The sequence below is a fragment of the Pieris rapae genome, chromosome 17, assembly GCF_905147795.1.
Source record: "Pieris rapae chromosome 17, ilPieRapa1.1, whole genome shotgun sequence".
Lineage (NCBI taxonomy): Eukaryota > Metazoa > Arthropoda > Insecta > Lepidoptera > Pieridae > Pieris > Pieris rapae.
In genome coordinates this window covers 3,631,443-3,703,531 of record NC_059525.1, presented here as the reverse complement: position 1 = coordinate 3,703,531, position 72,089 = coordinate 3,631,443, and the positions used below count along the sequence as shown (strand labels likewise).

Sequence of the window (72,089 nt, the reverse complement as noted above, 5' to 3'; positions counted from 1 at the left end):
AGGCCGTTCGCGCGCACGAAGTATTTTTTTTTTCGATAAATTACACCGAATTTCATATTATTTTATGCAATAAAATGTCAATATTCATGTACCTACATCCTAACGCAAAAATATTAATAAAACCTATAAGTACGAACTTTACACTGAATTAAAAATTCTAATTCAATTTATCCAGATCAATATCCTAGGTCAGCATCGTGAAACAGGAAATAGATTACATTACCATCCAGAGGACCTGAACCTCCAAGGATGTCTTATCAGCACGGTCAGATGTATCACTATCAAACCACAATACGTTAGAAATAGTTGTAAGATATATAAATTATTAACTATTATTTTTATTAACATTTCCATGTGTATTAGACTAAAATATTATCGCAATTAAAAAGTGAAACAGGGTTGCCGCCTTTGCGTAGTTTGACACTTCTGTCTGGAATAAAAATGTTTATTCCAATATACAAGATTTTCTTAATAGAACAGCGGGTAAATGAGTTGAAGCCTGATGTTAAGTGATACAGCGTCCTATGGACACTATGCCAATGGGTTCACATACGTTGCAGGCTTATAAGACCTTGAAAGAAAAGTCTGAAAATGATATTACAGAAAAGGTGTTGGCAAAATTAAATATCGTCGTATAAATTATTATAATACAAAACAAAAAAAAATAACTAAGTACTTGCAAGATATATGCATTGCACGTTTTTGTCTTCTAATGTTAGATGAAGGTTTAATTTAACTTTAAATTTCACCATCATTGTGAAACGACCTCAGATTTTAATAATCAATGCGTGTCCAAAAATAGCAGGGGTCGTTAACTTACCTGAGTATTTTTTTACTTTCTCGGTCAAGCTCATGACGTGCCATTTTACAGTATGGGGAATTAACGGGTATAACAGGCATTTCTTATCACTCGGAACAAAATAAAGAATGGCCACTCGATGGATTAATTAAATTGGTTTTATGTAGTTAATACCGACCGAACTACTTGTGTGAAGAACGTTTTTAATGCGTTCTTACGCGCTCATAGACTAAAAATTGGATCAGTTTTCTGACCATCTGAACTGTAATTTATACTACAATTAAAGTACAGTCCATTCTCGATATTAAAACTCAAGGGACCAGAGATTTATTTCAAAATTACTAAGAGTTCAAAACAAAAGAGCGTTTACATAACCACGAGACTGATTCACGTAAATAAAAGTTTGGTCAAAATTCGTAATTTTTATCTTTATACAAATTTTATTTCGACTAGAAGTATGTAATCTTTTTTTGAGCGATCGACTTTTCTTTGTTGTCATCGAACATTAGCATAACTTATTAACGTCTGAAAGAAGGCAGAAATGTGAACTTATCCATATCTAATGCTAAAACACTTCTAGTTATATAGAGTCAGGAAGCCCTGAATTCAAATGATCGCATGTTGGCGAACAAGATACGATTTTTTTATGGTGAAGGGTGATGTGGGACTCGTTGCTGTCCATACCCACTAAAACCCCACGGCGCCACCCTCAATCACCAGGCGTAACAGCGTAGCCTTGTCCGCATCCAGAAACGCGATCAGCCGTTAAACTAACCGTCTTCTATGGCCACGAATGGACCTTGGCATGATGCGTTAAGAGCAAGATTCTATTAAATCAACTTCAAGTAACCGAGGTGACCAATTAACATTTTATTCAATTTATCCAATATTTTTGTAGGGATCGAAAAAATTAAACTATCGATAGATTCAAATTAACGAGAGTGGTTGTAATTAAAAAATAAAGGATACATATTTAATAAAGTTGTGTAAATGTATTCACTTTGATTAGCAGGTGTGTAGTGCAAGTAGTGTCCAATTATTTATTAGTGGCTCTGTTGAGTAAATTTCTTGATTCAGTATTCGTATAGTATGGCAGGCACGCTACGAGTGAGGGAGAAGGAAGGGCGCACACGACGTCACTACTTGCAGTTGACTCGCAAAAAAATAGAACACGCTTCTAATCACTTTACTACGCAACCAAGTCGCTGTACACACTTGTTTTCTACTAATCACTAATCACCTACACTTATCACTAATCAAAGTGGATACAGACCTTTAGCCTCCTCAATGTTAAATGTTATATGTATATTTAATAATCTCATTTAGACCAAAAAAAATTCTATGATGTGGCCCTATGTAATATATGCGTGTTTTAGCGGGAACAAAAAGGACTGGTCACATTTTGGTGCAATTTATTTTAATTATTTACATATTAAACAAGCATCTGCATTTTTAGTTTAAAAGACCTATGTCTAACTAAGGGTTATTGTCTTTTTAAACAAATATTTGACACAAACCTATTCGTCAAATACTTTGTGAAATATACGGTCTACCTCGTTGATAATTTAAGTAGAGTCATAGTATTCATAGCTTCTTAGCCACAGGGACATAGACAATGATGAATATTTTTGCTGTATTATTGTATGTATGTTTACATCATTTTCCACTGACTTATATATTACTCGATACGTACGTACCATTTAGTTCCGTCCTAATCGTTTTTCAATGTTAATTTGAGACAGAATGTGTAATATGTTTTAAGATGACTTATGTAAAATGCTAAATATTTATAGGTATATTCTCACAGACTTGTCAGATTTTTTATTATTTTACGTCCTCGAATAGCACTTCCTTAGTAACTAGGCGGTTGATCGATATTATAACGGATTACTTTATTTTGTTGGTTTCCTAAAACACGCTTCGTTTCACAACCGTTCCAATTTGGTGAAATCTAATATCCAGAATTAAGACCGCATTAGGTATCCTAAAAACTTCGTATTACTCTGCCTCACTGCTTCATTTAATGCAATACTTTCTAATCCGGAAGAAACCCTTTACATTTTTAAAGAAAATAGGTATTTACCCACACATGCCAACGAAAACAGTCTAAAATCTTTACATTTATCAAATCATATAGAGTACTTTAAATGAGATGATTTTAATTATTTCTATTATTATTTTGTTGGTTAAGAAAATTGTAAATACTGTATACTTGATTGTAAATAAATTGAAAAATAAATGAAGATCTATTTTAATGAGTATATATATTTCCTAAAACGACTTGTCAATTATTATTATTATTCCATTACTGCAGCATTTTTTTAATGTTTTAATATCATTTTTTCCGTCAGTATGTAATTCGTAAAAGTAGAGTGCCTGTACACTCAGCTATAATTTGAATAGTATGAAATAATTACTTTTTTTCCATTAATAAATTTAGTACTGAGGATACTGTGCCTGAAACACTTCATGGAAATCTTCTCAACATTTTGGTTTCCTTGATCTCGCACAGAAGAAAAATTACATTGGCGCATAGCTAGACTTCAAAGGTATACTGGTAAAGTATGTGGTCCTACCAAATACTTTACCAGTAACAACACTTATGTATTACCATTGGCGTAACTATAACCATCTGAGGCCCGTGGCAATACTTTTGACGGGACAGTAATGACGTCCCTACTAAGTTTAATTTTAATAAACTGCGAGATTTTTTGCCTACTAAATTACACGTTTTATATGTCCCACTAATGCCCATAGTTGTCCTATCTTGGGTGAGAGGGAATAGTCTGTAGTCCTCACGCTAGCCCAATGCGTACCGGAGACTTCGAATTCATCCATAGGGCCCGTGGCATTTTGCCAGCCCTGCCACCCTATTGTTACGCCACTGTGTATGACATTAATGACTCTTAATATTTTGTTAAAGTATTCATGTAGGAAAATAAAAGGCGCAAATAACCAAATGGGTAGTCGTTTAATTTGATTTTGTATGTACGACGTACATGATTATAAAGTACATTAATACAAACACTTCATAGAGCGAAGTTATATTGAGACACCAGCCATTGTTAAAACTTATAGTAAAAATAAACTCTTTAAACCTGCGAAATAACCGCATCATACAAACGCCATTTAGACATTGACACTTGAAGGTTGATGTGTCAGTTGTCAAAAATCTCAAATACACAGGCGTAGATGTCACAAACAATTTATCAGATATAAAAATACTTAAATACTCGAAATATAGAGACTTTTGTTTATAAAAAACATCTTACATTTGGAAGGCAGGCCATTAAAATTATGAGTACAACAAATATAATTCAAAATATGAAATTGGCACACGAAATTTTTAGGTGAAATTTGGCAATTTTCATTTTTATTCACGCTTTTTAGAAGATAGAAACATGTAAATGTATTTTTTAATTACTTAAGGCATCGTATGTTGAACAAAACATATCACTGGATCATACTTAACAATATTAACACAACCTATAAAATATATTTTAAAAATGTGAACCGGTAACATTATTTTAAAAAATCAATTAATTACACGAGTATCACACACGAAACATTATCAGAACATTTGAAATAACAAACAATAAACTGGATTATAAAAGGAAGTAATTCTGATATACTTAAAACACAAACAACGCTTTTCATTATTAAAAATGTCATTATTAGGAACAGTGTCACATGTCAATTTAATTTTTTATCTGTAGAACCTTTAGTGCAAATCACATTCAATAGAATTCTGTAGACAGAAACGTCAGAGGCGACAATTTGCGCTGAGTGTCTCCCGTGTATCAAAAAAGTACTGAATTTTTAAGAAAACGTATGTTTAGAAAAGTTATCAAATATATTTCGAAAGACACAACGTTATATAAAACTTTGTACTAAAGGTACCACAGGTTGGCTGGCATGTCATGGTCTTTATTAATATAATATATTTACTGGTCTCTTTCTGACATAAAGTGTAATACTACAATGAAGAGACAAACAGTTAAAACAGATATGTCTGATTTCTATGAATAAAAAAAATCATAATTTTTTATATAAAATATATATGTATATATGTATACACTTCCCAATCTCGGACCCATATAATTGCGAATTCCATATCTAAAAATTGTTTCGGAAAAGCTACAAATCATACATTTTTCTTGAGAAAATATCAGCTGTCAAAAGCGTAGCATTGTCATTGTTACCATGGCAACATCGAACTATGGTAACAAAATATTTTTTTTATGAGATAGTTACAGAAACGTTAACACTAAATAAAGTTTATAAGTAAAAGATGAGCTCTGATTGAGTAGCTCATAAAGGGTTTTTATAAGGCAATAGATGAAATTACTTAAGCACTACGTCGCGTATATAGTCAACAGCTAAAGGAGCATTTATCTATAGGATCTTAATCTACGTAAAACTTCAAAAACTACAACAGTCATCTAAAAATACAATCAATAAAAGAGCTACGAAGTTAAAAAGGTCCTCTAAAACGATTATAATTGGGTAAATGGATTTAGAATGCGTTTAAACACCACATCTCATACCAAACACACAAATAAACAACAGGCAGTGTGGGTATTATCAAAAAAAGTTTTACATCCAACGCAGAAAATATGTGTCTATGATTACAAAGTCAGAAATAACCATATAAACTTAAGAATCTCAATAAAAATCAAGTAGAAAAATTTCGTCGATTAAAAAAATTAAGTCATGGTAGTGCCGAAGTTGAGTTATACAAAATTCATTAAAAAGTTACATTGCCTATGACCAAAAAGAAAAATTTTATTCATAAAAAAATATACAGGCGGAATTCATATTTTTAAATTGCATGTACTTCTGTGTAAGAAAATTTAACCGCCTTCGAAAGCTATGTAAATGAACGTAGACAAGGCATAAGACGAGACCACAGACTATTCACCTCAAATTGTCATCAGACTTTGACAAGTACATATATCATTGAAGTAAAAAATGGCGGGTTTCATTGGCTAACATAATTTTTGTCCTGCAAAATTGTGGTGTTATTTATTAACCAAAAATATTAGATGGATATCTTTTTACCGGCCATAAAGAACACAAATAAATCGAAACGTCACATCTGACAGTGACAATTACTTTTTGCGTAATATTACTCTTGTCCCGCAAAATTATGGTATTCACTTGATAGCCAAAACTATTATACCACAAGCCAATTATTACGTCATATGACAATGACAATTGACACATAGCTTATTAAAAATTGTGTCATTTTACCTAATAATATTATAAACTTTCTTGCTTATAAAAATAATTTCATGCCTTATCTGCGTTCAGAACTACCGTCATTAAACAAGAATTCATAAACTAAAATTATATGCCAACGGCAATAAACAGATAAAAAATTATTTCTAAGTAACGAATAAGCTTATCTGTTATTCATTATTCCATAGCCAACAAAAACGCGCTACAGATTAAAACAAATTCGTCGAAACAGTCATACTAAGTACCGTATAAGTACTATATTTGTACAATCTTACGTCGCCGGGTTAAGTTGTACGCGTACTCTATTCCCCATACGAGTACGCACGACATTATAAGAGCGTTTTGTACGTGAATGCAAATCGCGAAACTGCCTGTGAAATCCCTCACGTAGCCTGTAATTAAAAAAAAATATTATGAAGAGGAAAGTTTTTATCATTTGTTTGTTTGCATTGAAAACTACTAGAGCGATTTAAATAAATTTTTCAATTACAACGTTATGTTTAGGCAATTAAACCAGAGTATACTAACCAATCAGTGGTCCAATAAGTACAACGAGTACACCCTTGCTGACCATGTGAAGACCAAAAGCAGCGGGCAACTTCTCCAGGGGGCAGTATTCAGATATGGTTAGAGTGAAGTTGCTCAAACACATTCCTCGGAAGAAACCACAAATTGAGAGCCATACCATTAATGGTACCCATTCTGATTGTTCTGCTAACACTGAAAGTTATATAATTTAACATTAAATGGATATATTTGACTGAAAAAATCGTAGTAAAATAAATTCAATTTGAAAGCTTTCAGACGGACTCATCCGGGGCGTAGCATAGCGTGACAATTATAAGGGAATTTTCAGTACTAACAAAATTAAAAAGTGCGTGTGTGTAAAATTATTACTAAGGTAAAAGCCCCAATAGATAATCATATACCAGTATATGATCACTCCATGTATTTGTATATCTATATTCACACTGTTAAGTCCCTGTATACGTGCTAATAATAATATAATAAAAAATCTGCGATTACTGCACAAGCACGTATTTTTTCTCGATCTCCCTTACTCTTTCTATCAATCTCAACTAAAGCCCTCTCCCACCTCTCGTTCCATAGCACTATGCCTAATGCGACGTTCGCTCTATCTCACTCTCCCCTCGATATTTCTCACTTGCTTTCCCTATTCTCGCTATCTCTTTTTCTTCGACAAAAACGCTGCACATTTTCGTGACGCTAATATTATTATTATTGCGTTTCATCCGTAAAATTTACCCTAATGCGCCTAAAGAAGTTTCACTTCTAAAACGATATGCGTACAAGGCTCCATGCAACCGCTACAGGAATGTAAATTTTTTAAGTAATACATCTTTAATTTTACAAATTGGGCATTATTGCTTTTCTACAAGTAATTTTTATTATTTTATTTTATGAGTGTAGCCAGGAGAAGAACGTAGCTCTTCGTAATATGTATTTGTAATGGTACAGTTAATTGCTTCATAATTTCAAGATTATTGTTTATAAGCAATTTTACCTGATCGTGTTGCAGCCAAAAAGAACGATGAAACGAAGAAGATCATCTTCTTGGAGATGGTGGTTCTGTCGAAGATGGGCGGCAACACCAGCCTAACACCGATATCCGTGATGGCTGTCATGGACAGACAAAACGCTGTCTCGTTCATATTATAACCTGGAATATTTAATACATTATATTCTTTATTAATACGGAACGTAATATAGAGCTTGGTAAAGCAAAAACCTTTTATTAAAAAGGTCGGAGAGTTATTGCCAGTTCTTCTCTTCCATGATCAGCCCATGGTTAAAGAACTGGCAATAAATGTAAACTTAGTCGAAACTGTTATATCTAGACAATATTTACCACATGTCGTGATGAACAAAACACAGTGCTTTTCAAGAAAATATAAAGATGTTATCTTTAATCTACTTAGATATGTATATTTACCTAAACTCCTAATAAAGAATGGCGTCAACATCCTAAACTGCAATTCCCCACTCCAGAACAGAGAAAGTCCAAGTAGAAGATTAAGAAAAGACCAGTCTTTTAGCAGATCCAAGTCCATCATAGCAATAAACTTTCTTATAAAACCATCTTTCTTCTTTTTTTGAGGTTCGCTCTTCTTTATTGACTTCATTTGTAACGCGTCTTCGTCGGCTGTCTGAAATTATCAGATTTTAAGATCTACATCCGGACACTAAGTACGTGATAATCGTTTTTTAAATCTCATCCTAAGTATATTTATTATGAGTACATATATATTATATAGATTTTAATTACTCTTAGTTCGTTAAGTAAAAGCTAGTCGAAAACGAATAGTATTTTAACCCACGAACGACTCTCATATATTCAATATATTTACTCTTTTTTATATATATAGTAATTAGTATATATATTATATGTTAGATATTAATAATGAAATCAATTTTTATATAACATGGAGCAAACGGGCAGGAAGTTGACCTGATGTAAATTGATACCCATAGATATTTAGACTGCCAGAGAGCTCGCAAATGCGTTGCCGGCCATTTAATACAAAACATACATTCAAAGTAGCAAATACTAAATTATAAGTTTATGTACTTACATCTAAATACAGCTGAAAATAACTCCCAGTAAAATCCATATTTGATATATTCGATATCACAGACACTTTCCTCTTCCTGGCTGCTTCGCTGATACTCCCACTGGACTTCACCATCGGCATCGCCGCCAACGAGGCAGCTGTTGTCAACCCTTGGTCCTTGGACTTCTCGAAGTCTTCTAACGGCTTATCACAGGTTTTGGCCCTGGGCAGACCAACTGTTCTCACTGAGGGATGGTTCATGTTATTGTGGGATCTTTGGGTGGTCAATTTGGGCATCGGGTGACTGACCAATGGATTAATTTCGAATTTATCATCGTCTTCCTCGTCGCTTTCATTTATACGTTCCATTTCCTGGAATAATTTTTTTTAATATTATTTCAAATTCAAAGCCTTGGAAACATACACTAAATATACCTAATATCAGAACTAAATACAGTCGCAAAAATATAACACACATATTTCTAAGCGAGTAGCTTACAACAGCTTCGCTGAGATACAATAGTATTATATATAGATGGTGGAATGTGAATGTTTTTTAGACAATTGCAAGACCCAATTGTATTATATTGTATTCTAATGCCAGTTCTTTCTTTTTGTTTTACGCCCTTCGTTTGAGAACTGGCAGTAAATGTAAAATTAGAAGCATTATAGAATAAATGATTTTTATTGGAATATATGTTCACATGATGTGAAAGATTGTATTGTTAAAATATGTTACATAGTCATACAATTTATTTATTATTATGTCTAAAGTTTAAATATTTCGTCATGTTGCAGGCCTAGTCTCATAGATTCGATTTATAATCTCATGAAAATATTCAATGAAGCAGTGTTTCTCAACGTGTTTTTGTGGAAAAAGCCTTTCTAAAATTTTCATTCTATGCTGAGATAAGATTTTTAAATAAAAAAAAAGTAATAAACTTAAATAACTTTTTTAGTAGGTTACATCTGTAATAGATAATATGTACATCTGTATAGATTCTTTTCTCTAGCAAAGATGATATCTGGAATTATTGCCTTGGATGATGATGATGGATGTGTTATATATGAAATATAATAACATAAAATAAATGTTATCCTTATGTACACACAGGCTATATATTTTTTATTAATATTATCTACAATTAGTAATTTTTTTTATATAACAGGGGGCAAACGGGCAGGAGGCTCACCTGATGTTAAGTGATATATTATATCTTAGTGTATTTAGTTCCTGTACTCTCCATACCTTCACTTGCTGCATTTCACAATCAACTGGTTCATCAATTAGATGCCGTTGCACTGGTTGAAGCAACGTTGAACCAAGCACTGCATGGAACGCCAGAGCTCCCAATATAACCACCGTCCATCGGAACCCATACTCTCCTAAGAGAATCTTGACTAGCTGAGGCATCACCATTAAACCAAAACCGGTACCAGCCATCGACAAACCGACGGCTTGACCGCGCTTTTTGGAGAAGTAGTGGTTCAAAGATACGAAGGAAGACGACGAAGCTAGTCCAACACCGAAACCTGAAAATAAAATAAAAGTATATAAAAAAATTCGTCATTTCTGAGCCAAATTTTATTGTCACTTTATTTCCTAACCGTGCTAGTTCCTAGATTCTAAACCATAATTGTTTTATTTAAAAAGATAAAACAATTATTATGGTATAGAATCGTTGTCAACACAACGTGCAAAGGAACATTCATAAAAAAATATCAAGTCCACAATTTCCTAGTACTAACAATATTTACACAGATAATTTATTAAACCAAATTTCCTGACATTGTCTATGACCTAGGCACAGATCTAGTTTACAATCATTATAATAATAATAGCCTTTATTCAGATACATTTTACTATCTATTTAAATCAATTTTATAACTGAAGAAGATGATGTATATTGAATTAACGCGTAAAAGAATGTTCTTATTCAAAAACACCTAACTGAGGTGGTCTTTTGAGACCTGGAACGGATTCATAACATTTCAAGTATTAGCAATGGACATACGAGCAATTTGACATACTAGCAATATGACATACGAGCAATTTCACATTAGAATGGTTACAAAACGAAATAAACTTATATGTCGAGGTACCACTACATATAATTCAGTCCAAAACTTAAAATTAATTATTAGTCATAATAATATTGAGTAAATTCTACCACATTTGCATATTCTGAACGGTGTCAATGTGTCATGGAAATTTACAAAATCCCGCTGATTAATGTATTCAGAAGCCGTACGAACAAAGAATAATTATTCCCAGAATGACAATCATTATAGACTAATGTATTGGAATTGAATGTTCTTATGTCTCTCGTACTAGCTTCGTGTGAAGAATAATTCCTCGAACTGGGTTGTTGGAACATAGAGTAGACAGTACTACGTCACTTGGTCATTCTATTACGTCAAATGCTTTACCTTCAAGAGATTTTAAGAGACACGTACGAAAAATCGCCAACACAAAATAAAAAGTGCGTATATTGAAATTTTTACAACAGAAATCTGACTTTTATAATTTAAAAACGTTTAAATGAAAGTTTTTCAGCAATAAAAACAGCTTTCGGGCCTTTTAATCACTTAACACTTATACCGTCTAATTTGTTTAAAAAGTTTTAATTAATTTTACGCGAATCTTAATATTTATATATACAAACGCGCCTTTTCCCGAAGGGGTAAGCAGAGACACTCGTATACAGTCTAGTGTATCACTACATAGTATAAAACAAAGTCGCTTTTTCTGTCCCTATGTTCCTTCTGAACCCTACGAGTTTTATCAAAATAATGTACCAAGTATTGTACACATTGAAAAGGTCTACAGAAAAGTAAGTGATGCTATATGTCTATCTCTTATGGATAACCCACATTTTTATATACAACGTTCACAGATTTTCTGTAGTGTATTTAGTATCACCATTGCACCCGTGCGAAGCCGGGGCGGGTCGCTAGTACATAATAAATTAAACAAATATTCGAGCAAAGAGCGGCGTTTTGATATAATAAACGTACATTGATTTTTATCATTACTATAATTCAACAAAATGTTACGGATCATTAACATGCAAATGAACGATGGAAATCATATTAGATTACCGTAAATTTAAACAAAAATCATTACAATTTGAATTTATATCAATTGTCCCATACAAGTACAAACAATTGTGTGAAACGCTAATAGCTAATAAATATTTCTTACTTGTAATTATCGTAAATGTAATTATCAAATGTAGCCTCGTATAAATTATAAACAAAGTACTTTACATAGGATAGAATCACCTATCAGTTGGACAAATTGTTTCAAATGTCCAGTCCTTTTTTTTAATTGAGGGGAATGTTTCCGCACAGACGGGCAATATGATCAAAAAGTCTCGTAAGAAGTACGAGTTAATCCAAGCTTGACTTTTCAGTTCTTTAAGCAGTCCATGGGATGCAAATCTTTCCCCAACACCAATGAATCAATACTTTGCCTGTCTTGTGCTCGAATCGTCTATCAAACTATAGAGAAAACCAACGTACGCACAATTCTCATCTTAGTTCTATTTGAGTATTTCTTATCTAGCCAGATGTGCGTGAAATTGCTCTTAGTATTTTTATTAGATTGATTTACAGAAAAATATTCTGAATATAGTTGGTCAAGATATCTACGTATTCTCAGCTTGCAAAACAGAATATAAAAGGTCTGGTAAAAATGGCCTAAAATATGCAAATTCTGATTCACTCACTATATTGTGAAACGACCGGATTTTAAAGTACGTTGTTTAATATTTAGCCTATGTTAACTTAATAGCAATAGGTTTAGTGTTCCTTTGAGTTAACGGATAAATTGTGTTTATATATAGTATTATAGCTACTTTCACAGCGTTATATACGGTATATACTGTGGGGTGCTGCAAAGGTTCAATGCAAAGAAGTGCTGCAGAAACGGGCTGTTCGGAGTATCCTCAAGGGAGTCGGTTCGGAATAAGTTTAAGGAACTAAATATTATCACACTATCTGGTCAATATATTCTTGAACCCTTGTTGTCTGTACAAAAACATATAAAACGATTTGTAAATAAATGGTGACTTTAACCAGTACTAAATTAAGCGTACAACCGTCCTTATATGGAAATCGTTATCGTTTTTACAACAAACCCTCAAGCGAAATTAGAGAATAATGACTAAACATTTAAAGCCCTCGTTATAAGTAAATTAATCAATAAACTCAAAGCCTGGCGATTAAAGAGAGTGGCGGAAAGTTGTGACTTCTTCTTGCCCCTCAATGGTGCGAACTGGCAAGTGGCAATAAATGTAAATTTAGAAATAATTTAACTTCTTTTCTGACGTTCATATGTGACCTTGAATTTGACTTTGGTTATTTAAATAAATAAAAACAGTACAGAAAAGTGGAGCAAAAAACTGCTTAACTGGTGCCCAAGGTACAGCAAGCGCAAAAGAGGAAGACAACTGAGAAGGTGGATTGACCACATTAAAGAAACGGCAGGTGGTACATGGCAGAGAGTGGCACAGTGTAGAGAGGAATAGCGGGATTTGGAGGAGGCCTTTGCCAAAAAAGGGCACACAGATGCACCAGAATTAGATTAATATGAAAATTTGTTTAAATGTATATATAATATGTAATGTATCTGAATAAAGGCTATTGTTATTATTATTATTTAAATAAATATAAACGAAAAAATCTCTTGTTCCATTGTATTAAATCTATACAATTAATAAAGCTGAAATTACTGGATCGAATTGGTATTTTTTATTGGATAGTTTTTCTGTATCTCTCTCTCATTTATCGAGCCTAGTGTGGTAAGATTTTATTTTATTTATTATTTTTATTATAGAACAGGGGGCAAACGGGCAGGAGGCTCACCAGATTATCGAGACAGCGAGCCACTTCGCAGTAGCATAGCGAAATTTTAAAGAAAAGTTCTATTACACCATTGTTACATGAACAAAACAACTCATTCTACTCTTCAAAAGAAATTTGACGCATATTATATTTTCCTTGTAATATGACAGAGCGTCGCAAATTATTTATAAAGAACAATATATTGTACATTTATTGCATGTTATATATGCTATATGTGAGAGCAATATAAATACTAGTTTATTTTAATTTTTAATAGATTGTTTTCAATCTGAGATTGTGGATTCATTATTTTGTTCGGGCGTTAGAGCACACAATCATAATTTTTTGTCATAGAAACAAAGGGTTAGTTCCTTTCATATTGACAATACCTCGAAATATTTCTGCGCTATTATTTACGCAGTTGTGAAATATACTCAAATTGTAAACATAGCTTGCAATACGACTATTGTTTTAACTATTCTACGTACTCACCTCCCATTATGCTGTATGTAGCTAATATATGTGCTATACTATTCGCCGGCGCTGTGAATAACAGTCCCAAAGCACATATTGTTGAGCCGACGAAACAGACTTTTCTATATGAAAATGTTTTTATCACTGGTCCCACGAAGAAACCCGAGAAATTGACAACTGAGTCTAGAGTACTTGCGATCACAGATGCCCCTGTTGTATGGACGCCTAGGTCGTCTAAAAGGTCCTTGAATAGTAGACCGAAAGACGGCTCCAGCGATCGGGTGGAAAACTGAAAATAAAATTAATATATTTATCATTTAATAATATACTAATACCGTCAAAACCTTTTAAGGCGACGTCGTTTATGACAACATACCGGTTATATTGACCAAAATCAAAGGTCTCGGCTGAATTCTATTGTATTAGTTTATATTATTCATTAAGATGAAAACGTCATCAGCTATTACGACTATCGGTTTTTACGACCAAATATAGAGTAATCCCTACGATGTCGTTATAACAGATTTTGACAGTAGTAATATTGTAACGCATCTTAGTATCATTTCATTTAGTTATTTATTATAAAACTCTTTGATGACACTTTACCATTCTTTTGGATATGTAGCCATGGAAATAAATAATTTTATTGTGATTTGAAGATAACAATTTTTTATAGTATTTCATGAAATGCGAGAACAATCTAGAACCTTTAATATGTTCTTATAGGAACTACCCGAGGTAGTTTTAGTGGATTAACCTAAAACATCTACACACACACACACATAACCCAGGAACTTTCCGCCAATTCAAGTCCAACTCAATACAAAAACACCGCGTCGCCATATCTAATAAAAGATTTCCTTTCCCGCACTTTGCTATTTATTTTAAATGAAATGATAAGTTCACGGTCATATTAGTAGACGTTATATATGCCTCATTGCTTAAAATATATTCACGCTATGACCCGAGATTAATCAGAAGTGATTGGATAGCAAAGCCAACACTGAAGGGGATAATAAATATTTTATAACAGTTTATTAGTAGTCATAACAATAAAATATACAGTATTTACAATTGCTCAGGAACTAATTAATGATGTAATAAGGCGTCTGGTAGATAGTACCGGTGACCTCTGAGATGGTGCTTTTCGCGTTCAACGAATAAGTATCGTAATACAGTGAGGAAATGCTGCTAGCGTTAAAGGTATTCTGCCAAAGGGACCAAACTATTTATATTTCTTGTACGTTCTATTTATTAATTTTTAAAGTGCAACTTTTATTACATCGTCTCAAACTTTTTGGTCTGTGTGGCGCATGTCGCGTGACGGTCGGCCGCGGAGTAGGGATAAAGGGAAAGGCACTCGTCATAGCAGCCAAGGCCAATATGGCGGCACATAGTTCGCAGCTGCTGACCGATAGTGTATAGACTATTTTTCATTTGTGCCAGTGCTCCACGCTATTTTAATATGTGTATATAATCTAAATAATTGTTAAGTATTATGTAACTCGTACGCTATAAGATACAGAGTTCAATAAAAATATTAGTTGGAGACAGTTTTATTATTTCCCATTATCATTCCTATTTTCCAAGTATAAAATTAAAATTGATATTTTTATACCCTTAATGGAATATTATTCGAATTTTTTTTAGTTAAGTAAATGTCTATAGTGTGAAAAAAAGTTTCACTTTTACCGTGGTTTCATAAAACCACACAACATTTGTAATCATTATTAATGCTATGTAGGTTAAGAAATTTGTAAATAAATAAATTTTAATAATTCAATTTTTGCGAATTCAGCAATGCAACTAAATATATCCGTCTCAAATGCAATAAATATTCAATGTATATAATAACAAAAAAGGCGGCATCATGAAATAAAACCATTTCACAATCATCATATCAATTACGTCAAAAGATAATCATCGAATGCACTTTGGATGCGATGTGTCATGATGCATGTGACCAGTATCTATCATAAACGTTTATTATTGACGCATTATTCTTTAAATTAAAAAGTTAAGTACTTCCTTATATGGATGTAGAAAAAACTCAATAGAACCCTCCAAGGTCATACACACTAATCATGTTTCAACATCAATTTTTACTTTATTTTACTCAAGAATTTTACATATTGAAATCGAAAACATTCTCAAATTTTAAGCATGGCATGCTTTGTAAACAATTCGTATCGACAATATATTTTATATGTATTTGGAGGGAAACGGGTAGGAGGCTCACTTGGTGTTAAGTGATACCGCCGCCCATGGGCACAGACATTGCCAGAAGGCTTCCAAGTTGCCGGTTTTAAGAATTGGTAGGCTTCGTGATCCTTAGTCGAATTGGTTCAGAAATACTTTAGTGGGCATCTGGTTCCATAGTGGCACGTCAAAAACTTCTTAAAGAAACACTCAGAAGAACGACAGTATTTCGTCATAACTTCACAAACAAATTATTGTATAGACGAACAAAAGGTCCGTGATAAGCGAACGCATGACCCTTTAACATTACTCTGACTCACGCGGCCAAATGTCTGAGATACTTTAGTATCTAATTATTCAATGAAAGAAAAATATTCTGTCTATATCAATAGCTAACTAGACTTGAAATAGATTGTAATTGTTTAAAAGTACTTCGCTTATCATACCACATGGTACATAAATACGCAACAAAAGATTTATTAACAATAAAATTTTATTTGTCAACGTAGGTTTTAAAAAATGCTAAATTATAATAAATTAGTTGCCCACTCGCATTAGATTAGCAGATGTATTTTTCATACTCGAATGAAAGAGTTAAAGGTTTAATTAATGGAATGTATGGTAATTGGTAGTACTTACATTAACTAAACTAACACCAAAACAGACCATCCAGGCCCATCCACCATCCGGGGCAACCTTCCTTGTGGCCGGCTGCACCGTTTTTGGGAAGCCTTTACTCTTCTCCACCGTCATATTGCCTTTTGTCAGCTACGTGTCTGCAATACAAATAACTGTTATTTATATTAGTAATTTGAGACGAAACATTTATTGCATAAAAATCTTGTTTATAAACATATTTGCTTACTCTACATATTCATATGTTTTCATTTTTATACAATAACATTCTGTAACCACGACGTCAATTATTAAGTAGCGAACTTAGCCAAGAAGCTTTGACTATACAGTAATCCTCCTTATAACAAAGACCACGTTAAAGAAGTATTCTAGTAAACCGTTTTTTGGCCAATTCGAAAATTATGAACACGAATTTAACAAAGTTAGTGAGTTTCATTTTCTACGAACGCAATTCAAACAGATGTCCACGCAAAACTAATTAGGAACTTTTAATGAAATTTTTTTAACGGATTGAAGCTATGTATTATAATTAATTTTAATATTTTTGTTTTCGTTAAAATTTTAATTATTATGAACTTGACAAATCATAAGTTCCTAGGGGATTACTGTATTCTGTATTGAGACGTTTTTAATATACATATGCAAACTTAGTTTTTAATGTTACTACGATGTTTTTAACCTAACCAGACGAGTAATAACTTAAGTATCGATCATACTGGTTACTCAACCTCGAACCATGTTGACGTAAGCAATTCTTATCAGCCAGCTTGTTTTGATTCGCAGCCGGCACGCTTCTACCAAAAGCCGGCAACACGATCTACACTAGCGAGAATCATGCAGCTGCCACGTGTTCTGAATGGGCCGAGCACTAGTGCTCGAGGTCACCTCAAATCGGAAAGCGGAATTACATAGCGAACGCTATATCATTTGAGAGCAACGACTTCGTTTTTTGTTTGACTTTCGCGATACTTTTTATTCCTCGGATATACTACGTAACTACAATTTGATTAGTAAATTTCGTGTATTATTAATACGTCATGCGCAATTTAAAAACAGACTACTAACCACCGTGTACCGTCTTTGATAAAGAATCGAGAATCGCGTTGATATTCTAAAAATACTCCAGTGACACAAATTCGAGAGCTTCATAGATTTCTTTATTTTCAAGCTTTACAAAATTTCGAATGCTGCATTAAAGGAGAATAAAAACAGTTTTTGTTTTTAGGCTTTTGTTTTTATTAATAATCTGGAGTGTTTGTTTAAAGTATTACTTATGTATACTTTAGTTTAGTTTTTTAGTTTAAACTTTATTGAAAAAAATCAAAATTCTTTAAGGTTATTGTTATCTACTTTAGAAATTAATTAGTAGTGTAAAAGATAAAACAACTTATCGTGGCACACAAACCTATATTAGTTACTCTTTTTAATAATTCTATGATAGTATCAGATAATATAAAAGTATTTATAGAAATATTTTAAGATTTAATTATTTTAATTTAAAATATGGTGTTTTCTAGTGAATATACCAGCAACTGAAAATATAAACTACACTAGATTGGAGTTTTATATATAATTTAGTTTAGACTCCGAATCTAATATCTCCACAGACTAAGTTAATAAATTGTTCGGTACGACGTTGTTCAATTTAAAAGGAAAGAAGCAAAAGTAAAATATTTATGTCATTAAATAATGCAAATAAATAATACAAAAACATAATCACTTTAATCAGTTAGTTCTTTTACTAACAACACTGCAGTGATCCCATACGGTCTAGGAGTGACAGCTATACACACTAAACAAAAAAGTAAATAATAAAAATAATAACAGAAAAAGGATGAACATACATTGAAAAAGGCAATAACATTCCTTATCCAGCCAACAGGCTGTGTTTAAAATTTTAACACAAAACATAACATACATTACTAAACAAAATACATAAGTTAGCGAACATTTTTCATTATCCGTTGAGTGAGCTGGCAAAAGTAATATTATTTGTTAGTTTCTACAGTTAGTCAATTTATTGTAATTTTTATTTGTACTTAATTAAATGTTTGTTTTTTGTGTTTCGTCTGTAAAGTGTATTGTTATTGTTCACTCGTGTCAATTTAGGGTCACCTGTTAAGACAGACAGACAGATAAAAAAAACATTTCAATCTTGAGAGACAAAGAAAGGGGAAACTTGAAATGTAAATGCACTAATCACATACTCGAGTATGCAAAAGTTCAATGAACTTTGGTCAATTGTCAAGTGAGCCAAAATAATTTAAATTTTCCACGGCAAAATTATCTGCCATACAAGGTATAACATGCATAATGCGTAGGACGTCTGTGGGTGTGAATTATGTCATACAAATATATTTTCATGTTTTGGTCACAATGAAGGTTATCGTTGACCGACGTGACCCAAACCACGCTGTTGTCAAGGCAATGCTAAGTGGAAAAATCTGGAGAAATTAAACACCATTATGAAAGCACAAAAGGCTTTTTCACACATACATAAGTCACACATGCAAATCTTCATACTCATAATTTTATCTGTATTTGTGAGAGGTCACCCAACATAAAACTGTTACTTTAAGCGTTTTTGAATTAAGAATTTTAATCATTGGTTAATTTAAGTTATGAGAAATCAGAAACTTAAGTTTTTTACGTAAATGGTATTGCAAAAGAACATATTATGTATATTTATATATTATCTGTCCATCTTTTCATGCACACTATCGCTTAGATTTCTTTTTTATTATTTGTTTATCTTCCACACACATAAACAGTACATATTCATCATAATTTATTCATCTATTTATTATTTTTACAGTACCCTTTTTTTTTTAAATGTAAATCAATTGTTTTGAATACGACTTGTTGAAACTTTGTAAACTTACTTACTAGGGAGGCCTGAATCTGAATCCTATTGTACATATTGCTAAACAAATAAAGAATTTTGATTTTTGTTTTTTTTTATTTGTCAGGACGAATCTACATATACATTCAGATGAATGGAAATGAGTTTCGGAGATTAGTTCACCTTTAACAAATTTATAATACATATATATATACTTAAGCCACAAGCTCTTATAAACTTTATGAAAAAAAAATGCGCTAGAACCTTTTTAGATCGGGGCCTCAGATTTCTCTGTTTCATGATCATTTTAAAATCTAATAAATGATCGTGAAATAGATAGAGATAGAGATAAACTTTATCTAAATTAAATATATATATCATAGTTCTCACTATCTTTCAATGATATTTATTAAAAGTAAATGCTTTTTTTATAATAAAGAGCACCAATATGCGTGCACTTAGTCAAGAAAATATTTTAAAATAGTCAGAACTTCGTATATTTCCGTAGGCCTAGACTATATGATACTTAGCCTAGTCCCTTGACAGGTACTTCCCGAGAAGACTGACCCATACAATTGTAGGAAAAACGCGGTCAAATGACCAGGTGTGAATTAATGTAATTCAAATACAATTGTAATAACGGTAGATGGTCACGTCGTAAGTATTGCCTGACGTCCCTGGGGAATCTGATGATGGTTATGCCTCCATAGGTATCATTATAAGTTATGGCATACGTAACGTGACTAGACGTCCCGTTTTGAACGGGACTGTCCCTTTTTCCAATCACGAGTCCCGGTGACCCCGAAATGAACTGTGGGACGCAATATTGTCCCGTTTTAAGAAACCGCACGAAAATTTAAGCAGCAGAATATTTTAAAAAAAGGGCCCAGAGTTTCATTCTTTTTTTGAAATCGTCGCCAGCTAAGAGAAGTACTATTCGGTATTCGGCTGCTTTTATTATATTCGGCCGAATACTTAAATAATATATTTTGTCATAGATAAATAATTGGTATAATGAAAATTTAAATGAATATTACGTATATATTCATATTTTAATTTCAATTATAATCATTTAACTAGTCATTGGTACATAACACATAATCATCTTCAGAATTAGATAAATTGAGGATTCTATGTATTTGAATTATTGTGGTAATCTAAATTTATAAGGGTAAGGTTCTCATTTCTTTTATAATCATTCATTAAGTGCAGTTTAGTGCATGCAGTGAGTTCGCAATATACCGCGCAGAGTAATAGTAAACAGAGTAATAGCAAAAGGGGCGCGAAAATCACTACAAGTTTTTGGCGCTAAAATCCAGCCGAATACTTTTGCCTAATATTCGGCTATTCAGTCAGGGGCCTCGCCGAATATTCAATATTCGGTTAACTGCCGAATATACTTTCTTGCAAGTACCTACCTATATTTTGTGATTCGTAACTCTTAAGCCAACTAAATTTACCGGAATAAGTAAATAGCTTTAAAAGTGTTTTTTTTTTCTTTGACTACTTATTATTTGAGCTAAATTAAACCAAGGTCCCGTTTTGAGTTGAATAAATGGTACGGCATACGGGAGTTGATTCGCGGTAAGTCTCGTATATGAATCGTACCCTTAGAACAGGAGTTTTCTTCCCGTGTTGTTACGAAGTAATGTTTTCAAATAGCCATATTATTTTCTACTGACAACTGATACATCGATAATGAACGTTTAATTGTTTCGATCTCGTGTATCCACTCTCAAATGTAGGTCAATGAAATCCCAAGTGTCCTGAGGCAATCTATACAATCTTCATTATCAAACACTTCAATGATATTGGAAATTTTTATTGCATATTATCACGTATATGATGTTTGATCCGTGAATTCTAAATATCATAAAATATTCTTGTTTAGGTTATCGCGGAATGTGGTTAAAACATGTATTAAGAATATACATAGCGCAAAATCATCTACATCATAAGCACGACCCACATACACACCATCACGTACACACCCACACTTACACCATTACACAACACAACCAATTTAGGCTTAATTAATTAAATTTAATCAGTTAGTTAATTATATTAAATACTTTGTTTGTTTGTTCCCTTTTGTAAATCTTTTTGTTATATTATGTATGTATTCCATCTGTGGCTATGATCTCGGTGTATTTGTTTGCTTTTATATGTATTTTGTGTTAGCTGTAGGAGTACAAAATAAATAAATAAATATCTCTGATATCTATATGATAGTATGACTATGATACTCATAATAAAAAATAGACTTTCCTTCCATTCATTCTGGCTAAAGTAGTTAATACTGGCAAGTCCGTGTAAGTTGGTTACCTTTTAGAAAAGTCCTCAATGTATTCTCAAGCTTAAACACCTTATAATAAGTCCATATGCACGTATTCATCACAAACCAAGGCGTTCACAATCTAGGACTCCTAGATAGTACTTTCTCTAATAAAAAAAGTCAAATCTAGTACAGTACATGCTTCGGCAAATAGAAAACTGGCAAGCACTTTACCGTTAATTACTACTCTTCAAATCCAATAGTTAAACTTACATACTCTTAAACGCTGAAACGGCTTGACAGTTTTGGATTAAATGTAACATGAAAATCAATCAGTAAATACGTAATTAATTACTTATATAAAATATCCAATTTGCTGCAGTAAACTGTATAATTAACGACAACAAATTTTTGAATCTGTTAGAACAAGGTTCGTATTAAGAAGAAGCCGAACGTTTTTATGACATAATATGAAAGGTGAGTAAAAAAGTTGTTAAAACAATGGAGAGTCAACTTATTTAAGGGCATAAAAGACATCACCACAGAGCACAAATAGATTGAAAAACTAAGAACAAACCAGGAATACATTACAGAACAAGAATAGAACATATTCTGTATATTAATATTACAGAATATGTACAAGAAAAGGGGTTCAAGAATTTCGACAGCCTTTAAAAATGAAATTGTTTAAGTCCTATACATACTATTCAAAATTATTTTCGATCGAAATATCGGTTAGTTAAAAATGGCGCATTCATAAATTCTTTCTAAATCGGTATATAACGCACGCAATAATAGTATTCGAAACCTGTTCTAATTACTCCTACGCTGGCTAAGTTTCCCAAAGTAAACAATGCATTAGGAAATATCATGCTTTATAGTTAATATTTCTGGGACAGACGAGGTTAAGTACCTAACTATTGTCTTATGTAAACCCATACCTTTCCGACTGGATCTACAGTAGACGTTTATTTTTATTCTTTTATATTCTCACTATTTAAAATACACTTCAGATTTTGTAAGCTATCATTCTGTTAACGTGTGAATATATGTCATTTAACACATTGTTTTCTCATATGCACAGTTCTAGCATAGTCCTATAATTCTGATTTTCTCTGTCCAAATTGTTGTACCTCGAGGACTAAGAACAGTTTAAAATATACGAAATATTTTATTTTACTTTGTACCTTATACATTTTATTGTTTATGGATACTCTTGTAAACTATAGACAATATTGTGTATGTTAAAGTTTTAATTTCAAAGTTTGTGTTTTCACAGGACTTGACAAAAGTAGTTCTCTTTACTAAATAAAGATGTACATATTTTAATTCCAGATTGACGTTATCATGGCAGAAATTTCCAGAAAAGTAATGTGGAAGAACGGAGATATGTGACAAATCGCGCCAACAAAGGCTTTTAAAACCCTTTTGGATGACGTAAGTAAATGTCTGACTCGAAATTTCCACATGATAAGTGAATTTGATGCTACAATGTTGGTTTTTATAAAAAAAGTACCAACACAGTACAAAAATCATACTATTAAATATATTTTAAAGTGTAATAAAATATATGAAACTTTTGCATTTTCATTTGCCATAGGCATTTAATGATGAAATGGTATTGGAGTATTAAATTTACACTGTTATTAATATGCAATCAGATATATATAAATAAGATAATGATTTTGGAAATAGGTAAACAGTAAGTAGAAATACTATTTAAAATAGTCTAAGTCGTCCTAGTATGAGCATAAAAAATAATGTATTTCCCATTACTTAAAGAAAATATTTGCCAAATCATATTTTAACACTTATCTATCATATACTTTTCCAATATAGTTTCACATTAAATATTATTAAACAAAACTGTTTTAAGTACCAACAGCAAAATTAATTAATTCAATGTTACTTAATGTAAGTAAAAAAGGAAATACTAATTAACATTGTTAGTAGATATTAGGACATTATTTCATCAATGAAGTGTTTGGACGTTCACAAATGAGGTTGACCCCTATTCATTTAAACACTAGTTAAAACTACTACTATTTAGTTTGGCTATGTTACCTATAAGGAAATTTTGTTTATTGTATTTAAAATTAAATAGATAATTATTATAGAGAGTATAATTCATTAGTTTTAAAAGCTTTACAGCAGATGGATTTTAATTAAGAAGTTCATACAAATATAAATAATAAACAGTAGTAAGATATGTAAGAAGATATACTAATGTAATAATATAATACAAATTTTCAATCATTCCTGTCCATTGAATGCTCAGAATCCTTCGGATGAGATTTTGAAATAGGACTTAGTGAAAACTATTACTTCCACATGTCAATTTTGTTTAAATTTTAGGGATAAAAATGTTAATTAGTATTACTACTAACTTGACTCTGATACGAAGCTTGTTTTGCAATTTTTTTAACAACTTAAAAATATATGTTTGTATTCATTATTCTGTATAGATCTTTATTCTAAAGTGTAAACAAATACATGTGTGCCATACATATGACTCAATTTTGACAGGAAATATATTCCATTTTTTTTTTATTTATATGATTTGAGTCGAGAATAACTATATCTATACATTTTCAGTGGTTTACCTTTGTTGCTGCTATTAAATATGCCAATAAAATAGTACTACATATGTATATGAGTTTAGGGTTCCTTCAATAAATGAATTTATTTATGTAATATGTTTAAATATTAAAGAAAATGTTTTCATTTAGCTTTACTTGCAGTCTTAAATTTAAAAACACATGACTAAGTTATAAATTAATATAAATAACTAAATTTACGACATTACATATTTATTAATTCTATATTTAAAATAAATTATTGTTTTCTTAATCTGTGTCAAGGGCTGTTAACTAAGTTTGAATATTTATAAATTCTAGACATCAAAACACAATTACCTTTCAGAAAAGTTACAAACTAAGGAAAGTTTAATCTTGCACTCAATTATAGTACTTTACTTACCACACAAAACGTACGTCCCATAAATGCACGTTTTATTTATTTTCAGTACATAAAATGCATTTCATGCAATTTATTTTAATTTCTATATAAATATCAAAATCAGCTCTCGAATACTTTAAGAGGTACACGATTTAATTGGCACAAAGTAACAAATGAAAACTTTACTAAATTCGAATAGTAAGCAAACTTATTATGCGACCCATTAAAAACTTTTTATTGTTGTCTATCGCACTCACAATTCACAAAATAATTATTATTCGTCAGTCGTCACTCGTCACCACGCAACACCTCGTTCACTTTGCATTTCTTTGAAAAATTGAAAAATGTATTGTTGACTGTTGTGAGATTTGTGACTAGCTTATTCTGTGGTCAAATGTGATTATCATACTGAGTACTGACAATGCCAATAATGAAGGTGATGACAGTCAACACTGAGATTTGTGACACTCGAATTAATCTTGTTGCTACTCGTTTTAGATAACTCTCGGTATAACAGATGGCGCTTAACTTAAATTCGTCTTCTACACCCATTGATTTAATTATTGAAAAACATATAATATATCTGAAATCCATAGTAATAATTAACTTAATAAACTATGAATATTGCTCAAAGAATGATGGAGAAATAAAAACTTTGCTTTATTGTTTATGGCGTCATCTACCATTGTTTTATAAAACATAATATCGTGCTGGCAATTGGTTTTAAAAGGTTCTTAAGCTTAACGATTATAATACCTATACGCTGCTCTGTATACTAGCTGTAAAAAATTAACTAAATATATTTTATTTATCTGGCTGTTACGAGCCTAAAGGCAAGCGTGTGAGAAAAAAATAACTCGTGCGGCTTTTAATATTTAAATTTTAAGTTTACTAAAGCATATTAATTATTATTGCATAAAAATCTAATTTGTAGAACTTTGTAGGCAATTCACGTATGACTAACTTTAATTTATACTTACTCATTTTATCTTTACAAATAATTTCATAATCTCGTGATTAATTTTAAACTAAGTTTAAAATTTTATTTTTATTTTAAAAGAAAAGTTTTTAGTAAGTACCGGTAGGAATTTAATGTTTTCTACATAATTATTTAAAATATTATGGATAAAGTACAATATTTGCCCTACTAAATAACAGACATAATTATGAACAATTTTCTTCTGCGCCGGTCATTAAGAAACTGTGTAGATATTATTATCGTAGTTGGATAGTACTTAACATGATAAAACTTCTAGGGCAGACAATATCTATCCTTATTATTTGTTCTATTTATTGTGGACAATTCATTTAATATGTGCCGATAAACGTGTTATAAGAACTATATCACACTTTTATGTTTATTGTGTCTACAGACTGTCCCCATTTTTTATCATAGTCAATAAAAAAAATTGCCTATAAAACGGAGGCTATCTATAGAATATATGATTTTCCAATAGTTACATTAATTAATGGACAGTTTTATGGCGACAACCTTCAGGATATGAAATATTTCATCATGCGTACCCGAGGTTACATTCCTCCAAAAGGAGCCTCGCGATAGCGTAGTTGATAACATAATCACAAAACTGATTCTCTACTTGCCTTAGAAAAAGAGACATAGAACTGTGTCTGCGTCCAAACTGGATGCTTCAAACCAAATATTCTAAAAAGGAATTCAAAAAAATAACAGATATTCAATAAATTACCACCGAACACCATCTATAGCAGGTATTATGACGTTTAACGTTATAAATTAATATAATCATTGTTAGTACTCTATAGCTCTCTACGCTTTATGGATTCAATGCATTTAGTACTTAAAAGTAATATCACGCGAACGTCGTGTGCACTTTAAGTGATACTGATTAAAACGCGTTTTCTTAAAATTTTAGTAGATTTCGCCCTTGAAAAGTTTTCCATAAAAGTAAGTGTCTTAATATCTTATCTTTTAATTTTCTGATGTTAATTTTGTAGTGTTTCGGATGAAAATAAATAAACAACGTAATCTTTTTTCGATTTAAAATCATAAGAGTACCTTATTATCAAACATCATTTGACAGTTCATATTATAAACATAAACAGCCCTTGAACTCTCGCTCTTACCGTCAGATTTGTAACTGTTTTGTATGTATTATTATTAGTATGTAGTATGTATTATTTTTTTACTAGTTGTAAAAAAATAACATATTAGACGTGCCGGTATTAATCGTTTAACTAAGTAATAATGTAATTGCGCTTATAGAAATAATACAGCTATGATATGAACCCACAATGTCGGAGTTGAGAGTCACTGAGAGCCTACTTATATTTCAAAAACTCACATATATGTGGTTCTTTACTATGTGTTTAAAATCCTTATCTTTTATTAGACAAAAATGTTATATAGCCGTGAACTTGCTAAATACGTTCAATCATTTTTAAACTTTGTAGTAGGTTTCCTAGCAATCATGCGTAAGACGAACGAACATTAAAACATGCATGATGCTTTACGACAAAAATTTCTGAAATTGTTTTATCAATGCTAAAGCTGTTTTGATAACGCATGGTCTAATGGATGCGCGTGCAGATAACTATATATTAAATAAGGTTGACTTATACACAACTAATAAAACCGTTTATCTCAAATGAGCATTTGATTAAAAGCGACTCGCATTCTACTGATATATCATTTATATTGAATAGTTGCTGCTAAATCGTTGTGTTGTTTCAGGATGAAATCTAAGACGTCGGTTCCGAAGGAAAGTGAGTTTATACCTCCCGATGGAGGCTGGGGATGGATGATAATTTTCGCTGCGGGATTTTCAAATGTAAGTTTTCTTGTTTTATTTAAAACTAAACCTCGCGATCGTTACTAATAAAATTTTTCGTAACAAAGTATAAAAAAACACTTAGAGTCTGTTTCACAATGTATGGATAAAGTTTCAAATAGCTATGCAACATGCATAAATTATTCGGAAGAAAAGTTCCGAAGAAATTTCGCGCTACAACAACAAACAGCAACAATAGTGTTTATCCTACCAATACGTAAGAAATAGCTTATTTGGAAGTTATCCGGACATTGTGAAACAGACCCTTCGACTAGCTATTTAGTAACAGTACTAATTTATCACAGTTCAAGGAATAAATAAATTTAAAATTGAATTTGAATTGGTTGCCAGCCGTCTTTAAGTTTTACGCTTAGAATGTATTTAGCAATTCATTTTTATTTATCTACATTTGGAATAAACCTATTTCAAGTACCTTATTTTACATAATAATTTTCGTAATGATAAAAGTATTTATTAAAGATAACAATCACAGACGATTAAAGATTATTATTAAGAATTATTCATTCATAACTTCATTGATATTCGAGAACGAAAAGAAGTAGCAACTTTGTTGTTTTTGTCAAATTAAATTAAATTATAGAGCCAATGAAATTGAAATATATAATTTAAAAATTTCGAGTTTTATCATCTGGTAACTGATTCTACCTAACTACATTATTCCAGAGTCAAATTACCCGCATAGTGCTATTATAATTCCCGAACGAAAAAAATCGTACTAAAAATGAAATTATCAATATCTATTGTTCAATCTTAATAGAGCAGTGTTGGCCTAGTGGCTTCAGCGTGCGACTCTCATACCTGAGGTCGTAGGTTCGATCCCGGGCTGTGCACCAATGGACTTTCTTTTTATGTGCGCATTTAACATTTGCTCAAACGGTGAAAGAAAACATCGTGAGGAAACAACATGTCTTAGACCCAAAAAAAGTTGACGACTTGTGTCTGGCACTGGAGGCTGATCACGTACTTGCCAATCAAATTAACTGACAGCCATTCAAATATACATTCAGTCACCTCATTACCCTCTGCTATACAGACGGACTACAATTGGAGAAATTGTTTGTATGGAGTAAATCTAATGATCATCATATAGGTTGTTGCGTAATTCTAGTGTACTATACTTTTAATTAATTTTTTTGGTATTTTTGTTTGTCACTACTTACCTACTACACCCTTACTAGATTTTTTTTTCATCTTTTTCCTGACTACGGTTTCCAAGAAGAATTTCCTTATTTATATTTGTATCTTTAAATACGGAATTTCAAATAAATATCTATTTGAGATTTGTATGTATTATTTTATGCAAGATTAGTTTTTTTCTACACTTCAGCTGTCGGCCCTGCCAATTCTCCAACAATTTGGTCTCCTATTCCGTGAGAAGTTCGCCCAGCTTGGCATTAGCAGCGCGGAGACCACTACAATTATCAACATGAACTCGGCGCTGACATCTTGCGTCGGTGCGTGACGCGCCGTAGAGGGTAACTCTTCTATACAATAACGACACATATCCTTATCCATATGTATAATACTAAATAAAACTAAATCTATTACTTGAACAATAGAATCAACGATAAAGAATATATACAATTTCTTCAATTTAATATATACAGGTTCTTTTAAGTCAATCAATATTTCGCTTATAGTTTTTATCATCGCGATAACTAGACCCATCTACTATTCAGACTGAACATTTAAAGACTACTTCGTATGGCAGGTCTAGATCGCTATCATTCAAGACTGAGTCATAATAAGTTATGTTTTCTGGAATTAAAATAAGTATTTGGTATTTTCGATTGATACGAACTCTAACGCATTGTACAATCAGATAGAACCATTACGTAAAACTTTATCGGTTTATTATGTTTTAAATATTTTTGTCGTATTATGATTGTTTATTCATAATACACCTAATGAACCCATTTCTTTTTTACCTTCGTCTGTATCTGGGTTATCTGGAAGAAACTGCTTTTAGCAGATAGAATGCTCATTTACATCCATTCTTGTGTTTCTTTCTCATCTGTTATTGTGACGTAAATAAAGTTATTATTATGAATTCCGCTGCAATAACGACTACAGACGCGTTGCTTTTAACTTGGTTATAATTGCAGTTATAGGAATTAATCACACAGATATATTTAAAGATATAATTGTGTGCCATAGTTGAAGGATACGGAATAATGTCCCGTTAGAATTCTGGGAATAGAATAAAATAAGAAGATTATACATACATATTTATGTTTACGCATTTGCAATAATAATTTGATTTGAAGATTGTCTTTTGGTCGCAGACAAAGAATTTATCAGCCTATGGCTTTGTCTGACTTCTTGACTTGTTGGTGTGATAAACTGATAATCATATACAAGTTTAATAAGGTTAAGATCTTTGCCCCAAAAACTAAAATGATACATTTGAATACGTATAATGATAATTTGGCGTGCAGTAGAAGTAAAAAATTAGAAGGTTTTAATACATGTAAAGACTTCAAATGAATAATAATAACAAATAATTTAAATAAAATACATAAGTAAAATTAAATGACAATCAATTACCCAATTTGTGACGATATACTTTAATTTGCCCTAATGTCTTTTCAGGACTGGCCAATGGTCCAGTTTTCAAAACGTTCAGCTATCGACAAGTGTCGATCACTGGTGCAATAGTTGTCTTCACTGCTCTTCTATTCACTACCTTCTCCTACAATTTTACGACGTACCTTATAAGCTTCTCTATATTGTATGGTATGTCACTCCTAATATGACTATTATTGTTCTAATATACTTAGATATCTGGCGATCAAACAATTTAAATTTTTTAAATTCAATTTACTACTTTTGAGAGAGACCCCACTTTCAAAGCAATAAAATGATAATCTAAATCCACTCTTATTATTATCATGAGATAGTAAGAAATGTAATCTCTCCAAAATGTTTATGCATTACAGGTGCAGGCTATGGAATAAGCAGTTCCGCTAACGCCCTTGCTCTAAATACATATTGGAAGAGCAGAAGACGATTGGCCACAGGATTATCATGGACTACCACTGGTCTTGGACCAATGCTGTGGCCTCATATTATAACTGCGCTATTTGCTTACTTTGGTGAAACCGGCACTGTTTTGCTATTAAGTGGATTCTCCTTACATGCAATAGCATGTGCTCTACTCCTACAACCTGTAGAGTGGCATGCGAAATCACCGACTTCTAACAAAGATGAAGAATTTATATCAAACCAAACTACAACACAACTAATTGGCGAAAAGAAGGGTGAAAGTGGTTACTTCAGTCAGGTGTCTAAACTAAAAAGCCTTAGTGTGTTTTCCAGCCAATATTTATATAACGAAGACGACCCTGTCAATACGGGGTATGAAATTACCGATCCCGGTATTCCTATGATGACCCGTGCAAATGATGGATATTTCAGCCAATCTAGACAATCGAGAATATCTTCGCGTGACGCATCTGCTAAAGCATCACTTCTTAACTCAAAAAAGCCATCTATGTCAAATCTATTAGAGAATAGATCCCGAAAGTCCTCAACATTCTACTTAAACGAATCAAAGAAAAACTCATCCGTGAACTTAGGTGTGCTCAATCAAGAGGTAAAACCGCCTACTAAGACAAAACGACAGACGTCTGTAAATGTAAACTTACAAATCCCAGAATCTGAAATCGAGGATTGCCCAACATTAAAAGCTCCACAGGATCTTAAAGCTGAAGAAAAAGCAGCCGTTGAGAGTATTGACCCAGAAAAGGCAAAATACATCGCAGACCGAGCTGAAAAACATTATGCTGGTACCAAAAGTATTAAATCTTTTAAAATGGATGGTCAATATGGTGAGAACTATAGTAAAAATAACCACAGTAACATTTCGTTTAAAAATCAAGATGATATTGAAGAAAGAAAATATTTAAAGGACAATCATAGCAATCAATCAAACAAATCAAAAACTAGACGAAAGTCCAACAATTTTGCTTATGAAAGCGATGTTTTGAAGCAAGCTTCGTTAAAATTGGAGCAGTACCTCAAGGAAGTTGAGGACGATAGTGAGAAATATACATTATTAATCGACAATGAAGCAAATAAACAAGAAAATATTGACGAAGCACTAACATTCTGGCAAAAGCTTACATTATTCTTTGATTTGGATCTTTTGAATGATTTAACGTTTATCAATCTAATGCTGGGGATAACGCTAGCAAATTTCAATGAATTGAATTTCTCGATACTCACTCCTTTTATCCTTGGTGATTATGGCTTAACGAAATCTCAGATTGCATTGTTTATGTCGCTTCTAGCAGGAATCGATATATGCGTCAGGTTTTGTATTCCCTTCGTAGCTGGAAAGATTGGTTGGGATAATAACTCATTCTTCTTATTCGGAGTTATGTCTATGGCGATGGGAAGAGTTGGTAAATATTTTTTATACATTATCTATAACGGCAAATCTTATATGTTACTTAATGAAGATTATTGAAATGAGATAGATAAGGTTTTAATTGTACATAACCCGAGAGACTTCTAAATTCTAGTTTCAAAAAATTTCATGAATGTCATAAAACAAAATATTTTACTATTTTTATTTCGAAGAATTACGTTTTCTTTCTACAAAAAAAACCTAATATCCATAAATCGCCTAAATATCTCTTCACAAATTGTAGCTAAGAAACATCTCTATCAGTATCTCTATCTTTCTAACGTAAAACAGTATAACTAGTGCATTCATTTAATTACTATGCTATAGAGACCCAAAAGGATGTGGGTTAAGAAAAGAAAGAAAGAAAAAAATAGTTATAAAGCATAAAAAACAACAAAAACAATTTAATAAGTAAATAAAAGTACCGCTTTTTATCATTGTTACCATGGTAACAAATATCCAAGATAATTAAAATAAAACTATTTGTTCCAGTACTAGCCTATTGCCAAGAGTACAAGGTGGTGCTCCTAGTAGCTGTTATAATTGGCTTCGGTAAAGGTTTGAGGACAGTGTTCATGGCTCTAGTGATACCAACACATGTGCCGCTGCATAAACTACCAGGTGCAACTGGTATACAGCTTTTGACAGCAGGAATTGTTTATTTGACCTTGGGACCTGTCGTTGGTGAGTTTTGCTAAATATTTTTATCAGGCGTTATTTTTAATACATATTATTTACCGTAGTCGAAAAGTTATATGTCCTGTCCGACTAACGAAGGAAAAATAATAATTTCTGTTCAGTCAGCATCGTTTACTTTACCGACTGCTGCAGTAGAATTAAAGTTAATGTCATTTTGTTAATTGATTGGCTAAAATGCAATATATAAAAATTAAATAATAAAAAAAGTAATTCAGATTTTTTAGCTAACATCCAAATTATTTTGTGAATTAAAAAAAAAGATGATATAGCCAAAGACCTACTTTATATACATAGACTTATTAGCAGAATACATGATAAGTTACTCTTTAGGCGCGAAATATTTCCAACTCGGGGTATTTTCGTTAAACATAATATATACGTCTAATATTTAAATTTAAAGCCCTCAGGTATATTTTTTTCGTCATTAAATTTTTTATAGGGATGCCTACAGGTTCAAATTTAGTGACGTGGAATTAGTGATACCTAGATGATCATGTGATATAACATATGTTCCGAAATAAACGTATATATATATATATATGTATAGAAAAAAATATACTATTTCAAATTTGTTTAAAGTACAAATGCATAATGTTTTCTTCACTTTTGAAATTTTTTAATTCGAATATAAATAAATGGTACATGCGTTTTATCGTAATAAAGTACTGAGACTGTTTCAGAGAACAAAACAACCCCTAAAGAAATTCATGTACTAAGTAACTTATTGTACTGTCCCAGTGACGTTTTCTCAATAGAGCAATCTTAATTTCAGGTTGGATCAAAGACAACACGACAACTGCAGTGACATTACACTGTTTGAATATATTTACTTGGCTCACTGCCATCTCTTGGGGCTTGGAGAAGTACATCACACGCAAACACACAGCCAAAGAAATACAATCGTGATATTTATTAATGATCCTGACTTTTATTTCATACTAGCTGACCCGGCAGACTTCGTACTGCCTCATCGATAAATAAAAGACCTAATCTTTTGTATAAAATGATTTTAAAACAAACAAAATAATTATTAATGAAAAAGCATTTATAGAATAAAGCATGAAGTTTTATTATTATTTTCGATACATCATGTTTCTTACTTAGAAATCAGAGTTTTCCTGAAATACTGGCTATTTATAAGGTTTAAATTTGATATTCGCAGACACACACTGTGAAAATACAGTCTGTTAATTAATTTAAAGCTTTCTCATAAACTATATTTTTTGTTTTGTTTTGTGGTGCGTAAATAAACAAAGAAGACGGTTTTCCGACGCGCGAACACGCGACGTATAATTGTCCATGCGCGAAACAGGGAAACTCCAAGTTGATTCCACAAACTTCTAAAGACTGTCCTTGCGATTTATTTATGGTCATCGCAAAGGCCAGACGTACTGGAAATTGTAAGCGTTTAAAATCGAATGGTAAGTCCGTTGGAATCATCGGTATCCGCGGGATCAAGACATCCTCTCCTTTGTATTTTCCTTTTATGATTGTCGCCTCAATTCATCAGTCTTTTCACAGCCAGTCTTGTTCCATTGCATAGTCGAGGTTGATTAATGTTACGCAGCATGATGACAACTGATCCTACTTTTAACTGCAAATTGTGAGGTGGTAATCCAGGCAATTCCAGTGAATTTAAAAACTCAGTGGGATAGTTGATTACGTCATCCTGGTTCATTACGGTGTCGACTGATTTGAAGGAAACCATAATTTAATTTGTCTTTATTATTATTGATTTATCTTTCGATTTCTATATAGTCTTATTAAAAAAATAATCGGACAGAGTAACAACTTAAGTTAGCTAAAATAAAAAAATAATCGGACAGAGTAACAACTGAAGTTAGCTAAAATTGTGTTTATTTATGTACTATGTATTTTGAGACTATGCAATTTTGTCGCGTTCGCGATTCACTTTCACTTTTGTTGAGTTTCAGAACGCGATATTAGGTCCTCCAACGCGCACGCGAATTTGAACTTTATGCAGCGGTAATAAATTACAAATTGACTCTCCATTTTATTTAGAAAACGTTTGTATGGGAAATAGAAAAATGCTGTTTTGAGGATTTTCCCGGCAATTATTCGAATTTTTCTCACCTTTTAAACCTTCCCTAGACCTCCACGAATAATTCAAGACCAAGATAAGACAAATCCGTTCAGCCGTTCTCGAGTTTTAGCGAGACTAACGAACAGCAATTGATTTTTATATATATAGATTTTGAAAACCCTTAAAGATGGCGATTTAAGACAACATTAAATTAAGAACAATGTCCTATGATTTGAATAGAACACATTAACTAAACCAAGTACCAGTATGTTAGATATAAATAATAATAATAGTACAGTAATAAATAATTATTAAAAGCATTTAAATTACTGAAAATTGTATTTATTTCACTAATAAAATTATCTTATAATTCTGGCAAAAAAATACGAAAACAGCCCGCCATTATGAAAAGGAAGAAAGAAATTACGTATATCCGCTATTACCCGTCAAAGTCGATCATCAATAGCGAGAGCTTGATGACGTCACTTCCGCATGCTGTTCATCAATTACAAAGCTTTTATTGATGTTAGGGAAATTATATAATTAAAATCATAATATTTTTAATACTAGAACCGTTTTTATTCATCACGCTAATTCAATTTGAAACCTATTAACCAGTAATGCTGATTTGTGTCGTGATACATTCAATACTGTCAGCGTCAGTTCAGCACTCGTGATATTTATTGTGATAACACAATTACAATTTGTTTACATAGTAATGATAGTGTTCAAAATATGTGAAAAATAACGTGAATAAAATGAGCTAAAACGCGTTTAATAATTTTCATGTACACACACAAATCTACCACGATAAAAATCGTAAGTGTTAAATGTAATTTAATGATTATATACGGATTATCTTGAGCCAAATTTGCTAAGTATCTGAACCGCTTAACTGATATACAATCTAAATGATAATGTCGATAAAGTATTTATGATCTAATAATACTTTGGTAGTGAAGGACATAGTTTCTTAATTGCTGTACGATAAATTCTATTTTATAATGTATAACATACAGAGCAGTGTTGGCCTAGTGGCTTCGTGCCGATCTCATCCTTGGGGTCGTTGATTCGCATTTAACATTTGCTCGAACGGTGAAGGAAAAATGATGAAACCAGTTTGCTTTAGACCCACAAAGTCGATGGCGTGTGTCAGGCATTATGATCACCTACTTAGATTGAAAAATGATCGAAATACAGATACAGAAATCTGAGACCACAGCGCCACTGATTAATTTTTTATTTAACACAGATGCATGAAACGTATCCTTACCTTCTGTAATGGTGATCTTCTTCTCTTGTATGTTCGATTACCCTTTGTTGGGTCAGAGGGTGTTCATAGCATTCCATCGGGTTTGATTTTGAGCCTCGTGTTTCACCTCGCAACAAGTCTTCGTCTTCTCTCTTCTTCATCGGCTCTCTCCGTCATTTGCGACGCCAGCACTAGCTTTGCTTGGGTCCACCACGCTTCCGCTTTCTTTGCGGGTTGAAACTTGGAATCTGGCCTACTTTGGAAGCTTTTCGGAATGTTTGGCCTATCCATTTCCAGTTGCATTGCTTGATCTATGCGCTTTTTGGGGTTTCCAGTCAGTGCTCCCAAAGTTGCTTGTTAGAGATCTTCTTGTGCGATGACCACGGTTGACGAAGATTTGGAGTTGGTGCGAGATGTCTATTATTTATGTATTAACAACTTTTTCGTCATACATAAATCTCATACAAAAATCATTTAAATACATAAATACTTCTATGTGCTATTCGTAGAGCGATAGCCAAACTAGATCAATTTGAATTATACGCTTCTAAATTATTTAAATCCTTTATCTAAAACAATTTGATAAGCCTTTTTTTTCATAGCAACTTTAAAACAGTTTCCGAATTATTTTAATGTTAAATTATATTCTTATCTAAATACTAATTAGCTATTCATTGTTTATTATAACGCTCATTGAAAGGGTCAAAAGTCTTTTATCGTAAACATTGCAACATCATAAACCTAGTTAAATGTAGACCTGAATCTGCAGTAACCTATAAACTTAAAATATTATCAATAAGAATTGTTTCATTGATATATAGCTTTTATTTCACATTAAAAACATTTCGAGAGCAAAGTTTTTGATGGAGCTGTCAAAGTCAAATCTAAATCAAATCACATGGGAACGACATTAATAGCCAGCTGCCCACTAAAGTATTTCTGAACCAATTCGGCTTAGGCGAAGAAAAGAGCGTAACAATTCCTAAAAGGCCGGCAACGCCCTCGCTAGCCCTCTGGCATTGACAGTATCAATCTATCACCTAACATCAGGTGAGCCCGTTTTCCCGTTTCGTTGTATAAAAAAAAAATATTACGAATGACCAAACGATATCGCATTTCGTTAGATTGTGATTGGCCGAACTAATGTGAGATTAGACTAAAGATGTTGTTGAGTCAAACGAAACGCGTTATTAATATATCTTTCCAAAATAAAATTCTTAGCACAGTAAGCTGTTATGTGAACTCGGCAAGCCGTTTTATCTACTAAAATATCTAAGAAATTAATTGTATCCAAAGATACCAAAAACAAGTTGCTATGCGACATTCCGCATTTATTCCAAGTATTATTTGTATATTAATAATATTTGGAACCATTTGAAACAAAGACCGCGTAAATTAATCGTAATAAAGGATTAGTAGATAACAGGGAATATTGAACTGTTTAATGTAGATTATCTATTAGAAGCTGATGGATTAAATAATTATTTTAAGATGCTACTGATACGGTTACGGGCTATACATTTTGCTCACCAAGGTTTTCTTATAGTTTATAGTGTCGGAGTTATGCCCTGAATGCATATGTAGGTACGTATATCAGAGTATATAATATAAATAGTGTACAGTATATTTTTACATTATTTAAAACATCCACACCCATCCAGGAACCGTACATTTTGGTCCATCGAGCCGGATAAAGAAAGCCATTATCATTATACATTTATCTTATTCAATAAATAATATATAAGATAAATGTAATTTAATTAGATATAAACACTTCTAATACTTTATGCGATTATATAATAAAGTTTCTGATGCTTTCGTTGCTCAGAGGCTAATTACTATGGCATATTACACGATGTTTGTAGCGTCTTTGTTGTAGGTTACTTAGTTTAATTTTTAATATGGCCTAATTATGTCCCATTAGGAAGTTACCGCATTTACCTTGAAGACACATTCATCATTGCTTTTTCCTTAGGCACGACGCAATGCTTAACTAAAATTTATCCAACGTTTTATACAACGTAGGTTATAGATTTTTTTATAGTGCAAGAGTATAAGTGTAATATGCATATTTTGTATAGAAAAAAATTAATTAACTAAAAGCCTATTATCTTATACAAAGTGCGATCAAGTTGGTTCGTTGATTGGTGATAATAACCGACCAAATGGGTGTCTAAGTGTGGAAACTAAGACCACACTACACACATATATAGCCTTATGCTCATACATAGTTAAAGAATATTTTATCACGATATAAGTCAGCCCATTTACTTATTTTAGAATATAAAACGTAATAATTGTATGCAAATTTGAAAATTTAAGCAACAACATTTAAATATTTATGTGCCCTGTATTTTAGTTTAAATCGGAACATAATACTGACACTCAATAGCAAACATTATATTAAATTACTAGCTGCCCGATATTTAACCGAAAAAATAAAACTGTTAGGTTTTCCCGTGCAAATATTCAAATTATTCTCTCCATAATTTCACAGTTAAAAAAAATCTTAAATATATTCGAATTGGTCCAATTGTCTTCGAGTTTCGCAAACAAAAACACGCCGAAAACTATTTTGTGATTTATTTTTATTTATTTTCCCAATTCATCATCATCATCCATCATATGACGTCAACTTTTAATTTACCCGCCGTAATAACAGTTAACAATAAACTGTTAAACTGATATCAGCATTAGTTATGTAAAGTTATGTGTAATAAAGAACGCTTAAAACGACGACTACAATTCATCTAACAAAGTTTATCATACATTAGCTAGCCTCATTTTCATCACGTTGTTAAATAAAATTAATTCAATAAAGATTACATAGATATATCTCTCGTCCAATAAAACTTCACTGTTGATAATACGACATTTAAGTCATTGCGATAACAAGTGTTGGAATGTCCACTTTTGTACTAGTTACTTGCTACCGTTCTTCGATTGGAGCGGGCGTGCTATTTAGGACATTGGAGTCAATAAACTTTTGAGTGGATTAACTCTGGGACATATGAGTCGGAAGTGCGCATCTAAATTAATTATGAAAACTGAATGGAAAAATTGTGCTGTGTATAAGTGATATAACTGAGAAATATTATGTCTCGGGCCAAGGTACCACCTGACGGAGGATATGGCTGGGTGGTTACGTTTGCATATGCTCTAAATAATGTGAGTATTAAATTGAACCACAACACGATATAAAATTACAAGGTGCACATTACATATATATATTTACTTTTTTAATATCTCAGTTGTGGTGCCGATCGAGATGTGTCATAGTTGCGGGTTCGATCAGAATCTGTCGCCTGAACGTCAATTTTAAAAGTGTTTTAAATATTTATCAATGTAACAAATACGTGAACTGTGGTTAAGTCAATCTTATACGAAAAAATATCTGCTCTTCATATAACTTCTTACTAAACACGACTTTTCCTTGACATTATACATGGTGTTTTTACGCCATCAAGTGTACCATCTTTTGTCACTGTAATTGCTAATTTTATTTAAGTGCCGGCTATGGGTAAAAGTGGCAGTAATTGATTCATATTTCAGGTTGTGGTACTCCCCTTAATTGCGGGTTTTGGCCTTGTGTTTCAAGAAGCATTTTCAGACACAGGTCTGTCGGCAACACAAGGGACGCTTATTATTATTCTAAACCATGGCTTTGGAATGCTATTATCGTTCTTCGGAGGTCCAGTTCTCCGAAGATTTGGATACAGAAAAGTCGCTGTGGTTGGTGCCATCCTTATATCTCTTGGGCTTATGCTGACATCCATTTCTTCTAACTTCTGGCTATTTCTACTATCTTACAGTATTATTAATTGTACGTATCGTTTTCTTCCGTCAACAATGAATATTGTGACACGTTTTCATGGCGTTTTGTATTTGCAGCTATGGGAGTAGCGGCTGTTATGGCAGCGTTTTCATTAGCAATAAACTCATTCTTCAAAGAGAAAAGAGGAAGAGCTATAGGGGTTGGAATGTCAATTACAGGCCTTGGAGCTATATATATGCCTTTAGTCATGAGTGTTCTTATGTACGCGTACGGCTGGAGATATGCAGTTCTCATTTTGGGCGCAATATGCCTACACTCACTTTTAGCGGCATGTCTACTTAGACCAGCTAAATGGTATTTAAAGACTACACCAAAAACAGAAGAAGAGGAACCATTGAATAAAGAAGTAGATGTTGAATTAATTAATGGTAGTGTAACGCCGTCTAAGGATATAGGTCAGTGCTTTCTAACTGATTCAAGTCTAACTTATCAATTTTAAGTAAATTAATTTTGGACTAATTTCAAATTTCTGTTTATAGGCATTTCATCAGTTACAAATTCCGAACAGATTAGAGAAAATGGAGACCTTCCAACGGATAGTCTTAAAAATAGAAATGCTGCCTCGCAGCCAGATATTAGTAAAACCACTGATGATTCGTACCTATCTGAATCAAGGTACAAGTGGTGGGAATCTCAAGAAATTAATTTGGGTAGTTCTATTAATATATTCAGAGAGTTCGATAAAGTACATAAGGAGAAGGAAGTTGTATGTGAGACAAAGACTGAGGATAAGACGTATCTACAGAGATTCATTGATTTCTTTGACTTGACGTTACTAAGCGATCCGATATTCGTCAATATGTTGGTTGGAATGTCCCTCGCTTCATGCGTGGAAACGAACTTTTCACTTCTCCTTCCAATTATTCTGAAGGATATGCTTCAATTCGAAACATCTGAAATTGCAAAGATCATGGCGGTGATTGGCTTTTCAGATACACTATTTCGTTTTCTCTCACCATTTATTGGTGAGTGGTGCAATAAACCACCACGAGTTATGTACATGGTCAGTTTGCTGGTCATCATCTTTACGAGGACCGGTAAGTACTATTATGTGTTTAATTTTATTCACTGTAGAAGTCTTTATTGAAACCTAAACGTAACAATAAAATATACAGTTTTAACAATTTTCTTAAATTACATTGTAATAATAAATATTAGAAATTGATAAAAAGAAAATTGAAACCCTGGTCCCTGTGGCAGTGTACCTCAGTGTATTTCCTCGCTGTATTGCGACACTTATGGAGAGGAAATCACTAGCACCAGGTCAGGGGTACTATCTACCGGGCGCCAACTTATATCTTTAATAGACGCCTACGATAATAAATTTGTACTATTTAGATATTCTAGCAAAAATACGTCTGTTATGACAATAGTACTCTAATAGACACGAAATCATAACATTTGATACAGACCAGTATGATGAGAATTTTACACACAATACACATAGTCTCTCCTTATATTTTTAACATAACAGGAGGCTAACGGGCAAGAGGCTCACTTAATGTTAAGTGATGCCACCCATGGACACACACATTGCCAGAAGGCTGGCCAGTGCGTTGTCAGCCTTTTAAGAATTGGCACATTCTTTTATTGAAGGATTGATTGGGCAGCTAGTCCATATTGGTAGTGCCTTAAGAAACGCTCAGTTGTGGAACGACGGACATCAAGGTAATACGGATGGTATTCTGTATTCTGCCTTGACGTCCGCTGACGAAACTTCGTATCTCCAGAGTATCCATTCTCATATTCGCAGTGTACACACATAAACCCAATGTATATGCCAATAAAATAAAAACAATTTGATTAAATAAAATTGTAGAACAATAATAATTAAGGGTACTTAGAATGTTATATATCATAATGAGATGGGATTTAATCAAATAGCAACATAATTTTCGAGTATACTCTGCTAATGAAGGTATATAGATAACGCGTCGTCATATCGTTACAAATTTATATGTTTTAAACAGATAACATTTATTGATGGAGATAATAATAAATGAAATCAGCGGAAATTCTAATATTTTATTAAAAAAATTAATCCGAAAATAACAAAATTTTTCGCAAATTTACTGCTTTTATTACAAACTATCTGTGTCCCAGATAATAATTGCGCATGGCATACATCAGCAATTTATCGCAGAGTTATTTTAAAACTTTTATATCAATTAAAATAGTCCTTAAAATTAAAATATTTATTAAAATTATCTTAACATAATAAGGATATATTATCCTATACATAAGAAATATTTTATTCAATGTTTGCTTGGATGTCACAAGATTAAATCAAACATTAATCACTTTTTTTATTGAATTAGATTTCGTTAAAATTTACAATTTAATTCAAGCGACTATTTATGTATTTTTACACTCTCCGAATCTATAAATACTAATTAAGCGGAAGAGTTTTTGTTAGACGCACTAATCTCGAAAATAAGCAACTTTATTTAGAACTAAGCAGGGCATACCACAGGAACTGCCTCGACTGAATTGAAGTCTACATAGAAGTCCGACATTAACAAGAGTATTGCTAAGTATTACGCGTTCGGTTATATAGAAAGACCATTGTAAATAAAGTCATTACATACAATAAAGTAACTACACGATTTCTTTTTCATTCACATAATATTTTATAGATACATAGATAGTGCTTGCTCAAGCTTCGTCTTTGTATTTAGAGAATATTTTGAACACGATCATTTACACACCCATAGTAGTTTACCAGAACCGGAATAAGGGGTTTGGATACTTCAGTGAAGTTAAATAATTTATTGTAAAACCAAATACATAGATTATTTTGGTATTTAACAAACATATAAAATCTATAAAAAGTATTTACTAGCCGGAATTAAAAACATTATTTTCCCCCAGTCTATTGTGGGAGGCCCTGGGGCTGTTGCCCCGGTTGCCCTCCCCTAAATCCGGCCCTGTAGTCGCCTGAATGAGCGCCTTAAAGGCTTATTTAGTGATAATACTTGTTTTATGTTCTCGTGAATGGAAACGGCGACTCACTCAGGAACTCTCTGGCATTGAGAGTGTCCATGGCCTCCAGCCCGTTGGCCTCCTGTTCTATAAAAAAGGAGGGTTTATATAATAAATAAATAATATATATATATATATATTAACTCTACTCCCCTGCCATCGTGTCCAGGGACTTTATATATCTCACATTTTTTATTAAAATTATTTTTTCAACAAACAAAAAAAATACATTTCACTGCTACTATTTTGTGAAATAGTGGATTGAAAGTGTTACGCGTCGGGTGTGATAATATATAATACATATCAAGTCTGAATGGCTCAAGTACAATCTAGTCTTGATCTGGGAAAACAGTTACTATCGCATACATGTTCATAATGTTAACTAATAATTCATTGTTAAATTTTTCAGTAATGCTATTCACAACGTCGTTTCTCGGAATGGTCCTTGTGGGGCTCGCAATAGGAATCACCAAGGGTGTTAGAACTGTGTATATGAATATCATTATTCCGAGTTATGTCCCTCTTGAGAGATTGCCGTTTGCTTCAGGAATACAAATGTTCTTCAATGGTATCGTCATAATAACTATTGGATCATCGTTAGGTAAGTTTGACGCCATATTTTTAACAAACCTAGTCGTCGCTGATTACAAACAACAAAACTAATCCAGTAATACAACTATCTAATGCGGTGTTAGTCTCAATTTTCTTTTTTAATTTCATAGACATGTAGATTATCAGACTGTATCTGAGAGATGTCATCGATTTTGACAGTTTTCTCTGGAAATTTGCCTTCACCGTTCGAGCATGTCTTGCGTACGTAAGACACAGTTGAGATTTGAACGCATGACCAGGGTTAAGAGACCGGTTAAGCAACTATACTTACACACTTGATGTGTCAAGTATCTTCACAATGGACGTGGAAAGGTGGACACAACATTTGTATCGCGTGTCGAGAGGCGGATAAGGTTTTGCTGTTACCGCATCCCGCCTAAGGCGATTGTTGATGGCGCCTTGGGGTTTAAGTGGGTACGCGCAATTTATTTCCCCAAGTAAAAATGAGGAGGCTAAAATTGCAACGTACTAAATTAGCCCAAAGAGTTAGTTAATGCTTTGTCCTCGTTACTTTAACGGCTTTCAAACAAACCATTATTTAAAAAAATGCTGAGTGACTAATGAATTGAATAATTTTATACTAATCTGATATTTATCTCTATACCAAAATTTTTCATGAATAAGAGATTTGTTAAGCTCACGTGTAGAAATCCTCTCTCGTGTTCTGTCTTTTGAGGTAGATTTTAATAAATTACACAGAATTTAACGCCTTGTACAATATTTAACACCATCTCTAGTGTAATTCGATACGTGATCTTTCCTTTTGACCATATTGAAATAAAAGACGATCATTTCGTCTTTTGTTTTTAATTCTCGTAACCCAATCTTGCTTTCATTGTTAGTGTAACCCTTAGAATCCGTCACTGGGTTGATTGAACTTATCGAAGTTCACGGACAAGACAAGAAGGATTTCTTCTGTAATTTTATTTTTTATTTTTCAGGTCGCATTCGTGATGCCACAGGATCGTACACGGCGCCTATAACAGTACTGAACTTTGTCACATTATTAACTATTATCTTATGGAGTGCAGAATTTTTATATTTTAGAATAACGAAAAAGAACACAGAAAAGTAGTGTATATAGGGATGTAAATAAGTGTTGTACATATCATTCGTAGCTTATAATTTTTCAATATTTATTATGGTTTATATTATTAAACTAATCTAGAACAAATATTTACAATATTATGTACAAAAATATATTAAGATAGAAATGTTTTAATAGATTTTCCAAACAAAGATATGGCTTGTGAATTAAAATATAAGATACATACATTTTTTCAATTACAATTAAACTTATTACATATCAGTAAGAAAATATCAGGCAAAAATTTGTACCAAACATTCGCATTTTCTATGCCAAAACTAGTAGTATTACAGCATAAATTACAATATAATATTAATTATTAAATTAAATACATTTTTAAGAAAGTTTTTAAAAATCAACTTAATGTTTATCTTAGTAAATAATAGTAATAGTTGTTGCGTCCTTAGCTATCAAGACATTTATTTTATTTACAATATAAAAATTCAAGTCTAATAAGCCACAAATACTGTTTTGGCTTCGTATCTATGATCTCTATGATTACGGGAAAAATAGATACTAAAACTCTAGTAATGATTGTCACTTACAAACTAAATAGTTCATTTTATAAGCTAAATACAACATGCTCCCGCTTATAAATTTGTCTTTGTATTCAATGTTTAATGTCACTTCACACTATCACAAATTATAGTTTACCCAAGTTCTGCCGCTTTTGAATGCGTCTACATACAAACTCTTCAACTCTGGGACTCAGTCTTTGATTCTTCGTTCTGAAAATAGACATTATATTAGAACAATTTTTATAGTGATATAAATACAAGGATTTTAAGATACCTAGTTGAGAAAATGTTTTTGTCATAGTAGTAAACATTTTTGGTGATTGAAATATTGATTGTTTCGTAGGCGCAGTAGATAGTTTGTCAATTGCTTACTTGTATTAAACTCTCGCAGGAATTTATTAATTTTATAAATCATATCTGTCCATTGTGAGATCATGGGACTTTACTTTTTACTTCAATTTAATTTATTAAAATATAATATTACCTCTTGCCCCTCTTCTTTCGAAGTATCTTCAAAAGACGAACTTCCAGTAAACATGCGACTCTCTAAGTTGTTAACTGTAAATAAAAGACAAATAAAAATATCGTTTTGGAAAATACAATACAAACTATGTATAATAATTTTTACTTACTAATTTGATGCCACCCTTTAGTGAAAACGTCTGATTGTTCTCCCATCGGAGGCCGATTTGAAAACCTTGGTGACTTAAACGGCATGTCATCAGGGTCATTTGATCTAGACTGTACCTTTGATTCATGCTCATTCGAAAAATTTGACTTTTCTCTCCACGGCTTTGAAGTCACTACATAGACCTTTTCTTTTGTTAGAGGCGATATAGACGTTTGTATGTGGCCCCATGGAGGAGGAGTTGTTAATTTTCTGAATTTAGAAGCTGCAGTATAAATATGTAGTTTTTGTATTTCACGCAATTCATCATTCTTACCGCTATCGTAATTTGTTTTACTACGTTCAATTGTATTATATTGCATGAATGGTTTAGGAGATATATTATTTGTTTTATTATGTCTAACTGTATATTGTATGCTACTTGATCCTTCGTGATCATACAAGTCATACTTATAATTATAATTGTCTGTTGGAGTTGTTAAGGGGCTTAATGTGGTAAGGAAATCATCCGGTATTTGCTTAGCATATTTTTCGCTAGGCCTTGTCTTATTAGGTACTTTATAATCTTTCGTATACTCTTGTTGGGTCCAGGCATCTATTGTATGTTGTAATCGTATTATATCAAATGGAGCTTCTTTAACATCAAACTGATCGTTAGGTTGTGTATTTATATTTTCTGAATTATAATATTCAGTTACAGCAGGAGTGGGTAATTCTGTTGTTGATGAAGATTCATAGCTTACAGTTGGTTTGCTACTGAAACTAGACTCTGTTTGTGTTTGAACTTTTCTAGCCTGGAAATCCTTCTCAAAATTATAAGGCCATTCTCTATCGTTGTATTTAGTTTCTTTTTCTTGATCTGCGTTGGTATAAGGAATAATAATTTGAACAACTTTGGCTCTATTTATATTACTGTGTTTTTCTTGTGAATCTTGAGCATAAAACATTCTGCTTTCATCCCAAGCACTAGTAAGTGTAGTATCTTGTGGAACTGGTGTAGTAACAGCTTCGTCATATATTTCATATTCATTGATATTTCTGGGCGTAGAAGGAGTTATGAAGGTTGAGAAGCTCTTGTGAGGAGCATTTGGCTTAAGATATAGCAATGGTGAATCAATATGTTGTAGGTTGCTTTCGGTACGATATTTGTCAATATCTTCATCTTCCAATCCTCTTAAATCAGCAAAGACTGGATTATGATTAGAGGGGACGCTCATTTGCTTTAGCTCATTTGCTAAACCTGAGTCATATAGATCACTCCCATAATCGGCTCCTGTACTTTCGAAACTTGCATCGGGATGAGAATTAGCTGCAGAAATATGGTCTTCAGAAGCTTGTGGAGATATGTCTCGAAAATCATCTATAATAAAGTTGTTAGGGATGTTTCGATAGGATTTCGTTTGATTATTGATTTTATTTGTATCTATATCAATAACAGGAGATTGAATTACTGTTGCTGGATATTCAACAGAGTGAACGAATTCAGCTATTGGTATACTTTTAGCTATGTTAAGATTATTGATATGCTGTTCTAATTGATCATTTCCTTTCGAACTGTGAATGGAATACTTCGGTGCAAATGGCCGAAAAGGTCTAGCGTTAAAAATTGGTGGTAATGGTGACACACTTAAATTTGGTAAAGCAACAGGTTGTAAGGTATGTATGTTTCTCCCTTTATTCAGACTAAAAGGAGCTGGGTTAGATAAAGAGACATTTGGAGTATACGATAGTGGCTTACTGTCTGGAAGAACTTCCGTATTCACTTTATGAGATTCAGCACCAGTAGATGACACCGGATAAGGTATATCTAAGGCATATGAATTAGCTATTGGTTCACCATATGAATTTTTAAATTGAGTTGGCTGCTCAACTTTTGGTAATTGGAAGTCATGAGAAGGATTTACGGTAGTTGAAAATTCTACATAATTCTGGTTTGGTAATCGTTGGCTTGAGGTATGTTCATTATAGTTTGAAATACTAGGCGCTAAGGTTGAAGATTGCGTTATATATATCGAAGAACTTGATGTCAATGAACTATACCCATTTGGTGTATTATGATTTGATAATGGGGAACTATATGAATTACTTGAAATATCATAAGATGAACTTACAAAGGGGTTTACACTTGGCATGGTATGTGATATTGTAACAGTGTGGCTTGGTGGACCATACGTTGAACTTGGACTAGAAAAGATATTACTTTCTCCAAATGTTTGTTTGGGTAGACCATATGTGTCATGGGATCCATCTGTCGATAATTGATTTGGATCTGAGTTTTTATTGAACCTTTGGGGGACATTTTGCACACTATTTAATATATTTGAACCACTGGGGTTCGGGACTCCATAAATAGGTTTTGGGTTGTCATGATTCTTAGTTACATCGTATCGTATAACTGGTATCCATGGAGCGAAATTGCAAGGATTACAATCTTTTTTTTGTGGTATATTGTAACTACTGGGCGAATTATTCATATCATCCGACATTTGTTGCGAAGGAAACAGCCATTGTGACACTTTCTGGAACATGGTAGGGGACGGAGTAGTTGTAAATGGCTGAGGTTGTGGAACAAAATTGAAATTATATTGTCTGTAAAATGGGGTTGGTGGTTTAAAGTCACTTGGTGCAGTCATAGGCGGTAATGGTGGTGGCGGCGGTGGCACTTGATATTGGTAGCTAATATCTCCACTTTGGTGTGCAGACCTTACAGGTGCCCCATGAAATGGCACAGGGTGAATCGACAACGGTGGTGGCGGTGGTGGCCTCAACAGCTCACCAAACTGAGATGCTTCATTCCTGTAACTGTAAGAGTCTAACATCGGTTCACATCTTACAATCACTGTGATGAGTAGAACCCCAACCACCTGAAAGACACAAATATTCAATCACTATTATTTAATTTATGAAGTAGAAATTGCGATAACCGTGCATTTTGTAATTAGTTAGAAAATTAGAGAAACACGTTGCATTGCGCCATTGTAACTACTTCCCACAAGTTATTCTTTATACTTTTCTCTTTCCCATACAATACCGTCGATACGTGCCAACGGAAGAAACCCGTTACAATTTAAAATTATTTCTATCAATTACAACGCCTTATTGGATACGGCTGCTTTAAAAGGTGAAATATTATCAATGTGTATACAGAATTATTTAGTATTCTACTTTTCTAGAAAACTGTGTACTCGTATTGGGAACATCTTGCAACACATGACATTCGTTTGGGCACATCGCTTGAATAAATATGGGCAAAAGTGAAATGTCTCTCAGTATTGAATAATTACAATCACGTATTATTGAAGGATGTTTGAATGCATTACTACTGTATGTTGCATTGTAATTTTAGCAATAACATTACATAAGGCGTTACGGTATATGTGCAATTGAAGATATGTCAATTTCAGGAAACCAGAGGCGTAACAACTTTTTAAGTCTGGGATTTTTATATCTTCCACATGTTAATTCTTTTAATAGACAAGTACGTGTCTACTTAAACTACTTAAAAATATTATGTGCCTTACAAGCCATGGACCTCTGGAATCTAAGGTATGGCTGTTTATTGAAGATGTTCTTTTTTATTGTACGAGCGAGTGAATTAGTACGAAAATGGTGTCCAAGGTACAGCAAACTAAGGAGAAGGTGGATACACCGAATTAAAGAAACAGCAGGTGTTTCATGGCAGGCAGTGAGGAATGGCGAGAGAAAAAAGAAACGTGTTATAAAAAATACCTTATATACGTTTCACTTTTATTATTAAAGTTGACAAATAAAAAATTAAATCATATTATTGAATCCTAAAGACACCTCAAAGCTAAGGTAAACTGTCTTAACGCCATTTTGTATAAAAGTTGTCGTCACTATCATGACATTACTATAATACCATATACTATATAGAAATTTTATTTTAAATGTAACTGTATTTTATTTTAAATCTATACGAAAAGCATTTATTAATATATGGCCAAGTGACAAATTTATTTCTAAAAAAAACATCAGTTATTTTCCATCTAGAAATAGTTTTTATCATAAATTCTTTATTTATTAATTATATTTCCCGCCGTTTACACCTCCCCTGCAATATAACGACTCAATTGTTAAGCTATTGAAACCAAGCAATCTGCTTCTAAATACGATATAGTTCATCTAATTCAAGTAAAGGTCAAAGAAAAGGCAATGACCTTAGCCCCGGTAAGTTCGCACGCTTCTTTTATAACTTTTACTTAATTACACAAAATGCGATGTTCCTATGTCACAAGACTATGTTCTCGAAAGTGAAAACTGGGGTAATGATTTTTAGAAAACAATGGGCGTAAACAAAAATTCTATGATGTAAAAAGTTCTTGTGAGTAAAGCTTAAAGTTACGAATTACGACTTATCAAATGCAATAAATGCTGGCAGTGTCTACCAAACTTATAATCCTTACTACACGTTTGCGCGCGTTTCATTTATAAACAAAATATAAAAAAATACTACTAATTTATTTATATTAAAACTGTCGAACTATAATTATAATACTAAGTCAACATAATAAAAAAAATTAGGTATTGGGCCTCAAATCGCTCGATTTTCTTTCTGGACAATCGAATAGTTTTTTTAACGTAATATACTTTGGTTTATTATTGTGAACGAATATAATACAATATTTTGTAACTTAGCGAGAGTATTGAATTGTATTTTTTAATATATTATTTTAGTCATATACCACCTGAACGCCAGTCGTTCCACAACTTAAAATAGCGTTTTGTAAGACTGTTTATGTGTAGTGCCGAAAAACAAAACAGTGGACCCAGCTGCCTACTAAAGTATTTCCGAACCAATTCGACTTAGGATCGTTCAAGAAAAAATGCGTACCTATTCTTAAAAGGCAATTATAGAAACATAACTAAATTATGATTTCGTAAGGCAGTCTCTAGTACCTCCCAATTGAGAATTAAAGAACTTCACAATATAAGATAACTATCTAACCTAACCTACTATAATTCCAACATGCCTCAAAATTATTTAGTTAAAACACATTACGTGAATGAACTTATGTTTTTTATCCGTTCTAAAAAATAGTTAACATATTTTAATAATTACTGAATTTATAATGCGATGATGACATTAGCCAATACTTTCATGTGGGTAATTTTCATAACCAGCACATATCACGAACAAAGTAACAATGTTAATATGATATTTTTTATTATTTGTATAACTCATACCTTTATTTAAACAATCTTTTCTGCGAAACAATTCAAAATTTAAGTCATTTATTCATCTGGGTACATTTATACACGTATGCATGTTAATTAATTAAATTTATATCTGACTATTTTATAGCGACATTAGTGCCCACACATTGTTATCATCTATGCATTCTTGAACTGTGTCATAATATCGTTTTTATTAGGGTTTCCTTGATGTAAAGTTTAAACGTATGTAAACTTATGTAGCGGATCTGGTTTGGTTACATGATCGGGAATTTTCTTATATATCTGTATACTTTTCCCCATAAATGGGGGAACCTTCTAGGAAGTCTAATTTAAGAATACTTTATTTCTTCTACATATCTTGTATTTGTGTGTCATGTTTCCTTATTGATAAATAAATAATTTTATCACTCAGATCTATACGAATGATATTGTTAGAATAGGATGTTTCTTTAGTATTATTATCTATTTAGGCTTCCAAGCACGTATAATAATTTCTAAACAAAACTTTCCGCATACTAAAAGTCATATGGATCCTTATTTATTATATTCCAAGAAAGGAAACGGTCTTAGTTTCATCGGCTCAGTCAGTTTTGCTATATTTTTATTTATTTAGGGGTCATGTGTATTGGTCTAATAATAATGTTGACGGCTATTTGAAGATTTTTTTTCTAAATTATATTGGATTTTATATTGTTGTGGTAGATAGATTGACGTATTGATAAATTTAGTTATAGTTCTAGAGTTTATAGAATCTGTCTGTGTTATCAACCCAAAAATTGTAAAGCTTTACACATTAATAACTAGACTATTTTTATAACCTACTCGCAACACTACCAATCTAAACTTATATTACACAGAGGAAAGATTTGTATGTAAGTATGTTTGTAACGAATTGGCTCAAGTACTGGACTGATTTTAAAAATTATTTCACCATTTGAATGCTACATTAGCATGGATTAAATTGAGATTTAATTGTAAGAAAAAATAACGATCCCTACTAAAACTACAATAATGTTACCCAAGGTGTAAATAATGGCTATAAAATATATTTTATCGCATGGCTGCGAAAACTATTAATGATAGAACGAAACAGGTTCCTCAAAAACACTACAAATGTTTAAAAAATAAATGTCCACCCGTGCACAGCTGGGACGGTCCTCTAGTTTCATAATAAAATCATAAATTATGTAAGTCTTTGGAGTTCTACGAAAAATTCATTAAAACCAAAGTTTAAATATTTCTCGTCAAATGTACAGCAATGTAGCAGAGCTTTCATAAGATGAAAAGATAAGACCGGTTTCTAGTCTCTAGGGTAAAGGGCATTGAGATACTATCATAAATAAACACACTCTTCCTTTAATCTAATAGAAAATGTTACAAAGTTTAAATAAAGAAGTACCTTACGAACAAAATAAAAATTGACCATATCAGGGGTCTCACGAAGATTAGACAAAAATTAAAAATCATATGAAGATTCATATGATTTTTAATTTTTGTCTATAAGTTCGTTGTACACAAATAATATTAAGCTACAAGTAATCATAATTACAAATGGACAAATTTAAAACTTCAGACTCAAAAACTTATGATGTTGTACTTTACAAAAAATAAACATACAAATTACACAATACAAGATTAACGATGTTAATGTATGTATATAATATAATATAAAATTGAAAATTTATATTTTGGCATTTCATGACGAATAGCGCTATCTGGCAGTCGTGACACGCATAAATACTGTTTATCCTAACAATAAGTATTAAATAGCTCATTTGGAACTTATCCGGACATTGTGAAACAGGTCCTTATATACATATATAATTATATATATTAAATAATATATAACATGTCTTATAAAATATTCATGGGACACGAAATGAAATTGAAAGTGGTCCTCATTCGTGTGATCGCTGACTCACTCAATAAATCTCATTTAAAATTTTCGTTTTTCAAAGTCATTCCCGTGAAATTAGGGACGTGTCGGGATCTAATCTTAATGGGATTATTAAATTTTACAGCTTTTAAGGAATGTAAAACGTGAAGACATAAATAATTATTATAAGTTTTTTATTCTGTTCATGATATATAACGAAACTTAGGGTACACTTATTCGTTAAGGTGGCATAACATTTTAATTTTAATAATAACAATAATAAATTACAGATAATAATGACTGTAATTAAAAATAAATGTAGACTAAACATTTTTTGATTTGATACTTGATTTATGTTTCCGGTTCACTTTTTTATAAAATTATTACACGCCGCGTGTTTTCCTTTTGTTTTAGTATTTAGTACGCAAATATAATATAAAAAGCTGATAATAAAAATATATCAATGGCGCTACAGCCTCTTTAGGTCTGCGCCTCAGAATTCTGAATCTGTTTCATGATCACTTTTTAATCTAATAGGCAAGTAGATAATCAGCCTCTTGTGCCTGACACACGCCGTCGACGCCAGGTCTAAGACATGCCGGTTTTCTTACGTTGTTTTCCTTCACCATTCAATTGAATGTTAAATGCGCATATAGAAAGAAAGTCCATTGGTGCACAACTGGGGATCGAACCTACGACCTCAAGGGTGAGAATTGCACGCTGAAGCCAACTAGGCTAACACTCCTGTGTACCTAATAATGCTATCTAATATCTTTTATTTCATTAACAAACAAAAAACAATTATAATCAAAACATTTTTACCAAACCAAAGAACTTGTGTCACCGGTTTGACACATAATAAGTAATCGATAAGGTAAGGTTGTTTAATCTACTATATATTTACCCTAGTCCGTTGTTATCTATGGACGAACATGTCATACATTATGGCTATAACAAACAATGATGCCTAACATTAAATTTACATACACTGTGTGTAATAATAATAATCGTTATTCACAGGTGAAAGGTCTACGTAACTGACATAATATTTTACAGCCATAAAATCTATTTTGGTCCATCACGTAATGATAATGATATTTTGAACTACACTTTCCATTTTCAAATATTTTGCTGCTTTGTAAATTCGAATTTAATTTTAGAATAATGGAATTACATGAACTTCTTGTCTATATCTGTCTAGTTTATGATCACTAGTTCCGGCACATTTTATACTTCCAGAACATTTTGAACTGGCATAAGTAGAGGAATGTACTTTTTTATTATACCAAACCCCATAGCACTGATTTCAGCGATACGGTTTAGTCGATATTACAGTTACATAAATATGAAATAAATTCACGGTTATATTGCTTAAGATATTTTATTTAAATGAACTACTAAAAAGGATGAAACAGCTACCTCAATTTTACGTTAAGATTCAAACTTGCACATTTCGGATTTAAGTTTAAAATGAAATAAAGATTATAATTGTATACATAAAACATATATCACTTTCATGTGAAAACATTACAAACGTAGGACTAAATCATGCCGCTGTCGTATGCTACTTATTCATCAAAGCTTATAAACCAAAAACTGTCGCAGGCGCATTCGAAATGGGTCCACTGGGGACACTAATTCCCGTACCACAGAAGCCAGGCTTTTGTAAAGATTCTCAACGAAGTTATATACGACTGTAATCTGATTTAAGTATATAAGTGATAATAAGTGCTAAGCCGGCGATTGAAGTTTAATTTAATCCTTGTGTTATATTTGACTCAAATGCAAGTCATTAAATGGAATTCAAGGAACACACGCCCAAACCCAACCTATCTCAATCCATTTTTGACCATCTGAGATAGATAGGCCTCTTAATCCAAATATTGATAAAAATATGCCAATAACCAATCTACGGATAAATTAAATAAATGACCTTTGTATGAAAATGACTATTCAACTTTGTAAATTGTATCCTATCTTAACAATTTAGTAGATATGTTTTAAACACAGACATGTATATTTTAATATTATTTGTACGGTTTCATTTAATTTATTTGGTTAATAATGATTATCAAATATGAGTGTAAAGAGCGAAAAGATTGCATTCTATCCGTTGCGAAGAATGGATTGTCTTCGTAGGGTTTGGTAATTGGAATGCAGATAGGAGATCGATCGACTTTCACGGTCTAATATCAGATTGTTTTCAATCTGAGATTGTGGATTGATTATTGTGTTCGGGCGTTATTAAGCACTTAAGTTGTATAAACGTTGTCACCACGCATGGTAGCACGCGAAATTTTAAACATTAAATATTATATCTTTTACGAGCTGGGTGAGAAAATACGCTTTCACGAAGGTAAAACAATTGTGTAGAACAATGATCTTCGAAGTCAGGCTTTGTGATCCAAGTTAAAATGATTCCACTCGTGAGGTATACGAAAACTAATGGTACAAACACGATACAAACATTAGCTCTTTGTATACTCATCGATTTCTACAAAATGTAATTAATGAGTTGATTTTGTGCTATTCATTTAATATTTATTAGAGTATGGTGTACCACAAGGACTTACATTAAAATTATTTAAACAGGTCAATTTACTTGTCCCATTCAATATTAAAAATAAGCAATATTAATTTACACTTTTGTGACGTTGGAGATTGATTTATAGTCCAACATTAACTGTTTTTAATGAATTAATGACTGTACAAAAGTTGGTAAAATTGCGATATTTATTAATTGAATTGCGCGTTGAAAAATATTTAATTGTAAGTAATAATAATTTCGTTTGCGTGTTATAAAATTGTAATATTGACTAACAATGTCCTTGAAGAATATTGTATTTATAAAACCCCTTAAGTGGAATATAGAAACAAATCTAGATTTATTTACAGGTTTATGCGCGTTGAAGAATATTTCATTGTAAGTATAAATAATTTCGTTTGCGTATTACAAAATTATAATATCGACTGACAATGTCCTAATCAAAAAATATTGTATTTATTCCCTTAAGGGGAATAAACATACAAACAAATATATATTTTTTTATGTAACAAAAACGGGCAGGAGTCACATCTGATGTTGTGACACCGCCGCCCATAGACATTGCCAGAGGGCTCGCAAGTGTAGTGCAGACCCTTTAACAAATTTTATGATTTGTCTTTACGCTTTTGGTTACAATAATAACCGAATAATTTTTCGCTGTTCAATAGATCATAATAAATTATAAATGTTTACATCATTTTGATATTAATATAAGTCCTTGTGATACACCATGCTCTAATTAATAACATTTACATATTACAAAAGTCCTAGTCCGATTTAAACGGTTACACTGAATATGTGTGATTCCTGAGAAATGTCTAGGTAAATTAATTTGTCATACACGGCTAAACATTTATCATAATTTTAGCTTATGTTCGTCAAGGATAATGTAGAATATAGTGAAATAATTTTTCAAATCAGTAGTTTTGGAGCCTTATATAATTGCTATATCTGTAAATACTATATGTATTTATAATAGCCCTTTCAAAACTTTCTTCGCTCAACGATTGCCGCCAACATTAAAGGTACAACAGGGACCAAACTTTGTTTAATTTGTTTTAATTTTCTATTTATTATAATATAATTCTACACTAATGTGTACATTGTAAACGAATCACGAAATCCATGCGAAGCTAAGGAAGCTATTATATAATTATAGATTCTTAGTTTCCTACCGGTAAATATTAGATGACTTTGCACATCTGTCACATTTCTCTTTTCTGATATGACATAAATTTTTATTCATATCATTGTTTGTGTGGCATTACTTACGTAATATACACGAAATTATGTATTCGTATTGTCTTATTTGACGCCATCGTAAACATAGACAGTCCGCCATAGTAACTAAACAATGGCAAAAATGTGTAATCTGGATATGAAAAGGTATCAAATTGCTATGATTGTAATAATATTAAAAATCACTTATTTTATCTAAAGCGAGCTTTAACAAAATTTAACTCTAAACATTCGTAATTAAATAGCTTCATATTAATTTGTGTTCTCTTTTTTTAATGATTAATATTTAAATAAATATTTCCTATTGTATTCAGATAGAATATATTAAATCGGTGATAGAGTAGTTGAGGATTTAATTTTTTTTAAGGCATATTTAAATGTATAATTGTTTTAACATGAGATGTGCTATATAACATTTGATTACCCAAACATAATACACACATAGATTATGATAACACGCCCTTAAAAGATAAAATTCCCAGAATCCCAACTCACCGAAGACACAGCCATTTCCGTTTGTTTTCTCACTATATATTGTTCATCACTTGCACCCACTCACTTGTTAACTTATTGAGTACTTATCACATAACGTGTTATCAGTGTACGCTCTGAAGAGACAAAAGTTCGAGTAAAGCACGAAAAAGCGACGGTTCCCACGCAAGAGAAATGCGTCAAACGAACAATTGTGGAGGCTGCGCGTAAGTCGAAAGGTGGGCAAAAAGTGAATGAGTGCAAGGTGAAGCGATGCGCACGAGTCGAACGGGCGGGGATTTTTACCTGCTGACCTATTTCGTTACTGGAAACCAACCCCTGACCAACATAATTCAATGTATCTGTTTAATTTTAACCATTTACAAGCGAGTAGTTAATTTGTTACGGTTCATTAATCCTCTGAATTAATTCTGACACACATACACATTGTTGCGTCTGTTTACTGAAATATTTTTCATAGAAGTTAAAACTATACTGTGTTACCGCTTATACATATAAATATCTCAATCTCAATACTCTTCCGTTCTTGGTGAATCCTTTAAGATGTCTCCAGTCAGGTTATGGAATTCATTTCCCTACCCGCTAAGCTACTTCGCTATCTTAATTTGAATAATTGTACATCGTATCCCTAACTAGTACGAACTTATCTGAAATTATTGTGTTTCATGCCCACTATTTATTTTCCATGTGTCCTTCCAGGCAACCGGAAGAGATGGTTTGAAAGCGATAAGGCCGCCAGTTGCCCTTGTTTTTGATTTATTAATGTTAGTATATTTCTGAACTAAGTGTTAGTAAATAAATATGTAGTTAATTCGCTATTCTTAAACCTGATGAATAAACGTATTAAAACTAAACGCTTCAACAAATCCACACAGATGGTAAATAAATGTAGATGTATTGTTTCTAGGTGTCTATGTTTATTCTCATATTTTGTGTTATCTGCTTATCTATGTTTGTGTAAACATTCTGGACAAGTCACCACCAACCCCTTGCTTCAGAAGACACCTTTCAAACATGTACTTATCTTATCAATCGATTTGACTATCAAAGTAAGACTGGGAAACTTAATGTAATACCGAATAAATATATTATATAATATTTGTGAATATATGTGTATGAATATTTGTGAAATATATTTAGTTTTTTTGTAGAACAGGGGGCATACGGGCCGGAGCCAGACGCATAGACGCTCTCAATACCAAAAGGCTCGGGAGTGCGTAACCTGCCACTTTAAAATCGATGGTCCTTTACTTTTTATAATAACATAATATTTTGCTTTAATTTTTTGATCTCTTCGTGTATATTAAATATTAAATTATTATTATTGCATATAAATTATTGTCACATTAAATATTGTATTTATTTATTGTACCAATGTGTGCCGTTGGCAAGCCTTTATATATAAATAAATAAACTTATTTTTTACTAAGATTAAGTGCAGCTGATACAAAGTAACATGCAAAGAAAATCACAAACAATAGAAGTATAAGGTTTATTTGAGTCACCTAAAAGGCTTTGAAATCTGTATGAGCTTTTAAAGTATGTCGGGAGTGTCAGTTTTGAGGACCTCGCCGCAATTAAGGCTCTACAAATATAACAATCATGACGTGATTGAACAGGAATGTGTGGGGTCGTGAACTCATTTAAAAATATTTATCTACAAACAGTTTTACTTCGTTTTAAAAGATGGCGTAAAGGGCCTTAAACGCTTTTTATAATTATTATTTTAAAAGACTTTTTAAAGCTTTTGTTTTGGTTGCAACAGGCTTAGTTCAATTTCAGCGTTAGCACTAGTTATAGTAATTTGAAAGACCACCCTCCCACCGCGGAACACGTAGTTCCGCGGGGTCCAGCCTTGTCGTGGCGGGAGGGCTCAGTACCGGCAGCACGGGGCTTATACCTGAACGTGCTGCTGGAAAGCAAATGGGACCACCACGACGTAATTAGCCGCTCCCGACAGGTTCTCATTAGAAGAACCATGTGAGATGCGGCCGGATAGATGGCGCTTTAGGTGCCTGGGCACTTTAGCGATCTGTGTTTTGTCTTGTTCGTGTCTCAACGTGCTTCCAGCACTTCAACAGACTGATTTGCGGAGTGTTGTGTGCGTGCTCACTTATTGTATCCCGCTTCCCGTATCCGGGAGCGGCGTTTACTTGTGTTGGTGTTATGTGTGTTTCCTACTCCCTTAAAGGGGATTGGGGAGAGTGGTGTTTCACGTCCGTCTGTATAAATGTTCTTGTGTTGCTTCGGTACATGCGAGGCCAAGGTGGAGGACAAGCGGTTATTCATTCCGTGCGTCCTATGCGCGGCTGTCTCTTTCTCGGCCTACATTGGTCCGCCGTACCCGCGCTATCTCTAATTCTTATTACTACAACGTGTACTATTCATGTATACTTTGTCCGTATACAGGTCACCTGAATCCCAAGTTTCGGTTCCCGGCGATGGGATGCATGACCGGGGGGGCTTAAACCCGGTCACTAGGGCACCAGGGAGGGGAGCTACCCCTCCTTAAATTAAAAGCACCACAAAGCATGGAAAGTAACGGAAAAGATAATAATACCCCAGGAGGGTCAAATCCCTCCCATGACCAAGAGGTCATGGCATCCGGTCCGCATCGTATTCTGGGGGCGGACCACGACCATGCGACAGAACCCAAAAACTCACGACCTGGCAATAATACGGAAATACTGATCAAGCTTACGGATCGTAGCGGGCCGTTGGAGGGGTGCTCAGGCGCCTCTAAAACGCCCTCTACACAAGGAGAGATCGCAAAAAGGGAGAACAATGAGACCGTCCAGCGCACTCGATGTCAATCACCGGTGCAAAGTACAACCCGGTCCTACGCGATGGCTGACGATATGGGCTCAGACTCAACCGGCTCCATGTTGAGCATAAGCTCGACACACACTCAACAGCGTCCTCGAGGCTTAGGTGAGGCCCCTTGCACCCCAGGGGAGAAGTCGCGCTTTTGGCGTCCCCGAAAGAGAACGAGACAGGACGACGAGGAGAGTAGCTGCAGCGACACCCCTACTCTTTCGCGTGAACGCACGAAACCGGGGTACCAAAGAGCCCGAAGAGTGGAGAGAGAAAGTGAAGCCGAGGCGGAACTCGCGGTTCTTAACGAGAAACCCACCGAGACGGGTACGGTCGGAAACGCCAGAAAACGCATCGAAGAAAACCTGGCTGCCGTAGATAAAGTGGCCAGGTGTTCTATGAACCTAAAAGGTACCTTTGTCGCCGCTCTCAAAAAGGCAGTTGCAGCAATCAGAAAGGATGCTGACAGTCTGGCGGAGAAAACGCTTTCGGATGAAACTCGAGCTTTGCAGCTAGAAAATGAACGCCTCCGTGCACAACTTAATTTACTACAAGGCGAGATGCGCGAGTTGAGGCTGATCTTGAAGGGGGCCCCGAAGGACCACCCAACTGTCAATGTAGAAGAAATGGAGGCTCGTATCCTCCGCCAGGTAGGTGAGCATATTAATGCTCAACTAAAGGATCTCGGCTCAATACCTAACCTGGAGCCGCCACTCCTTCCCCTTCCAACTGTAGATAGTAAAAAAAGCAAAAAAGGGAAGCCCCCTCTCAAATCACCGAGGTCAAGGGATCCCCTCACTTCCTCAGCAGCACCGAAGACAAAGCGGAAGAAGGCAACCGTGCAGACGCAAGCTACTAGAATGGAAGAGCAAAACAGCTTGGCAAAAGTGCCGAGAAAGGAAATGTTTGGAGGAAATACCCCTGCCTCCTCTCCTGCAAGTGCCATTGTATTACCACCCACTCGACCCTCTTTGGCTACCAACAATGAAGAAGGTTGGACGATGGTTACCAAAAAAAGGCGGAAACCGGCAACGGTAACACAAAAAAATGTGACAGCTTCAAAGTCTGAAAAGCCCCCGGCCAGGTCGCTGCCCAAGCTTAAAGTACCTCGCACCGCTGCAATTGTGCTGACTCTGCCTAAAGACGCCGAAGCTAAGGGTGTAACCTATGCCGCTGCCCTTAAAGAAGCGCGCGCTCAAATAGATCTGAAGGAGGCTGGCATTGAGGGTGTTAAGTTTCGCCGAGCGGCAACCGGAGCCACTATAATTCAGATCCCTGGAGCTGGTAGCGGGGAAAAGGCTGACATTCTTGCCAAGCGCCTCAAAACAGTACTGAGTGACAGTGGAGTCAAGATTAGTCGGCCCATCCGATGCGCCGATGTCCGAATCTCTGGCCTGGACGACTCTATCACAGCGGACGAACTGCGCGAAGCGATTGCGGCAAAAGGAGAGTGCCTGGCTGATCAAATTAGGATCAGCAACATACGGCAGGACAGATCGGGTCTTGGTGCAGCCTGGGTTAACTGCCCGATAACGGCCACTAAGAAACTCTTAGCGGGGAGATTCCTCGTCGGCTGGGTGGCGGCAAATATTAGTGTTGCAAAGCCAAGAGAGCTACGGTGCTATCGATGCCTACAAGTCGGGCACGTAGCTAGCCGCTGCATGTCCGACACTGATCGTAGCCAACTATGTTTTCGCTGCGGTCAAGCAGACCATAGAGCAGCCTCCTGCAGTGCAAAACCCAAGTGCCTACTCTGCGACGAGGCCGGTAGGAAAGCGGATCACAGGCTAGGGGGAAATAGTTGCACGGCTCCCAGTGTGAAATTTTCCAGACGCCACCCTTCACTTAAAAAGAAGTCGCCCGCAAAGTCTCCGCGTAACAATGCGCGCATGGAGGTTATTTAAACCGCAGTAAATTATCATGGCCTTACGGATTCTCCAGAGCAACTTAAACCATTGCGCTGCTGCGCAAGACCTACTGTACCAGAGTCTGGCGCAGTGGAACATCAACATTGGCATTATTTCCGAGCCTTACTCAATACCCGAAAAAACGAACTGCATTGGCGACCTCGACGGTCTGGCCGCAATTATCGTTACTCCGGCAGACAGCTCGCCCTACATTGGCCCAGTCCGAAAAGGCCACGGCTATGTGGCAGCAAAGTTGGGTAGCGACATGTGTATCGTGAGCACTTACTTCTCCCCCAATCGCTCCCTAGCTGAATTTGAGGCCTTCCTAAACGAACTGGAAACCCTGGTGCAATGGAGTCACCCGAGACATTTAGTCATCGCTGGGGATCTGAACGCGAAGTCCGCGGCCTGGGGTTCACCGGTGACCAGGCCACGGGGAAATGCGTTGATGGATTGGGCAGCAGCGCACTGTATGGTAGTGGCTAACAAAGGCTCTGATGCTACGTGTGTTCGAGCAAATGGTGAGTCGATTGTGGATGTCACGTTCACGAGCACCCAACTCTCATGCTGTATCCAGGACTGGGAGGTCCTGACGGAGGTTGAGACGCTTTCGGACCACCGGTATATCCGTTTCTGCATCCTCCCTCCGTCGGCAAATCCTGTTCCGGTTTCGACAGAACTGGGCCCAAAATGGGCACTTAAGAGTCTGAACAAGGAGCAGGCGGAGTTGGCAACGATTGTGCAGGCCTGGTGCCCCAGCCCAGCCTCCGTAGAGCCTGAAAAAGAAGCAGAGTGGTTTCGTGGCGCACTGACGAACATCGCGGATGCTGCGATGCGAAGAAGCCGCCCTGGACCTCACCGGACCAGTGTATTCTGGTGGTCGGCAGAACTCGCCCAGTTGCGGTTTGCTTGTGTTGCAGCTCGCCGAGGCTACACGAGGACTCGCAGAAGGCGACCCATTCGCGCAGTAGAGGAACGGCAAGCATATAGCGCATACCGAGCTGCAAAACTGGCGCTGCGAACAGGTATCGCCGAAGCAAAAAAGAAAGCATGGCAAGAACTGCTGGACACTCTCGAGCGGGATCCATGGGGGCGCCCGTACCAAATAGTTACAAACAAGCTACGCTCGCGAGCCCCACCCCTCACGACACACATGGAGCCGGAACTGCTCAGTACAGTGGTGACAGAACTCTTTCCTAAACGTGACGCCTCGAGCACCCCACATGATACGACTTTGGACCACGGAGAAATAGTGTCTGAAGTGTCTCCTTCGGAGCTTAAGACGGCAATAGCACGCATGTCCTCTAAGAAGACCGCACCCGGCCCCGATGGCATGCACGGACGAGTGTTGGCTCTGGCCCTCGACGCTGGTCTTGACATGCGCTTTCGAAACCTCCTCACGGAATGTCTTAAAAGGGGCCTTTTTCCGTCGACATGGAAGACAGGTCTGTTAGTTCTTCTAAAAAAGGGTGGAAAACCTCCGGAGTCACCATCAGCGTATCGTCCTATAGTTCTTCTAGATGAAGCCGGTAAGCTTTTCGAGCGTATCATTGCCGGCCGAATTTATAACCATTTGGAAACTATAGGACCGAACATACATGAGGCTCAATTCGGTTTCCGAAAAAACAGGTCAACGATCGATGCAATTGCGCAACTGCGAGGAGTGTGCGAGGAGCAGGTGTCACGGGGCAAAGTAGTTCTAGCGGTGTCGTTAGACATTGCGAACGCCTTCAATTCCTTGCCCTGGGACTGTATCCTGGATGGCCTGCGCCACCACGGCTTACCGGCCCATATAAGAAGATGTGTAGCATCGTACCTTAACGGCCGTCGTGTCATCTTCCCGAAACAAAATAGCATAGGGAGCCACCTCATCAAGTGCGGCGTTCCACAAGGTTCGGTTCTTGGCCCCCTCCTTTGGAACATAGGTTACGACAGAGTGCTGCGAGGGGAACTGGTTCCGGGAGTGTCAACGATATGCTATGCAGACGACACCCTCGTGGTCGCTATTGGACAAGATTTTAAGGAGGCGCGCCTTCGAGCGACAGCTGGAGTAGCTCGGGTGGTTTCTGAAATCAAAAAGATCGGCCTCGAGGTCGCCCTTCAGAAATCAGAAGCTATATGCTTCTACGGACACAGAAAAGCTCCACCCCAAGGCGCAGACATAATTGTCAGTGGAGTAGTCATCCGGGTTGGTACCACGCTTAAATACCTAGGGCTGATTCTCGACCCACGGTGGACTTTCAGACCACATTTCGCAGCACTTGCCCCTAAGCTCACCGCCACCGCAAACATGCTCTCGCGCATAATGCCGAACCTCGGCGGGCCGAATGGGGGGTGTCGCCACCTTTACGCAAATGCGATCCGGGCGAAAGCACTCTACGGGTGCCCAATATGGGCCGACAAACTTACCAGGCACAATCGCACGATTCTCAGGCAGTCGCAGCGAGTGATCGCAGCCAGGGTTGCGAGGGCGTACCGCACTGTGTCCTATGACGCAGTGTGTGTCATAGCCGGTACCGCACCCTGGCATCTCGACGCGGTTGCTTTTAGCGAAGTATATTGGCGGAGAGCCGAAACCAGGGAAAGAGGAAGCAACCCCACACTGGAAGAAATAAACGCTTGGCGAGCCCTGGAAGCCCAAGAAATGCTAACAGAGTGGGAAAAGGAGCTGGCGGGAGCGACTGCCGGTAAATATACTATAGAAGCCCTCAGACCCCTGCTCCAACACTGGGTAAGGAGGCGCTGGGGCCAGCTCAGCTATCGTCTTGTGCAGATCCTGTCCGGACACGGATGTTTCGGTAGTTATCTGCACAGAGTAGTAGGGTGTGAAGAGGCACCAACCTGCCACCACTGTGTCGGAGACAGCCCGGATGACGCCCAGCATACGCTGAGAGACTGCCCAGCATGGGACGTGGAAAGGGGACCGTTGCTGGATGCACTCCAGGGCGAGGACGCAACACTTCCAAATGTATTGAAGGTTTTAGTGAGCGCGAGAAATGACGGCCCGTGGAAAATATTTTATAATTTCTGCGAGGCGGTCATGAAAATAAAAGAAGAGGCGGAAAGGACCAGGGAGCTTTGTCCCGATGCCCATCCGCGACGGCGAAGAAAACCGCAGGCCCGTCGCATAAACGCGCGACGCGCTCACCAAATTCTCGCCGCCTAAAAAGTGCCTAAGCGGGGAGCAGGGGTCCATGCGTCTAAAAGAAGGGATGATGACCCATCCCTGCAAGTACTGGACCCGATCTCCCCTAGCTATTTGTAAATGCGTATGGCCCGGTCTGTGAAAGATGCTTGCTGTGTCAAGCATCCTCACAAATCAACAATGGGCGGGAAGAGGCGGACGCAACCGCCGCATCGCGTGTTGGGAAGCGGATAAGGCTCTGCTGTTACCGCATCCCGCATAAGGCGATTGTTGGTGGCACCTTGGGGTTTTAGTGGGTATGCACAATGGCGAGTCCCACATAATCCTTCTGCACCAAGCAGTCGCGCCGCGGAAGGATATGCGCAAAGCATTTCCCCAAGTAAAAAAAAAAAAAAAAAAAAAATTTGAAAGACCACTACGAAGACTTGAAGTTGGGTAAAGATCATTTATCATACTTTAAAAACGTTAAACAATTAGGATAGTAGAAGTATCTGATAGGAAAATAATTAATAAAAATTAAATCAAACAAAAATTTTAATTAATTATAATCATTTATTCATGTAGGTATCATAATGTACAGTAATGAACGTTAAAAAAAGAAATATTCATTAAATGCTTCTAATTTTACATTTACTACCAGTTCTCAAGGGTGTAGAACGTAAGAAAAGAACTGGCAATAAATTCTCCGCCACTCTTTTTAATCGCCAAGTACTTTTTTAAAACTCGTAAATTATTTTTTTATACTGCTTTACATAAAAAATATCTTTACAAAGTCACCTATATAATCAGTAAAGAATATTTTTTATAACTCAATATATTACTTAGGAATAATGGAGCATTCTACTAGTGTATACATTAATGCAATCGGTCCAGGAGTTCTTGAGTAAATTCGTTGTGTTAACGCAAGTTATTGTATAGAAAGTGTACGAACAAAATACCGGAATTACACGCATCATAGTAAAATTATAAACAAATCTTAGACAAGATAATCTTCTGCCTTCCTTACTTGCACTTTCCTTATTACCGTTTATACATTCTGTCACGATATATGATGCATGATTACTAAACTGCGTTTTTACATTATTTACGATATGTTCCGTGCAGACAATGTTTTACGGAAGACGTGTTGTCCGCGTTACATTTGTATACATAACATTATTTCCATTAATTAATCATCGTTATTTTCTACAAATAGAGATCTGTTTCGATTAAGTCAGCTGTCAAGTATCGATTATTTTTTGATTGACATTTCACTCTGTGTTTGACTCTCGGAGTTCTATGGAATGATAGAACTTGTTTTTGACACCTCTAAAAGTGATTCATTTTTGTTCTAACTCTAACATTATAATCTGTTATGTAATACCTCGTACAAATTATTAGATTTGTGCAAAATGTATTTTATATAATTTTACACATACATTGTTGAAAACGTAATTTTATAATACATAATTTTTAATATACCTTTAAGAATTTATAACCAAAAATTTGTATTTCATAATTTTCCATGTATTCAATTATACGTTTTAATTTCCTTTTCTTGTTGAACATTTTATATGCTATTTTGTAATATTGTAGCTTCTACATTTGGACCTCGAAGTTTAATTCTTAAATTTGGTCAGTTGTAATGAATATGTCACAATAAAAACACAATATGAGGAATTTTAAAACATTTAATGTAAATTTTAATAACAGTCATTATATAAATCTGAAAATATTTTTAAGTAATCCAAAAACACGCATGTGCACAATGGCTTCCAAAATAGTGTTGGCCTAGTGGCTCTAGCGTGGGCCATACATCCATGAACTGGTCCGTCAAATACGGTTAACAGTACTCCACATGGAGCCGAATAAGAACATAGAAATGACCAACAATCAAGGTACATACATATGGACGAAACACCAAAAATAAAACGCAATTTTTAACTAACCATAAAACCTTACAAACAAGATGTGGTATTAAATTAGGCCGTATAAATGCATTTATACTTTGCATGCGAAGTTATTTAGTGAAATTGTACAATTTCGTTGCGAAGTGGGCAGTTTACTAATCAGATACTTTGCGAAAGCTATACTGATTCCGTTCACGTATACTTGAGAAACTTTTACTTGTATTTGTCTGCTATTGACGGGTTGTTAAGTAAAATTATGCTTATTACGAAACTCAATTGCGTATTCAATGTATGAATTAATCTATTAATCAATATTTTATACGAAAGTTACTGTGAATTCAGTTTTCAAGTATTCTTAATATTGATTCGTTTCACTCATATTTTAACACGTTTTATTACTTATGACATTTTTATAATGTTTTCGTGGATTACGTGAACTGTGGCTGACCGTCTACAGTTTTCTTTAGATTTGCTATGTTTTGGTGGGTAAGTTATTATTTGTCTGTATGAATGTTAGAATTACATTATTTATTTTAGCTAGTGCATAGATAATACCGCGGGCTTTGAACGCGGCGACAGATTCAAGAAATTCCGTAACGAAAATAAACCTAACACAGCATGGCGTAATATAGCTGATGGCCAATACGCGTTAGAGCGGTACAGACCGCATACTGCGTTTCACATCTCTCTGACGACATCAGTGATGTGGCGATAGTGCAGCCGGTACGCGTTAGAGTGAGACACACTATAATATAGGCGTTTTAATCTGACCTGGTAAAGTGGTAGATTAAATTAATATCAAAAAAATACATAAGTAAATAAAAAAATGCTATGCAATACTTTACCGTCGCAGTCCCCGAGCGCTATAGGTTTTTTTTTATAATTATGTTTGATAACTGTAACTTTAGCTTATTAAGTCAGTCCAGTACACTTATAAACTTGTGCCTATGCCAAATGAACAACACAGTAATTTAATGGGTATCTTATATAAATTTGCGTGTTATTTTTTCGTATTTAATATAACTGTTTTTTAAGGATGATATAAATGAATGGCTTATTATTATTGTATGATAAATTAATTAATTTATTGACAATATTACTATTTTCTTCTTGTCCATAAAATGGTTAATAAATATTGCATAAAAATTTTAGTTTAACATATCGTTATTTATTTTACAATGTAAAATATTAACTTCAGAGCTTAAAATATTGACTTCAGAAATCTTCCGGTATTTCTTTACAAAGCATTGCTGACAAAAATTTATATAAAAATCAATCAATAAGAATTTTAAGACACGCTAGTGAAAGCGTACATCATACTCACGATAGCGGATTAAAGTACGCACAAGAATGTAATGGAGTCAATACAAACTATATTTTTACATTTTTATAATGAAAGATACTACAATTTAATTGATATATAATGTTTCTGATGTATTTAAACGGATTTATTAAGCCATATTCAAATGGGTCAAGTAGATTAATTAAAATTTGGCTCCCATCATAAAAAACTGAAGTTTGCTATCGTCAACAATTTAGCATTTTTCTATTGTTAGTTTTTCAACAAACGTAGAATAATGCGAAAGATAAAATATTTGAAAATATTTTTATCATGTCATCGCTTAGAAAGTATAACTTCTGATACGTGTACATAAGGACACACACATTTTTTTTTCTTCTCTCTTCAATATGAGAATAAAATGAAGGAACTAAAAATCTATGTAACTTTAGGGTTATTTTGATATGTATATGATTTTCTAGATGTAGACCTAAAATAAAGCTTTTCTAGGAGAACCACAGAGAAAATTAATACCGTCAAATAAGGTACATAGTTCAAACGGTGTAAGTTTGATTTAGGTTTTTTTTTAAAATCAACAATCAACATGCGTCAGGCACGGAAGATTCGCCTAGTCTAAAAACAATAATGAAAGAAGCTTATGTAAAACACTATAAAATATCAATAAAACAAAATAATCAAAATAACACAGCACAAGGCGACTCAATATCTTTTGTTTCTGTAACGGAAGCAACAATTAAGAATTATGTACTTGATGGCATTGAAAACAATAACATCGGGGACGGTCTCATGCTCGTTTCCCCGACAATTCACAACTTTTTACACCGTTCTACTAAAATTAAATATGTTTTATGTATTAATAAAGACAAGCCAATTTATGATCTTTTAATTATTATATAAATTTATATATGTCGGAGGAAATATGCAATGATCTCCACATGGTACGGTACTCGCTCCATCTTTCATCTTTTAATACGGTGCATTTAATTTCACATGAACCCAACCAAAAACGCGTGTGAGACAGCATATGATGAGGGATGAAAGTTACTACAAATTATTGTGTATTATTTAGTTCGTATTTGGTACTCAAATATGCATTAAAAATAAACATTACATTTAAAAACATTTATTCATTGAGGTAATACAATGTACAGTTATGAACGTCAATAATATACATATTAAATGCTTCTAATGTTATATTAACTGACAGTTCTCAAATCAAAGGCGTACAGCGGACAAGAAGAACTAAATAAACTCTCCGCCACTCTTTTTAATCGCTCAGTTTTTTATTTTATTTTACAATATGTTTATAAGTAGCTTCAAACATAACATGTGGAACATGGTGTTCCACATGATATCTTAAGTAATTATTAATAAGATTTTAATACAAAAAAATTGTCCTATATCGGCAGTAGGCTTGGAGAAATAGGGGCACACACTTACATTGTTGTGCGAACAACACGCAAATACATAGTTGAAATAACTAACATCACCGCATACAGGAATTCAAGTACGGCCAGTCACCACAAGTAGCACCCGTTCACGAGTATGACGCATGGCCAACCTCCCATATTTTAGGGAGAGACACATCCCGACGCATGGGCTTTCGTTATTCAAAGTAATAAACAAAATACAATAGTAACGCGTTGTTAGCGTATTAAACGGGATGACGAATCTTATTAAGTGATAAGAATTGATGAAATTATGACCAAAGTTAGGATTGCGTCAAATAGCTTATTAATACGCCTTCTTTCTTCATTCTCTTTTTCATATAGTACTAGCTGCCTCGAACTTCGTTTTGTGATATATGTGATATTTTTACATAGCCTACCTTTTTAGTACCTTCAACATGTAACAATTATCTATGCTCTAGCTTTTTCAAAATATAAACGTAGGTACTAAATAAAATATTTTTTTATACATATTTTTCAATTATTCTCTTCATAAAAAACTATAGCGGTTATTAAATTTTAAAAAATACCGGATTTATTGATTATTTAGTTATTTTTTTTTCATATTTATTTATGTACTCGTAGATGATCTATTTAGTACGCAGGTTTTAAATCCACAACAGTTTGACAATGTCAAGATGACTTTAATGGTTTTTAATGGTTATGTTAATCAGTAAGAACTACAAGAAATGTGATGAATGTATTTAATAAAATGCTTTCTCCTTTATCAGTACGTATTTAACTCGCTTATAAACAAATGTTACACTGTGAAGAATTATCAAGTAAGACGCATTAATGATACCACATACTTAGTGACATGTTATCCAGAAATAGATTGTTTAGATTTCGACAGCCAAATTGTCCCCGTAAACGACAAACGGTATACTGCGTTTGTCAATACATGGCGAGAGCCGACAACTATAACAATCGGGGAGAAACCAAAGCAAAAACCACCTCCAGCCTCATTTATAACTAAAGTTCGGGAGAATTATTTTCGTCATTTCTTTGCTACGAAGAACACGCCGACGCCTACTGATATAGATAACACGTATGGCGCGTTTTCACTTGATCGAAATCTTCAAAAAGCAAGACGTTTAGCTTCTTTACTAAAGGCAGAGGTCCCAAAAGATGTGATTCGAAATTCAGAAGTGAAAATTCTCCAGAAGAGGGCAAAACGTCCCATTTGAATACGGAACCTTAGATTGTATATAGAAGTTTTATAATAAAGATATTTGATTTTTCTTTGACATTATTACGTATTAAACGCTATTCATTTATAAATCACAAACCATTCATGTAGGGCACTGATAATTAAATGAGCTGGTACAGATTCCGGAGTTTGGATTAAAAACAGAGGAGGGTGGGCATGTATATGGATATGGTACAATAGACCCATCTGACGCTCCGATGCACAAAAAATACCTCTGACAGGTAGCATCTAAGGGATCAGCCATACGCCCTACTTTGTTACAGGAAGCCGGTGGGTCATCATTCGTAGAATCGCACTTATATTTGTTAGAACAAGCGGCATTTGCAGGGTCGAATAACGTTTTTTCGGGACAGGTAAAGTTGTATGATTGGTAAGAACTATCACTGGCAACGAATACGCATAATACGTAGAGTTTACAAGTTTTGTCTGTAGGATCTGCAAAGCGGCCGGCTCCTTTCTCCGTACAGTTGACACATAATGCTCCCCAAATATAGCAGGAAATCTAAAACAAAATTGTTACTTTGTTGAAGATGAAGAAGAATTTAAGGAATGTCGTCTTTGTAAGACAGTCACAAATAGTGTTCTGGATTTGTGTTTATTATCATAGATTGGTGACTCAAGTATCACCCTAGCATGAAATGACCACTGAATCATGTACATTATTAATACGAATGCTTCCCTAATTCTAAGGCTAAAACTTTGAAGCCTAATGTAACAATAACGTACCATCAAAATATTAACCACAATCTTTACGTCCATTGTTTTTTTGTAAACTGAATTAAAAATGAAAAGATGCTCTTTATAAAGCCTCGATGCGGTTTACAGTACTAATGAGTAATAATTCGGATGATTAGCTATCATAACACTAATGATGTGGACACGAAGGCATTTAACAGCTTTCCAAATTGAATCTAATAAAATGATGACAGTATTATGTGCAAGCAAGATAAAATTCTATTAAAACTGTAAAATAACCTTTTTATTTAATTGTATATTAATTTTTTCCCGTTAAGTTACAGGCTTTTATGGAAAATAAAGTGTTATCGAAAATCTTCATCATCATCATCAATGACGCCATTGCTATCTATCCTGTGCTACTCGCGTTCAACTTCGAACATCTATATAGTAACCGCGATGCTTAAAATTATAAATGTTTAAAGTCAATACTTCGCAGAACAAAAAATAATTATATGTTATGTTCTATAGTATCAAAGTATCTGAAATTGTATAAACTCCTGCCAAATAGACCATTTAAGTAGCTTTACTAATTATCATACTATCATCTAC

General features: G+C 34.1%; 4 protein-coding genes across 6 annotated transcripts; 2 read left to right on the top strand and 2 right to left on the bottom strand.

Moving 5' to 3' along the window:
- Window positions 1-3,751: 3,751 nt before the first annotated feature.
- Window positions 3,752-25,252, bottom strand: LOC110995073. 2 transcript variants are annotated; one of them, XM_022262047.2, is made up of 9 exons: window positions 25,103-25,252; window positions 16,774-16,910; window positions 13,954-14,224; window positions 9,863-10,146; window positions 8,635-8,985; window positions 7,995-8,208; window positions 7,566-7,721; window positions 6,569-6,760; window positions 3,752-6,432 (listed from the first exon to the last, which is right to left on the bottom strand). In XM_022262047.2, exons 2-9 carry the CDS (start codon window positions 16,885-16,887, stop codon window positions 6,296-6,298), a joined length of 1,719 nt encoding a protein of 572 aa, XP_022117739.1. In that variant the 5' UTR covers window positions 16,888-16,910; window positions 25,103-25,252; the 3' UTR covers window positions 3,752-6,295. The 2 variants fall into 2 exon arrangements, with proteins under 2 accessions (XP_022117739.1, XP_022117738.1); XM_022262046.2 differs by having other exon boundaries at window positions 24,867-25,250.
- A 1,387-nt stretch (window positions 25,253-26,639) lies between these two features.
- Window positions 26,640-33,702, top strand: LOC110995080. Of its 2 annotated transcripts, XM_045631990.1 has the most exons (7): window positions 26,640-26,769; window positions 27,556-27,652; window positions 29,001-29,127; window positions 30,266-30,409; window positions 30,613-32,079; window positions 32,577-32,768; window positions 33,556-33,702. In XM_045631990.1, the coding sequence occupies exons 2-7, from the start codon at window positions 27,557-27,559 to the stop codon at window positions 33,687-33,689; spliced, it is 2,160 nt and encodes a 719-aa protein (XP_045487946.1). In that variant the 5' UTR covers window positions 26,640-26,769; window position 27,556; the 3' UTR covers window positions 33,690-33,702. The 2 variants fall into 2 exon arrangements, with proteins under 2 accessions (XP_045487946.1, XP_045487947.1); XM_045631991.1 differs by lacking the exon at window positions 26,640-26,769 and having other exon boundaries at window positions 27,368-27,652.
- A 5,224-nt stretch (window positions 33,703-38,926) lies between these two features.
- LOC123689929 (monocarboxylate transporter 9-like) lies at window positions 38,927-44,619 on the top strand. Its single transcript, XM_045631992.1, has 6 exons — window positions 38,927-39,247; window positions 39,632-39,902; window positions 39,971-40,309; window positions 40,394-40,951; window positions 43,306-43,497; window positions 44,450-44,619. The coding sequence occupies exons 1-6, from the start codon at window positions 39,176-39,178 to the stop codon at window positions 44,581-44,583; spliced, it is 1,566 nt and encodes a 521-aa protein (XP_045487948.1). The 5' UTR covers window positions 38,927-39,175; the 3' UTR covers window positions 44,584-44,619.
- Window positions 44,620-44,749: 130 nt separating this feature from the next.
- On the bottom strand, window positions 44,750-57,297 carry LOC110995078. The gene is made up of 4 exons (XM_022262052.2): window positions 57,093-57,297; window positions 45,746-48,605; window positions 45,598-45,671; window positions 44,750-45,323 (listed from the first exon to the last, which is right to left on the bottom strand). Exons 1-4 carry the CDS (start codon window positions 57,105-57,107, stop codon window positions 45,291-45,293), a joined length of 2,982 nt encoding a protein of 993 aa, XP_022117744.2. The 5' UTR covers window positions 57,108-57,297; the 3' UTR covers window positions 44,750-45,290.
- Between the last annotated feature and the right edge of the window lie 14,792 nt (window positions 57,298-72,089).

Coding starts and splice junctions, on each gene's coding strand:
- LOC110995073 (XM_022262047.2), bottom strand. CDS start 16,887: ATGACGGTGGAGAAGAGTAAAGGCTTCCCAAAAACGGTGCAGCCGGCC. Junction 8,209..8,634: donor ATTTTCAGCTGTATTTAGAT/GTAAGTACATAA, acceptor TGATAATTTCAG/ACAGCCGACGAAGACGCGTT. Junction 6,433..6,568: donor ACTTATTGGACCACTGATTG/GTTAGTATACTC, acceptor TTTTAATTACAG/GCTACGTGAGGGATTTCACA.
- LOC110995080 (XM_045631990.1), top strand. CDS start 27,557: ATGAAATCTAAGACGTCGGTTCCGAAGGAAAGTGAGTTTATACCTCCC. Junction 30,410..30,612: donor AAGCTTCTCTATATTGTATG/GTATGTCACTCC, acceptor TATGCATTACAG/GTGCAGGCTATGGAATAAGC. Junction 32,769..33,555: donor GACCTTGGGACCTGTCGTTG/GTGAGTTTTGCT, acceptor TCTTAATTTCAG/GTTGGATCAAAGACAACACG.
- LOC123689929 (XM_045631992.1), top strand. CDS start 39,176: ATGTCTCGGGCCAAGGTACCACCTGACGGAGGATATGGCTGGGTGGTT. Junction 39,903..39,970: donor ATCTTACAGTATTATTAATT/GTACGTATCGTT, acceptor TTGTATTTGCAG/CTATGGGAGTAGCGGCTGTT. Junction 40,310..40,393: donor AACGCCGTCTAAGGATATAG/GTCAGTGCTTTC, acceptor TTCTGTTTATAG/GCATTTCATCAGTTACAAAT.
- LOC110995078 (XM_022262052.2), bottom strand. Junction 45,672..45,745: donor TAAAGGGTGGCATCAAATTA/GTAAGTAAAAAT, acceptor TTTTATTTACAG/TTAACAACTTAGAGAGTCGC. Junction 45,324..45,597: donor CGAAAGAAGAGGGGCAAGAG/GTAATATTATAT, acceptor GTCTATTTTCAG/AACGAAGAATCAAAGACTGA.